Source organism: Dasypus novemcinctus, chromosome 10, assembly GCF_030445035.2.
Source record: "Dasypus novemcinctus isolate mDasNov1 chromosome 10, mDasNov1.1.hap2, whole genome shotgun sequence".
Lineage (NCBI taxonomy): Eukaryota > Metazoa > Chordata > Mammalia > Cingulata > Dasypodidae > Dasypus > Dasypus novemcinctus.
Genome location: NC_080682.1, coordinates 120,428,557 through 120,480,305, shown reverse-complemented (window position 1 = coordinate 120,480,305; position 51,749 = coordinate 120,428,557). Strand labels below are relative to the sequence as shown.

At 43.2% G+C, this 51,749-nt stretch overlaps 1 protein-coding gene across 2 annotated transcripts; it reads right to left on the bottom strand.

The window, feature by feature from the left end:
- Window positions 1-3,916: 3,916 nt before the first annotated feature.
- CCDC81 (coiled-coil domain containing 81) lies at window positions 3,917-51,111 on the bottom strand. Of its 2 annotated transcripts, XM_004455251.2 has the most exons (15): window positions 50,705-51,109; window positions 44,276-44,337; window positions 42,255-42,411; window positions 31,744-32,000; window positions 29,748-29,827; window positions 27,460-27,578; window positions 25,245-25,374; window positions 18,926-19,019; window positions 18,352-18,498; window positions 16,986-17,090; window positions 14,759-14,931; window positions 13,944-14,022; window positions 13,494-13,714; window positions 6,381-6,506; window positions 3,917-4,448 (listed from the first exon to the last, which is right to left on the bottom strand). In XM_004455251.2, the coding sequence occupies exons 1-15, from the start codon at window positions 50,781-50,783 to the stop codon at window positions 4,307-4,309; spliced, it is 1,971 nt and encodes a 656-aa protein (XP_004455308.2). In that variant the 5' UTR covers window positions 50,784-51,109; the 3' UTR covers window positions 3,917-4,306. The 2 variants fall into 2 exon arrangements, with proteins under 2 accessions (XP_004455308.2, XP_004455310.2); XM_004455253.3 differs by lacking the exon at window positions 44,276-44,337 and having other exon boundaries at window positions 50,705-51,111.
- Window positions 51,112-51,749: the final 638 nt, after the last annotated feature.

Genomic DNA, 51,749 nt, shown 5'->3' with positions numbered 1-51,749 from the left:
TGAAGGGGAAGTTTTGGGTACTGTGTGTTACTAGGAGGAAAGCTCGAGGCTGAAACAGACTGAATAACACGTGAATCCTCTGGTGGATGATGACTGGTTGATAGTCCTTTCATGAACTCTAACAAATGTATGTCACTGTTACAAGGTGTTAAAATAATATACGGGGAAAATATACAATATAAACTATGGACGATAGCTAACAGTAATATTTTAATGGTATTTCATCAGCTGGGGTGGGGATGCCACACCAATGCAAAGTGTCACCAATAGGGGGTATATGGGAATTTTTTTTTTTTAAGATTTTTAATTTATTTCTCCCCCCCCAATCCAGTTGTCTGCTTTCTGTGTCCATTCTCTGTGTGTTCTTCTGTGGCCGCTTCTATCCTTATCAGCAGCACCGGGAATCTGTGTTTCTTTTTGTTGCGTCATCTTGTGTCAGTTCTCCGTGTGGGCGGAACCATTCCTGGGCAGGCTGCACTTTCTTTCGCACTGGGCGGCTCTCCTTATGGGGCTCACTCCTTGCACGTGGGGCTCCCCTACGCAGAGGACACCCCTGTGTGGCAGGGCACTCCTTGCGCACATCAGCACTGTGCATGGGCCAGCTCCACGCAGGTCAAGGAGGCCCGAGGTTTGAACCATGGACCTCCCAGGTGGTAGGCGGATGCCCTATCCATTGGGCCAAGTCCACTTCCCAGGAATGTATTTTTTACATGATTTTTATGTAAGCGTATAACTTCTCTAATTTTAAAAATATTACAATAACTTTTTTCAAACATTATGCGAAGTGAAAGAAACCAGACACAAAGAACTATGTATGGTATGATTCCATTTGTATAAAATATAAATAAATCTATAGAGACAATTAGATTATTGGTTATGTAGGGCTGGGGAAGGATAGAGGGATTGAGAGAGAACTGTAGGAGTATGGGGTTTTTCTTGTGAGAGTAATGAAAATATTCTAAAATTGATAGTGGTCATGAATGCACAATAATGTGATTATACAAAAAGCCATTGATTGTATACCCTGGATGGATTGAATGGTATGTGACTATATCTAAAAAAAAAATGCTTTTAAAAAAAGGAAACTTGGAAGTATATATGGCTCAAGTGGTTGAGCTCCTGCCTCCCACAAGGGAGGCCCTAGGTTTGGTTCTCGGTGTCTCCTGAAAAAAACAAACAACAGCAAAAATAATAATAATAACTGGGAGCCAGTGTGACTCAGTGGTTAAGCACCGTTTTCCCACATGTGATGTCTTGGGTTCAATCCCAGCCCCCGTACCTCAAAAAAAAAGGAAACTTTTCACTGGAGAAGTTGTAGGTTTACAGAAATCCCATGGAGGATGCAGAGTTCCCATAAACTCCCCTCCCACACAGAGTTCTCCCCACCGTTGGCACTTTACATTGGTGTGGGACCTTGGTACTATTAAGTAACAGGTTTTTGAAGGGCTGCCACTTGCGAGATTGCTCGGTCTCTGAATATAGTACCTCCTTTAATCATCGCAGTAACTGCAAGGTGAGTGTGAGTAACGCTGAAGGGTCTGAGGTTGTACCCTCCTTGTAAGCTGAGAGGTGAGCCCGCCACCGCTTTATGAGTACAGCAGAAGACACAAGGCTCCTGGCTCAGAGACCAAGGACCTTCTTGCGCACGCCAGCAGGCAGTGTGAACTCAGTCTCCCACGCCTCCAGTTCCCACGAAGGTGACGCCGGGAACGGCAGGCAGATGCAGGCTCACCTTGAGCCTGTGTCACAGGCCGCTGAAGAAGCCCGGCTGGGAAGCCCCAGGCTTTCTATAATGGGCTGGAAACAAGCCTGCCCTTGTGCCACAGAAACATTATCTTCATTATACGAGGCAGTAAACAGTCCGCCCCTTATTCCTGAGAGCCACTACTGCTGTCTCCCAAGGGCGTTTGCTGTTTCACCCCCTTAAAAAATCAAAAGGTGCCAGCGCCTCTGCTGGCAAGAAATGCAGACATGCAAGAGACCCGTGGAGAAGCACCTCCTAACAATGGGCAATATTTTTGCAGTTATTACACATTCGCAAATTGAACACTTGGAAAAACAACCCACTTGCTCAAAGTCATAAAGCTTATTAAATTGAAGAACTGGGATTCAAACTCAGGTGGTTCTGACTCCAGAGCTCATCACATTATGGAGAGCAGAGCAGCATTCTTCCACATAAGAGCATAATTAATTAATCAGTATACAGAAGGTATTATTATTTACCAACTCCTGAATTCACCATGTTTGCTCCTTGAATATTTAGGAATGTCTGATGACAGGCACATTATTGTCAATCCTTTATCCATGCCTCATAGTCTTGAATTATCATTCTGTCCTTTTCATATGTAGAAAATGAAATACAGAAAGCAAGAGAATCAGAATCAGCAAGAGAATCTGAAAAAGCACATAAAATGCACAGCCTTGGAGGGCTTGTTCAGGAACCTGGTTTGTGTTTTGGTTGGATTGCCAGATTGCCAAAGTTTGCAGGCCTAGAGCTGTTGGCATGGCAGGAAAGGGGTTGCAGGGTGTGCCCAAGTTCAGGTGCATATGCTGTAGCAGTTTGGTCTCAGCCTTTGGAAGCGTGGACAAGGTGGGACAATTTCTATTTCCTTGGTTCCTCACCTCTTGAGACCAGGCCACTTTTCACTGTTGTGGTGTGAGGCACTTGAATTTGGGCGTGCTGTGCGGGGTTTTTTCTTGTAAAGCCAAAGTATTGGACTTTGACAGTTTGGTAATCCAATTAAAGGAGTGGACCAGGTTTCTGAACATTTCTAAGTCATTGTTATGTATGCATTTCTATAGGGCTTCCTTACTAGGAACCATCTTTTTAAAAAATTGTATTTGAACTTAAAGATTATAGTGCATTACTAAATATGGAGAAAGATTTTACACAACTGAAATGTATGGTTGTATTCCCAGTGTTGATTACTGATTTAATTTAAAAATGTTTATGCCTTAGGTGCTCTTGTTAGAGAGAGAACAAAATTGCCAAAATTAAATATCTAAAAAAGGACCAAAAAGAAAAAAAAAAGCCTAGGCTTCATTCTATTGTGTTAATTTTTTACCCTTTTGGTAGGATGGGCAGCCAAAGGAAAGATAAAAGCATGAAGATGAAGAAGTTTTTAGTTGAGAACATATATACCTTACCTAAAAATAAGGCCTTTAACAGGACCTCAGCAGTACCTACAGCTTAAGAATGGATGCAAACCAAAATCCTCAAGATTGAGAAATAAACATAAGGTGGAATGCAGCTTGGACTTTAGTAGACTTATGGTTATTCCAGCAATGGAAGAACTTGTATCACTGATGTAAAGGCAGTGGCCACCAGAGGCTCTGAGGGGAGGGAGAGGGAAGAACAGGTGTAATGTGGGGTACTTTGGGGATGTCGGAATTGTCCTGCATGACATTGCAATGGTGGATACAGGCCATCATGCATGTTGTCAAAACCTATAAAACAGTGGGGCGCAAAGATGTTAATGGGAGAAAGCGGGGGAGGGGCAGAGTTTGGGGTATATGGGAATTCCCCATTTTTATGTAACTTTTATGGCATCTAAAGCTTCTTTAAAAATAAAAAATTAACTCAAGAAAGAATGGATGCAAGGGAAGAAATGAGAGAAGGCAGCGCCACCGGCCAAGCCAGCCAGGCTCCTCTTCCAATGCCCATTCACTCCCCAGTACCCACATAATCGGATGTAGAAATGGCTGGACAGTGAAATGGCTGACTGGGAGGACACCAAGGGGAAGAGATCCCCTGGCACCCCAAGAAGGCCCCAGGGGCGCCATCACCAGAAAGCCCGGGCAGCCTTGTTCCGATCCCCCGAGGCAATGGCTGAGCCTAGCTCTGTGATGTCCGCCCAGAAGAGTCTAGGGAGGGGTGGCAAAGTTTACCATCACGAATTGTCATGCACAGTCAGGCTCTTGGAAAATATTTATTATGACAGTAATCATTGTAGATGAAAAAAGGGGAGGATTCTCACACACAGTCATAGAGGGAGCGGTAGGGCTGGGCCAGCAGCACCCTCGCCTGGGACCCCAGGAGCCAGACAAAACCGGGCAGTCCCCAGCGCCTGTGGCAGCGCAGGGCTGGCCCCCAGCTCCATGCAGACGTCTCCACTGCCCCCGGAGACGAGTGCGGGGATGCAGGCCGCCAGCAGATGGCAGGAGGGGAAAGCAAGCTACTGCAAGCACCGAAACGCACAATAATTTTTTTTCCTTCCTCTGGGGAACAAATATGCTGTGTCTCAATCATCTCAAACATCAAAAAATAAGAACTTTCCCTCACAGGCCCAGGTCCACACTTGGAGAGCTACACCAGCAGCCGGGAGCCGTACATGAACTTGTTCAGCGGCCACAGGTTGCTCTCGCCCACGTTGGAGGTGCGCCTCTGGCACTGCTTGCAGCGCCGATACTTCTCGCACTGGTCCAGGAGGAACAGCTTGTCGGAAGCCCTGAGGAGGGGAGAGAAGAGCAGTCACCAGCGGGCGCCCGACCCTGACGCCATGCAGGGCGAGGGCTGCAAAGCAGACCTGGCGCCCGGCCTCCAGGAGCTCACAGCCCACCTGGGGTTCCTCCTGCAGCAGCGCATCCCGCCATTCCCTGCTTCCAAGCCTCCACCGTCTCTCTTCTCTGCGCCTTCACAACAGCCTGATCCCAGCCTCCTCCCCGCCCAAACCCACAAAGCACGCAGTGTGCCCAAGGTCTCCGCAGCCTCTGCTGCTTTGCCGTCAGGCGCACGACCTTGGCTCCCAGGACACCGTGGCGGAGGGTGAGATCAGACATTAAGCTGCTGGTTCACAGTTAACGCTCCAGCAGAGAGTTGACGTAGACTTGAAATGGAAAGGGGGAGCAGGCCAGAGGCCTCTGCAGAGGTAAGGGCAGGGGAGGGATGGAGCTGCAGAAAAGGAAGAGGACAAAGCAGCCCGCGGCAGAAGAGGGGACAGCAGTGGCCGCTTTTCCAACTGGACGGTTTTGCCAGATTTTGCAAGATAGATGTACTCCCCGGCCCCATCCACATCTCCATGTGGGTAGAATTCTGTAAATCGAGGGTAGCCTTAAAAGGGAAATAAAAAACAAACAAACTTGAGGGTGGGTAGGGGAAGACTGACTTGCCTTGGTAGTGAGAGAATCATATGCTAACTGCACACATCTAAGTCTTATTCTTTTTTTTCCCCCCTTTTAACACCAAACAATTCCTTCTTCCAACCTGCTACGTGGCTGAGGCCCTGCCCACCAGTTTGGTCTGACCCTCCACGTCCCTGGAACCCCTTTGTTAACTTGTCACTCATGACCATTTCCTGCACCGCCTCTATCCCTTATTATCACGCTGGCCGAGCATTCTTCCTCAATCCATGCAAAGTCTCCTTGGCTTTAATCTTACTGCCTTTTACCTGTTTTCCCAAAACATTAAGAAAATGACTTGGAACTCCAAACCCCCCTTCCTTTCCTCTTCTCTAGGCCAAACAACTTCACTTCTCCTGTGGAACCTATTTCCCACATCTCTCGTCCTTTCATTGTCACAAAATTGAGTTCCACACTTTAGAAAGACAAGTGAGAAATGCCTTAAAAGAAAATCTCAAAGGAAAAAGTTACAGACCAAGTTGCATTATAACAAATTTTATCCATGATAAAAATTATTTAGCAATTTTAAATATTTCAGCATATTCAGTTTTTAATAGTACTTGATTGTATCGACTTGACATTTGTCATCAAATTTTTAACGTTCTGTGAAATTGTACCTTACATTTGTATAGTATTTTAGTTATGTCTCTAAATGTAACACTTCCTCATCTCTTTATTTGATCCCTGAAATCCTTATGTTAGCTAGGTCAGGCAAATACTTACTCTCCCCATCTTACAAATAAGAAGAGTGAAACAAAAAGATTAGCTGCCTATCTAAAGTTAGTGTTAATTATCAGAGCCAGTATTAGAACCCAGATTCCCTCACTAGTTTGTAAATACATGGCTTGGGAGAGGGGACAGAGATTAATAAGTTTCAGGAAGATGTTCTTAGTTGCTTCCATAAAGGGCATCTCACTTCTACAATTTTCAGTCTTGCCCACAGCCCCTTGATTCAGCTCTTAAATGACCATTCTCTAAAGCTTGAAAGTGTCAAAATTCAAAACATTCTCCCTACTTCCAACTATCTATTTCCAAAGAGAATGCCTGCCTCCTCCCCCACTAACTCCCTCCACTCCACTCAAAAAGAAAATAAAGTTACCCTAAGCAGAGGCAAAGACTACAGCAGGGCTGGGAAATACATATCTTATAACTCAGCCCTCTCCAATCCCATATCCACAACAAACACTCCTGTTCAGTCTCAGCACTATTTCCCACTGAGCCCGTCCTCGGTTAGTTTCTCTGCTAATCAACTGGAGTGTTACCTTGCGAAAGCCCTCTCCTCCAGGTCGCGCTGCCTCTTCATGGCCGCGCTCCTCTCCCAGTCCTCCTGTAAGCATTGGTTGATTCTGTTCATTCGCTCCAGGTCAGCAGTTCTGTCCACCTTGTGCCTAGGAAGAAAAGAGCCATCTGATGCCATTCACAACCCTTGGAGGAGCATGCACCGATCTTGGCAGCCCCATTCTGTTAATCTGGTTTTCCCATTTAAGTTTAGCACTATTGAAACCTTTCTACGATTAACCACTTCAGCCTTTAAAGCCATTAATTTCCTTTGAGGCTAGTGTAACTCATTGGAAGAGTCATTCAAAATGTATTTCCAGGGAAACGGACTTTGGCCCAGTGGTTAGGGCGTCCGTCTACCATATGGGAGGTCCGCGGTTCAAACCCCGGGCCTCCTTGACCCGTGTGGAGCTGGCCATGCGCAGTGCTGATGCACGCAAGGAGTGCAGTGCCACGCAAGGGTGTCCCCCGCGTGGGGGAGCCCCACGCGCAAGGAGTGCGCCCGTGAGGAAAAGCCGCCCAGCGTGAAATGAAAGAGCAGCCTGCCCAGGAATGGCGCCGCCCACACTTCCCGTGCCGCTGACGACAACAGAAGCGGACAAAGAAACAAGACGCAGCAAATAGACACCAAGAACAGAGAACCAGGGGAGGGGGGGAAATTAAATAAATAAATGAATCTTTAAAAAAAAAAAAATGTTATTTCCAGTGCTATACGCATCATATCCTTCCTTGCACCCCAGCTTCTCAGCTGTCAGTACTCAGTCTACAGGTCACCGTAGAGTAGATACTGTATAAGACAAAGCAGATGGGTGTTCAAATCAACAACTAGGAAGAGGAAAGAAACAAGTGATTAAGCAAGAGAAAATGAAAAAAAATTTAACATTGTGAAATAACAAAATATATCTTTGTCGGAGGCCATGTCGTCAAAGTAACTGCAGTCTAGTATCTCTCTCAAGTATGTCCCATCCTAATTGTTTCTGCCCCTGCTCTCCAGGCACACAGGCACTGCTGTTGTGAGTCACCTTCAGCCTGGTTCAAATTAGGTATCTGTATCCATTTCTTGCCACACTGAAACTCTTCCTCATTCAAGCCTAGAAGAGACCTTATGAAATGTGACCACTGCTCCAGCCTGCTGTGCAGGGCGCTGGGGGCTCAGGCCGCAGCAGGCACTGGGTGTCAGGACCCTCACAAGAATCAGTCACGACCTCTGTCCCCCCTTCCTAAAACAACGTGGCCACCTTTTCATCTGAAGAGCATCGATTCAGCAGCTACTGTGTAGTTACTATAGATTAAATGAATAATATACGGAAAGTGCCAAAGCCTATCACATCATGGGAGCTCAATGACTGAATGATGGCTATTTGTTAGTTTTTAAAGGATGGGTAAAATCATTTTAATGAACAGAAAGTAAGAAAATGGGGGAGACTACTGGCATTCTCACACACTGCTCGTGGAAGCAAATTCCTAGAAAGTAAACTGTTAGTATCCTGTAAAATCTAAAATGTGCTATTTCCTTGATCCAGCAACCCTGCTTTTAGGAATTTATCGTGTAGAAACAAAAGAACCAGTATAAAGATAGATGTTCAGGAAAGCTAACTGCAGAATTGTAATAGCAAAACAGATGGAAACAAAATAAATGTTCATCAGTAGTGGAAAAGTTAAATTATATAACTATATAATAGATATTATGCTGCTACTAGAGAAGGAATTTGATATGTATGTATTGACTTAGTTATAAATTAATGACAGATCACTAGGTTTTTAAAAAGTTGAAATACAGAATAATATATAAAATCTCAGATCTCATTTTCACTCAAAAATAGAAGGAAAAATATATATGTACATATTGTTTGAAAATGTTTGTAAAGAATATGAAAAATGTAGAAGGCTGCATATTAACTTTAACGTTGGCTATATTGTGGAGGAAATTATTAGCCTTTTTAAAAAAAATCTTTTCACCAATTAACATTTCTTTTTTTTTTAAGATTTATTTATTTATTTCTCTCCCCTTCCTTGCCCCCCAGTTGTCTGCTCTCTGTGTCCATTCGCTGTGTGTTCTTCTGTGACTGCTTCCATCCTTATCAGCAGCACCCAGGATCTGTGTCTCCTTTTGTTGCGTCATCTTGCCGTGTCAGCTCTCCGTGTGGGCGGCGCCATTCCTGGGCAGGCTGCACTTTCTTTCGCGCTGGGCAGCTCTCCTTTCGGGGCGCACTCCTTGCGCGTGCGGCTCCCCTACACGGGGGACACCCCTGTGTGGCACAGCACTCCTTGTGCACATCAGCACTGCACATGGGCCAGCTGCACACGGGTCAAGGAGGCCCGGGGTTTGAACCGCGGACCTCCCATGTGGTAGATGGACGCCCTATCCATTGGGCCAAGTCCGCTTCCCTAACTTATTTCAATAAGCATGGATTGTTATAACTTTTTAAAACAGAAGCAGAAAAGTTTAAAGAAAGAGTAAAACAAGTATCAACAACTTAGCAGGCCTGTGTGGATCACATTGACTAAATTGTCTTCTCTGAAAGAAAGTGGCCTCTATTTGCCCTGGAGGACCTAAACCCTATCTTGAGATGACCAGAGAAGATAGAAGAAGTAAAAGAATCTAAGATAAACTACAAAGAATATAGAAACAGAAGACAAGCATCTGAGCCCTGTAGCAAAGGGGCTCTACAGCTGGACCCCTCCCAGCAGAGAGAACAGTTCATATCTGTTCAGAACTTTACAGTTTCCAAAAAATGCTCTCATATACGTAATCTTACCTAATTCTCTTAGTAAGTACACGTAGGGGAGGTGTGAGTATCTTTGTTTCTCAGCAAGAAATGCCAAGGGTCGTGGATATGGCTGGGGCAGCATGCACAGAAAGGGACAGCCACTATGGGACAAGGGGTGGCTGTTCCACTGCTGTATGACACAAGTTAAAAAGGAGCCAAATGTCTCTCCAAGGGAATAAAAAGAAAAATAAATCAGTGGGAAATACATGGTTTCCACTCAGGCATGTTTATGCTTTCACAAATGTATCTGATAAAGGATTCGTATTCGGAATATATAAAGAATTCTCAAAGCTCAACAATTAAAAAACAACCCAATTAAAGAAGAAAAATGAGTCAAAGATTTGAACCCACACTTGATCAAAGAAAATCTTTAGAAGCCAAATAAGCACATGAAATGGGGTTCAACGTCATTAGTCATTAGAGAATGCAAGTTAAAGCACAAGAAAGCACAACACCCCTATTAAAACAATTAGAATTAAAAGACTGACCATACCAAGTGTTGGCAAAGATATGGAAGAACTAGAACTCTCCTTCACTGCTAGTGGGAATGTAAAATGGCACAATCACTTTAGCAAACAGTTTGACAGTTCCTTTCAGAGGAACTACCATATGATCCAGCCATTCCACTCCTAGGTAGTAACCAAGACAAAAGGAACTACATGCCTCTACAAAGACTTGTACATGAATGTTTAGACTAGCTTTAAGTGTAACAGTCAAAAACTGGAAATAACCCAAATGTCTATCAACAGGTGAACAGATACAGTGTTATATCTATATAATGGAATACACCAGCAATAAAAAAGATAGGACTGTTGTTTTATGTAATAACATGGAATAATGACTCTCAAAATAATTATGCTAAATGAAAGAAAGCAGACAAAAAAGTATATGTATGATTCCACTTATATAAACTTTAGAAACTGCAAATTAACCTATAGTGACAGAAGGCAGATGGATGGTTGTTTGAGGATGGGGACTTGGGGAGGGGCAGAAGGGAGATGACAAAGGGGCAGGAGGAAAGGTCTGGGCATGACGGATACATTCATTATCTTGATGATGGTTTCACAGTTTTACACATATGTTAAAATATATCAAATTGCACACTTTAAATGGAGTGTATTGTATAGCAATTATACCTAAATAAAGTTTTTTTAAAAAGAATAAAGAAATCAGTGGGAAAGACATGTCTTGCCTCAGACATGTTTATGCTTTCAGAAATCCTTATTTGGCTGTATCCCCCTCTCCTTCCACCATCAAAATGCATACAGAACCTTTTAGGATTGTTATAGTATAATCTTTTCCTCTTAGTATATATACCTGTGATTTCAAAACAGTGGCATCTCTTGAAAGTAAAATAGCGTGCTTAAGGGAAAAATGAGAGGAAGTTTTCATGGACTCTTAGAATCATGGAACAGGAAGTAAATTCAAAGTCATGGGCATAATCTCATCCCAAGGCCATTTCCAGTTAACTACGTAACTGGAGGTGGAGCTTTCCCTCTTCACTTGATTGCTTCTTACCTGGCACTTGACTCACAATTAGCCATACCACCACATCACCTTTCCCACAAGATTGAGACTCTACTGTAGCCTGTTCTGCAACTATTTTTTTCCCTCTTGAAAAACATTGCGCAGCCCCTGCGCTAGATAAAAGGTTAAAAATCACTTGGAGTCATGTTCTGAGATCAGTAGAGTGGGTAAATAATTATCTGAGGTAAATTCTGACCTCGGGAGGACCCCAAATATCTCACCTGATTAAGCTGAATAATAACCTATAAACCAGGAAAAGAATAGCCTCTTCCTCCCTTTCCTATTCTTATAATGACAATGGCTACCTTTGACTAAGCACTTACACTGAGCCAGGCACTATGTTAAGCTATTTACAAGAATTATTTCATTTAGCCCTCAGCCTCCTTGGAAGTAGATAATAATAGTTTCCCTAATAACAGATAAGAAAACCAATGTGCTCAGAGGTATATAACCTGCCCAATACCACACAACTAGTACAATGGCAGAACCATGGGTAATATTCCAATATTCAGACTGTTCAATAAGAGGCACGGCATGAACACCAACCAATAAGAGTGGGTGCCGGGAAGGGTCCTGCCTGGAGGCAGAATCATGCATAGGTGGGAGGGGGTTCCCAGAGAGGGGCCAGGTAGCTTGGGCAGCACGGGCACTCTTGTGGGTCTTGGGGCAACAGTTATTTACCAAGCAGTTTGGAAATATTTTAATATTTGAGCAAACCATATAGACACACAAGTTTATACTGCCCTGGGCAGATGCAAGACTTTATCCCACTTATGACTCGACTCCAAAGGTCATGCTTTTAACCACTCACACCTCTTTCCTTAGTGCATATCTACCAACGTTCAAATCCCACAGGATCACCACAGCCTCTATTTTCAACTTACTGCACTACTCCTGCCTGGGCCTGCTTGTTAAAGAACATAACAGCAAGTGCTAAAGCAAGAGTCAAATCCATGCACCATCCCACTAACCATTTATAAGATTTTTATTAAGAATAACTTTTTTTTTCTTTTTATAAGTACAGCTGCCTTCTAAAAGAGTATATTCCTTTAACAAAAGGATGGTACAACACAGTGTACCCTAATGTAAACTAAGGGCTATATTCAATAGTAGAATTATAATAATATTGTTTCATCAATTGTAACAAAGGGACCACACTAATGCGAAGTGTTAATAGGGAAGACTGGGAGGGGTGGGAGGGAGGGGCTGGTTTGCCAAAGCGCTGCCAATGCAAACTACCAGAAATGTGTTGGCTTTTATAAAGGTTATTTATTTTGGGTAAAAACTTACAGTTCCAAGGCCAGGAAATTCCAACTCAAGGCACCGTAAGAGGTGCTTTCTCACCCAAGTCAGCTGCCATGTGTTGAAGCAAGATGGCGGGCAATCTCTGCCTGGTCTCTTCCTTCCCCTCTAGGCTGTACCACCTACTGGAGCTCAGTTGAGGGTACCTAGGCATAAGGCTTGTCTCTTTCCAGTCCTCTATGTCAGTCTTGGCTGTTCCACTCTCTTCTCAAGCTCAGCTCTACACTATCATGCATATAGCAGGGCTGGTCTCCTCTTGAGCTTCTCCATGGGCCCAGCCTCTTGGGGGCTTTGACCTTAAGCAATCCTCTCTCTCACATTGCAGAATCAAATATGCCAGCTCCCCTTTTCCTCTGTTTGTATATCGGAGCACCCATTTATATTAGACTCAGCAAGCAGGCAGAGACTCAACCTGAGTTACACCTTACTGATATAGTCTAATCAAAAGTCCTAAAGCAATCTTATCAAGTAATCTAATCAAATGCCCCTCCACTGAATTCAATGCAATCAAAAGGTATCACACCCAGAGTAATAGATTAGTTAACAAACATAATCTTTCTCTTTTTGATATTCATAAAATAATCTTAAACGGCTACATAGGAGTAATATGGGAACTCTATTTTCTGCAAGATTTTTCTGTAAATCTGTAACCTCTCCAATAAAATAATGTATTTTTAAAAGAGTGAATTCCTTTAAACTGAAGTCCTTTTGAAACTCCTGAGTACCTTGATGATTTTGGTTAATCGGGACCTGAGAATTGCTGAATATCTATTAGGAAGAAACTGGACTTGTCTGTACAGTCTGGGGTAGTGGTGGGGAGTAGATGAAATGGGAGATGGGAAAGCAAGAGAGGAGCTAAGGAGATATTACAAGGCTGAGACCCAGTTGGGGCCTTTAAAAGTTCCCATCGGTAGGATGGCCAATTGGGCATTTTAAGACATGTGACATATGATGTTCTAATTTAAAGGTGTTTGCATTGATATGATATAAAGTCCTTCTCTGTCCACCCTTCCACCTTAATCAAACCCCTCACCATGAAACATCAATAAAGCGTACACATGCACAGATTCTTTGAAGGCGAGAGTTTTGTGGAAGCTAAGAAAGTCTGAGTTTCATGTCTGCGACTACTTGAGCATGACTGTATATGTCTCAGATTGAATTTCTATTGGATAGGATTGGTATGGACAATTCTTTTAAGAAGTTATGTTGTAATGGGAAGGAAAAAAACAGGTAACTGGAGGAAGAAAAGGGAGCAAGAGAATTCGGTTGTATGCTTTAAAAATAACTTTTCTTCATCAGGTGAATTGTGACGATAGAATGAGATGAAGCGTGCAATGAGCTTAGCACAATGATTTGCACATTAAAATTCCTTGATGTGTTAGTTATTATTCTTCTCTAGTCATGTGTGAGAGAGTGAGGGGGAAGGGAAGAGGGAAGAGGGGCGGGGAGGCAGAGGGGGAAGAGAGAGAAAGATGTGGGGTAGGGGGATCTCCTTACTCTTTGTGTGTCCTCTGCAGCATCTGCAAATCCCGCTTCTGGTCCACAAGCTGGTGCAGGATGGCTCTCCTCTTGCAGCCAGCAGCCTCCTGCAGCTGGTGCTTCAGGTAAGTTTGTTCTCGTTTACGCTTTTCCATCATCAGCTCACCCTCGTTTTTACCAAAGATAGGCTCTGAGGAATCTGGCTCAAAGATGGGCAGCTGGAGGGGTTTATTCTTTATCTGAAAAGGGGACACACATAATGCAGGTTACTGTCATACCAGGGAACACATTTTCTTCACAACACTGTAGTAGTGTAAAACACCAATAACTTACAGCAAGGAACAAGTAGCTCAGAAAGCAACAAATGGATAACACATAAATGTATTCAATACATTGCAGCATTTATGCATATTTTAGAATGCTACTGAAGCACTGTAGAACTTTAAGAATAACAATAATTTTCCCTACCTGTGCATCCAAAGCTCTCTTGTAACACTGTGTTTCTTCCATCTTATCTTTCAAATATTTAGCTCTTTGTGCAGCTAGTCTGGCAGTTGAGAACAGGAGAAGAGTGGGGACAGAGTTTTACAAAGAGTCATTGGTAAAGCTGACTAACATCAGTAAAACATATTTAATGAATATTCATAAGAATGAGAGCCCGGTAAGTAAAAATTGATGCTTGCTTCTGGGAGCTTTAATCTTAAGAAAGAGTAAAATCCGTAGGCTAGTGGACAGTGTGTTGAGCGTGGAACAGATAGGCTAGGTGTAAACAGGTGACTGACCATATTGTTCAAATGAGCTACAATGAGACAGGTAAGCCCCAACCTCCATGCTTAAAAAACCTGGAGAGGAAAGCAAGATGTAACTATTCATTTTATAAAATAATTCATCCTAAGATTCTTTTTTAATAAAAGTGATCTCTCCTGTTACATATAAGTTATGACTATTACACACAGCCTTCCGGGAACCCGTGTGATCTATAAAGTGAGTATGATAGGACATATAAATTTTATAGAAATACAGTTCTTCGACTCTCTGCCCGCATTACCGTAGCCTCCTTAACAGCTCTCCTGGCCCAGAGGTGTGGGCCGCCATGGGCATGCGTGGCTCTGAGGTCTTTCTAATGGCACGTTAGGCTACGGTACTGGCTGCCAGCTGGGTTAGTCTGCTCAGTTGGCTAGAGTTGGTTAGAAACTACCAATGCCGATTCAGTCCCACTCGGGAATTAACTTCACAGAAAATGCCAAACCCATTTTTCAGATGTGTCTCTGAACTTGACTCACTCCTCTGTGAGTTGCACTTGCTCTAAGCGGTCCATCAGCTCTCTGTTTTGTCTTTGCTTGATTTCCTTTTCCCTTCTGTTATCCATTTGTTTCAGGAGACATTGGGAATATTCCTCTTGCTTTAGTGCATTGATCTCAGGACTGAGTGGCCGTTTATCAAATAGGAAGGATTTCTAGATGGAAGAAAAGCAATTCATTTATGCTAGATACCAGAAAGTAACAAAGAATGAAGTTAACTCAAAAGACTACAGTCAACCAGAATATATTTCTTTATTTCTAGTATTTACCCGCCCTCCTTCAACACAAGTGGCCAGCTACGGTTGAGGTGACCCACAGAATAAGGGTGCTGGAGGATGAAGCTGAGGCGAACCGCACAAAGCTCCACTTCTGAGAAAGACAGAGCTTGACCTCGGCCCCAAGCTGGCACTTAGGACACTGAGATGGAAGCAAGGAGAAGTTCTGAGTGAGTGCCAAAGCATGAGCAAGTCGGAGCGGAGGTGGGGAGGGGCCGAAGGCCTGCGCGTTCCAGGCACAGTGAGGCACCGCGGGCCAGGCCAGAGAGCCTCACCCTGCGGCCGCCTTCGGGGGCAGCGGACGAGGAACAAACACAAGGTAGTGACACCTGCACGAGGGCGCCCTCTTCACAGCAAGTGACTCGGTGGGAGTGGGCTACACTGGCTGATTTAGCGGAGAAGGCTTTTCAGTGGAGACTGAATCGCCTCCACTGCAGACACCAGGGCGTCCCCCACAGACGTGGAGCAGGGGCAGGGGCACGGGATGGGACGGGCTAGGTTGTTCAAGGAACAGAAAGAAGTTCTGGGCGGCTGAGGACGGAGAAGTACAGCAGCTCGGGGACAGAGGCCGGTGCCGGATCAGGTAGGGCCTGAGGGTCAAGGTAACGTGTTAGAGGTTCTTGTAATTCAGGGTGGCCATCGGAGGTGTCAAACAGAAGAGTGATACCTTCCGGCTAACAATTTTAAAAGATCACTTTGATTGCCGGGTGGAGAATAAGTGGTTGGAGGGCAGATATAAGTTATTAGGAAGGTGTTACAGAAGTTCAGCTTTATTTTGTGCTTGGACTAGGGCGATGAACTTGAAGATGAGATGTGAACAGCCAGTGATTTTATTTTGGAGGTAAAGGCAACTGGATGTGGCGAGGCTGGATGTGGGGGAGAAGGAAAGAAGAGTCCAGGATAACTCCTAGGTCTGGGGTTTGTGCACCTGGCCGATGGGCGCTGCCCCTCACTAAAAGGGGAAGGGTGGGAGAAGAGGTTGAGGAGGGGGCTCCACACTTGTGGGGGGTTTGGATACAACAAAGAGGAGACACAGAGGGGTCAGTAATGCAATCTGGAACTCAGAGAGACCATGCCTAAGTCTCAGAGGACCACGCCCCTACCCCCACCGCCCTCCCTTGCCCTCCCTTGCCCTCGCCCCTGCCCACGGCTGCTGCCAGCCGTGCTTGTCCCCCGTCGGTCCCTTCGTCGCCCTCCTACATTGCAGAGGCCTGCCCAGGTCGCTGATCCGGCCTGAGCGACTCTGCTCTTTGCCCGCTGCGCCCTGTCCACAGCGGCATCACAGCCCTTCTCCTACCACGCCCGAGCCTGCGTGCCTGCCGTGCACGCCAGCCTGAGACCCCTCAGGAGAGGGGAGCTGACGTTGGTTTTCGCATGCCTAGCCATCTGCAGAGGGGCTGGGCCTGACCATGAACGAAAAAGCTGCTCCACTGGCTTTACATCCAGAGTGTCAGGCCACCTGGATAGTGGCTTGCGAGGAGAAAGGTGCAGGCAGAAGTGAAGGAAGGCAGAGAAGGACTGAAAACAAAGCCAGCGTGGGCAGAGGGCCCAGCGGCACCTGCAGAGGGCTTCTTGAGCTTGACGGAGCAGACGCATCCCACGGGGGTCCTCCCAAGGACAGCGGCAGCGCGGCCGCCCCCCTTCGTAAGGGCTGCTCCTGCAGAGACGTGGTGTCCTGCCACCCCCCGGCCCAGGGCCTGGCTGAGAACTGTGAAAGAGCGGGAGCTGCAGGGACTCCGAGGAACTGTGTCGGAGCGGGGTGGTGTGGAGCAGAGCCTGGGCTGAGAGCCCCGGCCCCGAAGGAAGCTTCAGCCGCCACGATCCGCTGTCCCGTTCCGCAGCCTGGAGAACGGCTCACGCTGCAGTCCAGGCAGTGGGTCCAGACACCCCCAGACGGGCAGCATCAGCAATGCAAGGCTTAGAAATGCTCTTACATAAAACTCAGGTTTCTCATTCTTGTGGTTTCTCATAGCTTCAGCAACTCCAAGATTATAGGCAGCGTTTTTCTGATTCTGTTCTCTAGTAGCCAGGATTTTCATCTATGACAGAAAAAAAAAAATCACATCTGGAAATACGACCCTTCAAAAATGAATTCTATCACATTAAAATAATCTGATCAAGGTAGAGAAGCCGGTCTGTTGGAAACAATGGTATTTTTTAATGTCCTCATAGATTTTAAAAGGGGGTTGGGGAAGAATTTTTACTTCCTGTTCTTGGACTTCAGATACCACCACTACAGAGATCATAAAAAAGGATGGGAGATGTGGACAGGGCAGTAGAGCAGTCCTCAGAGAAGGGCAATTCTCGGAGACCAAGGAAATCGGGATAGAGCACACGTGAAGCCACCATCCTATCTTTGCTTGCTTGAGATAGGCTGTGAATCTGCAGGGAAAAAAGCCTCGGTCAAGGTCAGGTTTCATCAGGAATCAAAAATGAAACAATGTAAGGGGAGCAGATGAGGCTCAAGAGGTTGAGCATCCGTCTCCCACATGGGAGGTCCCGGGTTTGGTTCCTGGTGCCTCCTGAAAGAAACAAAAGCAAACAAGGGAAAAAAAAAAACCAACTCCAGGAAGCTGATGTGGCTCAGTGGTTGAGCACCAGCTTCCCACATATGAGGTCCCAGGTTCAGTGCCCCACCCCTGGAACCTAAAAAGAAAAAAGGCAATATTAACCTAGCTATTTAAATATTCTAGTTCGGTCCTTGTGGGGGAAATAGTTAGTATGGGAGCAAACATCTAGCTGTGTGGAGAATCATCCCAGTGATATTTAGCGTTAGTGAGAACGTGTATACAATCTAAGTTTTACACATCAGTAAATTCAGCCATGTGATGGAACTTTTTTTTTTTTTTTTTTAAAGATTTATTTATTTATTTAATTTCCCCCCCTCCCCTGGTTGTCTGTTCTTGGTGTCTATTTGCTGCGTCTTGTTTCTTTGTCCGCTTCTGTTGTCGTCAGCGGCACGGGAAGTGTGGGCGGCGCCATTCCTCGGCAGGCTGCTCTTTCTTTTCGCGCTGGGCGGCTCTCCTCACGGGCGCACTCCTTGCGCGTGGGGCTCCCCCACGCGGGGGACACCCTTGCGTGGCACGGCACTCCTTGCGCGCATCAGCGCTGCTGCATGGCCAGCTCCACACGGGTCAAGGAGGCCCGGGGTTTGAACCGCGGACCTCCCATATGGTAGACGGACGCCCTAACCACTGGGCCAAAGTCCGTTTCCCTGATGGAACTTTTTTAATGGCGTTTTATCATCATCGTGTTTTACTGTCCCATATTAAACACTCTTTAATCAAAATGCTGGGATACCTGGTTTCTGAAGACAGCCTCCTGTTCTTTCAACATTTGGTACTGCTGGATGAGCCGCTCATCTTCTATCTCTCTTCTCCTTCTCTCCTCGCCATAGTACAACGGGGAATTGCGTTGTGCTCGTTGCAAACATACATAGCACATTTCCTACAAACCCAAGTTCCAAGACAAATTCATTTTTACCTTTCACGTTTTTCACTTTCACATTCCCTTCACAAGCTCTCCATAGGCTGGGTGTATCAAGAAGTATAGTTTATAAAAGAATGTAATTTAGTGACATTTAGCAAAATGAGATTTTGCAGAGTGGGTCTTACAAATATTCAAAAGGGCGTACTGAGCTCTCACTTGATCAGAAGTGTTCATGGCAACTGATAATTAGAAATTTCCCAACCCTATTTCTGTTAACTAAGAGATCTTGACTAATAAACAGATTTATCACTGCTCAGCTTTGGATCTTGAATGCTTGAACCATACCCATATATTATCATTACAAAGGGTTTCCTAGAACTGTCTTTGAGAAACAAAAGTAAGAGGGAGATTCCAATTGGATTTTGCTTGTTTAAGGATGCTGTACCTGTCCTGCCTTATTATGATCCTGGCAAGCAGGGGCTGGAGAAATTTTAGACTTCATTTCATCATCATTTTTCAGGCAACCTGAAGGTGATGTGCTATAAAAACAATGCAGACATTAGTTAATGCTTAATACAGTCGCATCTCTAGAGTGATTACAGTTTTAGAGACAAGTACAAATATGAAAGAGAAATATCTTTTCTTCAGAACATCTGTATGCATAGGGCTTAACAATCTATGCTTTGTGTCAGATAAACCTGGATTTGAATCCCAGCTTTGTTGCTTGCACACTGACTGACACTAGACAAGCTATCTAATCTTGCAAGGTCTCAGTGACCAACCCTGTGAAATGGAGATAGAATTGATTTAGTCGTTCCACAGAAATGTATGGAGTGCTTACATGTGTATGATGCTGGGCTCAGGAGATGCAGTGAAGACCAAACATGAAAAAAATGCCTACCTTGATGGAATTTACATTCCGATGGAAGAGAGAGTCAAGAAACAAGATAAACAAGTGGCCTGTGTATGGTGATAAATACCACACAGCGCCTGGGAAGTGGGGTGTTCAATCTTAAGTGGAGTGGCCAGGGAAGTCCTCATCAGGAAAGTGATACTGGAGTAAGTCCTTGAAGTGAGGGAGCATCACGTGGTTATCTCATGGAAAAGGCATTGCAGGAAGAGCGAGCAAGTGCCAAAGCCTTGAAGCGAGAGTGTGCCCATGTGCTCAACGAGTCTGCAGGGAAATGAGCCAGGGCAGAACAGGAGAGAGAGCAGAGAGCACGCAGAATCTTGCAGCCCTGGCAATGGCTTGGGCATTTACCCTAGGTGAGATGGAAGCCAATGGAAAGCGTTGAGCAGAGGAAGACGTCACCTAAATTACAGTCTAGCAGGATCACGTAGGCTGCGTTGTTGGGATAAACTGATTGGGGACAATGACCAGAGCAGGGAGATAAGGAGACTAGTTCAGGAATCCAGGAGAAAGGAGAAACTGCCTAGGGTGGTGGCAGTACAGGTGGTAAGTGGCTGGAGTCTGCACATATTAACATTGAAGGTGAGTTTGACGGAATTTCCTGCCTGGGTGCAGGTGCCTTTGCTTCTTCTCTAGGCCCTGGCATGGGGTATGTTTCCAGCCACAAGGCCCTAATCAAGGGCTGGAAGCACCGGCCCATCCGCTCAGCTTCCCATGGGCCCCTGGTCAGACAGCAAGCCCAAGCAGGTGTGGATACATTTCCAGAAGCACACAGGAGCCCACGACAAGAGCTGCGAGATATTAATGTGACGCAGGATCTGTAGCTATCCAACCTGGACATGAAAACCACACAGCAGGAAGAGGTGCTCACGGGAAAAACTTCTACACACGATAAAGTCTCAAAACAAAACTACCAAGCACTTAAGGTGCTCCAGAGCCAAGAGAGTACCTCTGACAGCAGACCGGACAAAAGAGAGAATTCACACCCCTAAAAATAAAGATAATGAAACAGTCAGAAAAAAGAATTTGCACTTGCAAAATTCTCAGTGATAAAGGAAGAACTAGCATACTTGAAATAAGAGTAGACAAATAACAAAAATAGAACTAAATGAAAAAGTATATATATACTAATAAAATATAATATATATAGTTTTTAAAACAATAAAGAGAATAAATAGTAGACTTGCCCAACTGAAACTACTATGAATGAATTTGAAAGCAGAAGTGAGGCTATCACCTAGGAAACAGCACAGGGATATAGGGAAGAAGATATAAAAAAGATTTTGAGACATAGAGAAAAATTTAGAAGATCAAATATACATGTCATAGAAGTATTGAATTACAGAATAAAGGCAATGGCAAAGAACAATATTTTAAGAGATAAAGGATGACACAGTGACTACTCCTAAGAACAGTGAAAATGTAGAATGTCAGTAATGAAGCAAGAATCTTAAAAACTACAGGTAAGGGAAGCAGATGTGGCTCAAGTGTTTGGACTCCCATCTACTATATGGAGGGTCCCAGGTTTGGTTGCCAGGGCTGCCTGGTGAAAGCAAGCTGGCCTGTGCAGCGAGCTGACCCGTGTAGAGAGCTGGCTCAACAAAATGATACAACCAAAAAAAAGACACAGAGGAGAGACAATGAGACGCAACAAACTGGGGAGCTGAGGAGGCTCAAACGACTGAGTACCTCTCTCCCATGTCGGAAGGTATCGGTTCCCGGTGCCTCCCAAAGAAACGAGGAAGATGAACAGACACAGCAAGTGCAAACAACAACGAGGTGGGGAGAAATAAATAAAATAAAGCTTTAAAAAAACTTTTTTAAATGCTGAGGGAACACATGAACCAAGAATCAGCATTCACGAGTGACAGCATAAGAAGAATCTTTTTAAGCAATACCGTGACTAAGAATATTTGTAAGACAGAGAACGTTGCCAAAGACCCACTACACAATATACTTTAGTCAGACGAGAAATGAACCCAGAGTGAAGGGCAGGGATGAGGAAGCAATGATGAGCAAAGGAATTGGCAAAATGTGTTGATAAATCCAAATGGGTATTGATCATAAAATAATTTACTAACAGTTTTTGTATATATTTACGAGCAAACTGGAAAAAATTCTAGGCAAAAAAACAGACGTTTGGGAAGGGTGGTTTTTAGAGGGAAATCAAAGCATGATAAAGAAACATGGTCAATCTAACCGAAAATAGAAAAAGGGGAATAATAAAATTAAACACATATTAAATACAAAATAAGCTGGAAAAAATAGGGTCAAAATATCAGGTTTGCAGGAGGCACCAGGAACTGCACCAAGGACCTCTCGTGCGGGAGGCAGGCACTCAACTGCTTGAGCCACATCTGCTCCCCTGTAATTTCTTGTTCCTTGCCCCTGTTTTCCATTCCATTATATTTCTTTAAACATTTTATTTTATTTTTTTAAAGATTTATTTATTTAATTCCCACCCCCCCTACCCCCCCCCCCACGGTTGTCTGTTCTCTGTGTCCATTTGCTGCGTCTTGTTTCTTTGTCCGCTTCTGTTGTCGTCAGCGGCACGGGAAGTGTGGGCAGCGCCATTCCTGGGCAGGCTGCACTTTCTTTCATGCTGGGCGGCTCTCCTTAGGGGTGCACTCCTTGCATGTGGGGCTCCCCCTACGTGGAGGACACCCCTGCGTGGCAGGGCACTCCTTGCACTCATCAGCACTGTGCATGGGCCAGCTCCACACGGGTCAAGGAGGCCCGGGGTTTGAACCGTGGACCTCCCATGTGGTAGACAGATGCCCTAACCACTGGGCCAAGTCCGTTTCCCTCTTTAAACATTTTAAACATCATTGTTGTTTCTGATGGCTCTCATTATATGGCTGTTTCCGTATGGTCCTTATAATTTTGTACTGTGACCTAATATTTAGCCCAGCAAATCATGAAAAGCCAGAGAAGCCTGGATTGAGAATGGGTTCCTTTAGAGCAGGGGATGGTGAACTTATTCTGTAAAGGCCAGAGAGTGAATATTTTATGCTTTGAGAACACAATGGTTCCTATTGCAACTAGCAGCCATACCTAAAATGCAAATGAATGGGAGGAACTATTTTCCAGTAAAACTTTATTTACAAACCTGGTGGTGGACTAGATTTGGCTAACAGGCAAGAAACATTTCCTTTTGCCCCTTCCGGTCACTTTGGATGCCACCAGTCTAAGACCATTTAACATTCTAGTTTAGAGTTTTTTGAACCATGCAGCAGATGTTCTTTGAATCTTCAAATCATGTGAAGGCAAGCTTGTGATTATGAGTTCTCAGGAGACACTTTTTCCCAATCTGAAGCCAAAAGCAAGACAGCCAAGTTTCCTTGTAGTCTACCTTTGCCAACAGGTGAAATTTCTTTTTTCCTGCATACCCTTCCAGTAAGACTATAACTCTTTATAAATCCCAATAAATGCTGCTCAATTCCAATATTCCTACCTGAACTGATCCAAAGCCTTGTCTTGGCCCAGATGAGACCTTCAAGTCAAAGTCCTAAATCCCTGGTATTGGCAAATGCTAGTTTACCATTCAGGTTATAGGTTTTGCTTTCTTTTGAGCCTCTGGAGATTTCCCTCATTTTCTTTAGAATATAGACATACATTAAAATAAACATTTGTTGTATTTTTTTTTGGCATTTCTAAATGTTTTGCAGTAAGACCATTTTTCTGACTATTTGGCCACTGTATTGTTGGAAATAGAATCCTTTATTTTTCTAAATAACTTTTTCTCTTAAGCCTCAAAATGTATGTGTTGGGAGTGGGGGAGGGGATGTGGATTGATCCTAACAGTGAGATTTAAATAACCTATCAGATGGAACTGGCATGAGGAGGCGATAAGAAATGTGTCACATTTCTGGATGTTGTGCTCCAAGAGCATTCATTTTGTAAAACAAATATTTTCCTCTCTAAAATGGAATGAAAATTTCATAGACTCACCAACCACTACTTATACTTTCACCACCAGCCAAACCTACACTTCCTCCAGTGGTCCCAATTTTGAATAGGGGTACCACCATCTCCCAGTTTCTCAAGCCAAATTTGGGGGTCATCTTTGACTTCTCCCTCCTCTTAAATTCCAACTAAATCATGACCAAGGCCTGTTGATTCTACCTCCCAAATATCAGCCAAATCCAAAGTTCTTTCTCCATCTGACCTTAGTTTCATACCCTTATCACCCTTCCTCAATGCCAGTTATATTCAATTTTTAAGCAATGAAAATCCAGCCCCACCTCAGTTTAAATAAATCTTAACAAAACCAAACAGCACTACACCCTGCCCCTCTATATCATTCTTTACTTTTCTACCAGAATATTTTTTTCAAAATAAAAATGTAGTCTAGTTACTGATATCCTCCTACATGGTGTTTTGAAACTTAGGCTGGTGAAGTGGACAGCATAAATTTTAAAACTCTGTACATCAAATGACTCAACAAAATTAAAAAGCAGGGAGCTCATGTGACTCAGATGATTGAGTGCCTGCTTCTCACATGGGAGGTCCCAGGCTCATTTCCCGGTGCCTCCTTAAAAAACAAAAACAGACAACAAGCAAAATAAACAAAAAACCAACTCAGGGGAGGCAATGTGGCTCAGTGATTGGGCACCACCTTCCCACATACTAGGTCCCAGTTTCAATCCCTGGCCCCCCAGTACCTCAAAAATAATTTTTTTAAATTAGAAAGCAAAAAAAAAAAAAAAAAGAACTGGAAAAATATTTAAAACATATACACTAGAAAACTATTCATAGCTATTGTCTGTAAGGTTTTCTTGCTGACAACTAAGAAAAAAATAAATCTCCCAGTTGAAAAGGGTCATAGAGTACATGCAGGAAAATTACAAAAGGAGAACAATAAATAGCAAGGAAGCATTTTAAAATAAATGCAAATTAAAACAATGATGAAATACTTCATTTTGCCTATTATGATAGAAATATCTTTCAAAGTACAATGCCCAGTATTGGCAAGGCTGTAGAAAAACCAGAAATCTCTAGATCATGGCTAATAGGAAGGTAATTTGGTACCATCCTGAGGTTAAGCTGGTCGATTGGATCCTAGCCCCGAGAAAGACATGTTCGAGTCCTGACTCCCTGCTATGGGCGTGAATTCATTCTTACGTGGGCCCTTTGAAGACGCTATTTGAATGAGACCAAATTGAATCCATGCAACTAGAGTCCTTGTGAGGAGGGGAAATCTAGACATGCACACAGATGCTGAACAGAAGTCGAATCCAGAGGAGAGAGAGACGGGACAGAGGTGGAGCTGCATCTACAAGCCCACGAACCCCAGGATGGCTGACGAGCCAGCCCCAGAACGCTACAGGCTCTGGGACCAAGTGTGGCCTGGCGACCCCTTGACGTTGGGCTTCCAGCCTCCACACCAGTGAGGCGATACGTTCCCATTGTTTACGCCAGCAGTCTGCTATTTGTCACAGCAGCCCTGGCAAACTGAGACAACAAGCAACTGGCAGAGCATGTCAAAGGCATGGAAAGTGAATTCAACTCATCTCTGAAATTTCACTGCAATAAGCAAGCACTCAGAAAGCAACAAGGGAAGTCTTCCGAATCTTCAGAGAAAGATGAATGCTCCCTCTACCGGGCTGTTTTGTTTTCACCTCTGTCCTAGCATTCATCCCACTGAATCATAATTTCTCACTCTAAGAGCATCTGGCTCTCCCATGTGACTGTCGGCCCTGGCCTTTCTAGTATCCCCATCACTAGGACACAGAGTGTACTCCAGAATACTGGGGAAGTGAATGAAAGAACAGTTATTTAAACTCAGTGCAGTAAGAAATGACTCAAAAATAAATTAGGAAAGTGCAACAGAAAACAAAGGCGTAGGCATTACCTGTCAGGGATCAGATTCTTCCCACCACTCCCACTCCGCTCAGTCTTGTCCAGCAAATTGATGCCTGGAACTTTGGCGGGAGAGCTAGGCTGTCCGTCTTGAAGTCTCTTGGGTGACGAGATCTCTGTAGCTTAAAGAATTAATGGAAACAGGCTTCATTTCAACCTTAACTAGGAGGTTTCTACTTAACACAGATAAACTGCTTAATTTTACCAGGAAGAGATGCACTCTTATCTCTAAATGAGTGTTCCTTGCCCTAATGTGGTTAAAAATATGTTTTTGCTGTATACTTATTATGGGACAATCCCTGTGCTATGCACTTTTTAAGTCTTTGCCCTTAAATATCTTCCAAATACATAACGGGAGGGGAAAATAAGATATGAAAAATAATAGCTCTCCCACGTGCAGAGGTCTTACATGCTGCAGTGCTAAGTGCTTTACATAGATTGAATAAGTAGCAACTCAGGACAAGGGTGCAAAATGTCTAAATCCTAAATGGATGGTGCAACCTTTAGGAGTCTGACATGTTCTTAAGAGAAGAGAGAAGCCACTTCAGAATGCAGTGGTGAGAGAAGATTTCCTAGAGGAGGCAAGATTTGAAAAGGATGCAAACTCTAATCCATGCTGTATGGCAATGCTCCAGAATATACTCATCAGATGCGATGAATGTACCACACTAATGAACGAAGTGGTCGATGTGGGAGGAGTGGGCAGTGTGGGAGTGGCGTATATGGGAACCTCTTATATTTTTTAATGTATCATTTTGTGTGATCTACATTTTTTTTTAAATATAATAAAAAATGAAGAAGAAGAAAAAAAGGAGGCTAAAAGGTGAGTAAGATTGGGATAGACTGAAAGAAAAAGAAGGTTATTCCAGATAGGAGACAAGGCTGAAAGAAAGCATGGAGTCAGGGAGGAGCAAGGCATGTTTGAAGAACATAAACAATTTTGCCCAGAGAAAAAGTTTGTGTAGAGAACAGTGGAAGATGAAGCTAGAAAAACAAAAAACATGTGAATGCAAGCCTAAAAGCTGATATATAATCCTGTAGGGTGCATATGTTTTGTTTGGCCCCATCAGGTTTTTTTCTTGTTTCAGCATCAATCACTTGCTAATGTCTAACAATCAATAGATGTTACATAAAATTTAGGATCTGCTTCTCTTGAAAATCTTTTGCTATCACTTGGGCCACATTCCTACAAAGCAACAATCTGATCAAGTAGCAGTCCACAAAATGTAGTCTGGCAGCCCCTGGAGGTCCCTAAGATGCTTTCAAAAGGTTTTCAAAGCCCTAGGATTTTCTTCATATACTTCAATCAAAACAATATATCACAACAGATAAAAAGCAGATGCAGATATGAGAATCCAGCTATTTTCAATTAAGCCAGACATCAAAGAGATTTGCAAAAATGTAAAACTGCCACTGTTGGTTTTTTCGTTGGAAGTATTATTTATGTTAACATGTAATGGATTTTTTATTGTTAGCCCAAATAAATTAATATTTATAAATTTTCTTGGGTTTCATTTCAGTACAGTCAATTTTAATATTTATTTTTTACTAGAGAAGCATGCATAATGTGCAGAATTCCTGTACACACCCCTCCACCAACACTTTACATTGTTGTGGAACATTTGTTACAGCTTATGAAAGAACGTCTTACCACTAACTATGGTCCATAGCGTATATTTGGCATATTTTTTCCATATCCCCCTATTATTAACACTGTGTGTTAGTCTTGTACGTTTGTTACAGTTCATGAGAGAACACTTTCATCTTTGTACTGTTAACCACAGTCCATCTTCTATTACAGTAAATTTTAATAGCTATAACTGCCATGAACAAACGCCCTTTGGGGCACTCCATATTTTTAAGAGCATAAAGGGGTCCACAGACCCAAAGTTTGAAAACCAAGGTGCTGGAGCCATGGCGGCTCCTCATTAAAGGATTGCTCTCTCTGCTTCATCACGGTCTCAGGTGCTCCTTATTGTCTTATAGCCAACCTCCTTCCCCCACACATGTGAGCTGCCTGGACCCCGCGGGCACCTGCGTTCTGACCCGGTAAGGAGTGGAGGTCACAGTCTAAGAGCCCGAGGGCCCTAGTCTGAAGCTGAGTGGCTGGGGTGAGATGCCGGGCTCCAGCAACTGGGCTGCAGAGCACAGGGCTGGGATCGCAAGAGTGAAGGACGACAGGCTGTACCCAGAAGCCATCCGCCTACCTCTGGTGCCTGCCTTGTCCGGCTGGTCTTTTAACTTGCTCTTCTTCTCCCTAGCCTCTTCATGTTCTTCTCCAATGGTCTCCAGAGGTGGTTTGCTCTCCGTCTCCTTGATCTCAATCCTAGGAAGAAGCCAAGATGTGCGTCCACTGTGCCGGACCTGAACAGGCGGCTGTGTGAACTTTCAAATCCAGGAGGCAACAGCCGCTAACCCAGTGATTTTGAAATGAGCCCCACTACCTTCAAAGCAGGGAGTGCTTTGATGGGCATATCATGGACTCACTCTCTTTGAGGCTAAGTTTGGGAGCTATCTAAGACTTTCCTCCTCAACAGTGGGCTTAAGAGCAGCTCCTATTTAGAGAATTTGCTCTGAAAGCCTAAATTTAGGTTTTTTCTTTTGGTTTCAGTTGGATTTTTCTGTCTTTCCTAATTCTATAAGCATATGCCATTGGGTGACACTGTGAAAAGTGGTTGGGTAGCTTGAGGGTAAGAATTCACAGAATATGTCCAGAAGTAACCATTCCTTCCCTCCCTCTTCTCCATCCACCCTTACTCTCCCCAAGGCAAAAGAGAGAGACTAGTAAAGATAGAATGGGTAGGGAAGGGGGGTGAGTGTGTTCAGTGGATAGCTGATGTGTGTAGTTATAGGCTTCCTTTGGTCTTAGGTATGGAGTGCTGGGTTGGCATTGCAGGGCAGGAGTGGAGAGTTACTTCAAGTAAATTCACAGACCAAACTTCACATACATAAAGCACCTACAATTGTTCTGAGTGCCCACTTCTAAAGCTCTCTAATTTCTAGGCATTTCCATCCCTGTACCTTGACTTACTCAAATATTTTTCTCCTGGAGTGCTGAAACCAAAATATGTCAGAGAGGAGAAGTCACATTTGCCCTCTAAAATATAATAAATTATTTTTAATACACTGATTTTTTAAATAAGTAAGGCAACATGGTACAATGGAAAGAACATTGGAACAGCTGAGAGACATAGTTTTATTTCTGGCTTGGCCATTCATTAGTTGTGTGAACATTTCATCTGTAATTGAAAGCTTATTTAGCACACTGATTATGCTGAAGTATGTGTCACACATTTCTTCCAGTAGGAGGTTGTTACAAACCAACAAAAACAAGATGTCACAGACTGAAAAGAAAATGAGAAAATAATACTCTGGGAAACTAGTTGTTATTCCCCAAATTTCCTCCACCAGGAATGCACAGCAGTTAATTGGCACGGCAATTAGGATTGAGAATGTGAGTAAGAACACACAATGAGTGAATGTTGACCAAGTTGGAAATAAAAACCATGTCTCCTGGGGCATGGATGCAGCTCGAGTGGCTGAGCACCTGCTTCCATGTACGAGGTCCCAGGTTTGATCCCTGATACCTCCTAACAACAAAACAAGCAAATAAAAAAAAATTATTGGGGAGCAGATGTAGTTCAGTGGTTGAGCTCCTGCTTCCCATGCACGAGGTCCTGGGTTCAATCCCCGGTACTTCTTAGAAAAAACCCGACTCCTATTCCAGTGTTCCTATGCTGCACCACGTTACTGCACTCATTAAATAACAATAATGAATTAAAATTAAAATTAACTTTAAATCTCTATAAAATGGAGAGAATCATAATGCATATTTCACAGCATTGTAGTGAAGATTAAATACAATAATACTGAGAAAGTACTTAACAGTACCTGGCATCTAGTAAGTGTTCCACAGATAATAGCTATTATTATTATTGCATTATTAGTGTTGCTGTTATTATCAATATTATTATCATTGTTGGCAGCAGCCACCAGTTACTCCCACTGTACTCTGCTTACACTGTGCACAATTCCACCACTCCGTGAGAGAAGGGTTTAGGGCAAAGCCTGTTATTCCCTTATCCTACTTCATCTTTCTAACCTCTTCAGATGAAGAGTCAAGGTTTGAACAGGAGGTAGGCTGGACTGTAAAAGCAGGAAGCTGCTAGAGCAGAGAGTGGCGGAGGGCAGGAAAACGCCCAGCTGGTGAAAGCAGGTTCACGACTGCTGCAGGGACGCAGGCTGGTGGGACATAGTGTCAGACTTTCCGGGGAGCCAAGTGCAGTTTAAAAAGGAATATTCAGAATACCTGCTGATTTTTAATCCAGCTACAGAAAGTGCGTGCCATAAATTCTTTTCTCCTTGGTCCATTTAAAGAGTGAAAAACAGTGCATGGAAAGGAGCCTGAGCTACAAAAGGCTGAGAAGCACTGCCCAGATAAGCCGACAGGGCAGCGAGGAGCCCCCGCACCTGAGGAACGGGGCGAAGCACTCACCTTGGAAATGCCAGGACGCTGTGGGGCCGCTTCCAGAGGTCCTCTCGGCTGGACAGCACCGAGTCCACGGTTCCAGGCCTCTGCAGGACAGGGACGGGGGGACACGGGCGGGAAGTGGCACGGCAATTCCAGTCCCGCCGCCTTCTCTCAAGTCACTGCCTCACCTTGGACAGCTACTTTTAGAGATCTTTAGGAGAGGGCCAGACAAGTGGAAATGATCCGGACAGTGAGCACGCTGACTAATTCCACTCTTGACTCAAACAACTGGGCAGTTAAGAGAAGGAATCTGGAGTCCAGTGGATTCGTGTTCAAACCCCTACACTGCCGCCGTCTGCGTGACCTCAGGCCCCGGCTGGGGGGGATAATAATTGGATCTAATTCATAGGATTTTTAGGAGGCACTGTCTGTAAGTGGCTAGCACATGGTGAGCACTTCACAAATGGAAGTGATTAGAAGGATGTTATATTACAATCACATTATATTAGTACGCAATAATATAATGTAAATTATTATTTTGGTATTTCTTATATGGCTTTACAAATGGCTTTGAAAGGGATTCATAAAAAGAAGTTTTAGAATGTTTTAAATTATATTCTCACCATTTTACAGCAGTTTCCCAAAATGTGTTTTATAGATGCCAACGAGGTATTAAAGAGTATTGCATTAACATAAGGGTCCACAGTTAAGTGTGTGCTGGCAGTGAAACAGGCTGCTTTCCAGCCCCACTTCTCAGGTCCTTCCAACACGTGAAGTGCTCTGTACCTGTGCCCGCGAGGGTGATATATGCAATGTTCCCAATTTTCTTTGACCTCCAAATCCTCTTTTCACAAAAGATCTCTCAGGACAGGTTCTTTTGGAAAACGCTATTTAAAAGTTATGTTCTAGAATGCAGGAGGCCACATGAAATGCTGGCTTCTCTTTCAAACACATATTGGAAAAACCATTGTTCAGCACAGTCCCTGGGGGTGAGAGATGAGCAGCCACTTTGGCCTTGGTTAGTGGTTTTGCAAATCTTCCTCTGTCTGCATGAAAAAGACAGGGTTATACCTTTGCGTGTTTCCACTTTCCCCACGGGGCAGGCATCCCCTTGGCAGTCCTCTGGGATGCCAGCGTGCGTAGAAAGCCAGAGCCTCAGGACGCACATGCCAGCTCCTAAGCCCCCACGCCAGCGCGCTGCCTGGAGAAGCCAGGTGTTGGCGATGTGGAAGCAAGACCACGTGACATTACGTGGTGCGTGAGTTCACGCATGTCGATTTTGTCCGTCCCTGGAGGTGTGCCTAAGGCACTGGATACCTTAGTGTTCAGGCCATCTTTATTGCCTCCTTTAACTGGACCATGTCCAGCTCATCCCGGAGGTCGCCCACATCCAGACCAGCTCATGAGTGGGCAGCAAGGATGGCTGTCAATTAGGCAGGGTCTCCCGCTCACTACACAGCACGTTAAAAACCAGCGGTGCATCGCGATGTCTAGAATTCGATTTTCTGGTAGATTTTCATTAAAATATAACAGTATAGAAATAGGAAAAAATGTGTGGTTAGGAAGTCTGGGCTCAAATCCCAGTCCTACCACTTAATGCTCTGGCCTTGGGCTTCCCACAAAACCTCTCTGAGCCCCCATTTCGTTTATTTGTAAAATCAGGATAATAATAATACTGATTTGATAATGTTTTCATAATCAAATGAAATAATATCTATGGAAAAACTCTGTAAACTAAAAGGTAATATAAAATGTTCAGAATCATCACTTCTACTACTGTTTATATATTCTTCAGTTGGCATTGACTCAAAACTTAGTTTAAATTTCCTTTGCCCTCCTACTGGCCTTTGTCAAGAGCTAACCTTAACCATCTATAAACAAACGCTCCCATGCACTTGAGGAGATTGTCGTTTTAAAAACATGTATGTAAACCTGAGCTTTTCTCAGTGTTGTCATCCCTAGAGGTGATGCAGAGCTATGGTTTGGGGGAGGGGTTAGGAGAAGGAAAGTATTAATTTACATTTGCCAGGGCTTTCACCAGAGTCCCACTTCCATCCATGGCAGAAAGAAAGTCCTTATAAAATCTCATCTTCACTTTGCTGTCTCTGATCACAAGGACCCCGATGCCTTTGAATGTAAACTCCACGTTCTGTTTGATGGAAATGGATCGTGATAAAAAAAGCAAGGTCTCCTTCACACATCCTTCCACTGTATCCCTGTTAAACGGACCCTCCAGGGATATCATTACAAAATTCAGCGGAACAATTGGGATATCACCTGGAGGAGAAAAAAGACATTGGGGTGGGGGAAAGAAAGTAGAGATTTACTGTAAGGACAGATCAAAAACACAAATAATCATCTGATTCTTACGTAACACTCAAAAATAGGAATGTCCACGGGTCCTCCACTATACCCAGTATTACCTTATCCATTACTGCAGATAAATAACAGAACTACTTATTAAGAGATATTAGTTAGTATAATTTTCCCTAAAAATGTAATGTTTTAACTCAAAATAAGAACAATTAACTTTCTAAGCAACACTCTATGCAAGCTTCCTGATTTTCTCTTGGAGACATGGTAATAACTAACTGTTCCTCTTCTTAAGGGGATGGGGTGGTTTGAAACTATGTACCCCAGAAAAGCATGTTCTTAAAGTTAATCCGTTCCTGTGGTGTGGACCCACGTAAGAAGGAGCTTGTCGTGAGGCTACTTTAGTTAACGTGTGAGCCACCTCATTCAGGGCGGGTCTTGATCCTCTTACCTTTATAAGAGAATGAAGTTCAGACAAAGAAAGAGAAAGCCACAGAAGCAAAAGCTGAAAGCAATCAAACTAGATATCACATGCAAAAGAATGAAACCATTACAGATGCAGAAGGGAGAGACCAGCAGACACCTCCATGTGCCTGGCCAGGTGACAGAGGACCAAGGAGCACCTGCCGTCAGTTTTTGGGAAGAAAGCAGCACCTTGATGATGACTTGATATGGACATTTTTCTCACCCTCAAAACTGTAAACTGAGGAATTCCCATTGTTAAAAGCTAACCCATTTTATGGTATCGGCTTTCAGCAGCCTGGCAAAGTAAAACAGGGGGTCTTCCAAAAATTTCAGCCCCCTTATCTTTCAGGACAAGCTGCAGCAAAATGTGCCTAGCTCCTCCAGTTATAACACCATTTTTAAACAATTATAAAAATCTAAAAGTGTTAAATGTTTTGAAAAGATAGTCTTCTTTGCTAGAAGTTAATTTTAAATGAAATTGGGTCTTATAAAAGGGTGTAAGAATGGGTGACTTGCAGAATACTTTTCCTCTCTGAGTCCATGGGTGACATTGCAAAGGAATATGATTATATGTTGCTTGAAGTAAGTTATTTAATAAGAACAGACGTAGGAGCCACGCAAGGTCCACAACTCAGAAAAGGGACAAATAGCAAAGAAGTTCAAAATGATAAATCCAAAAACAGTAAACACAGTCCATCGTTAGAGGAATAGGGCAGAGAAGAGAGAAGAACATTCTCAACATTCCTTCCACAAGCATAGATTGATAGTCTTTCAAATGTCCAATATCCCAGGTGATGAAGTTTAGAGCAATTTAAAAAGATGATCTGTCCCACAGCAACCTGCTATCTTCTGCATAATTTAACTGTGATTCTATACCACCTCCCTCCACTTCATTTTAAAATAAATTTTTAAAAGAGAAGGTTATACTCTCAGTCACTATGCTCTCCCTTCCCTTCACCCATCACCTCTCAGCAATCTGTCACCCACTCATCTCAGTAAGAACCAGCATCTCATGATGGACAAGCAGGGGACACCTTGCACATCTTAATTCTCATGACTTTTCTGTTGACCACCACTCTTGGTCCTCCTTCTTAGTCTCCTTTTCTGGCCTCCCTCCTCCTTTCACTCCTTAGAAGATGCTGCTTTTTCATAGGATTCTGTCTTTATCTCTTCTTACTTTATATCACCTCTTTGCATAATCTAATCCATTGTACTGGTTTTAGTAGCAATATGCTGATAACTCTCAAATCTTGCTATCTAGTCATTCCCTTCTCCTGAGCTCTGGAATCACCACTACTGGTGATGGAAGGAATCTCAAACTCAATATCTCCAAAAATAAACTCATTATTTTACCTCCCACTGTATATATTTATATTTTTTATTCCATATATTGTATTTTTGTTTTTTATCCCCCCCTTCATTCTCTGTGGCAGCTCATGGCATGAGCATCTATCTATTATCCAATGAAGAAATCTGTATATATATATATCTTCTTTTTGCTGAACCCATCAATTCTACATATGAAATGTCTCATGAATGTCTCTCCAGATTGCCACTGCCTTCATTCAGACTTCTGCCATTTTTTACCAAACTGTTACAATAGAAAGAGCTATCTTCCTAAACTAAAAACTTAACCAGTTCAGCTAATTTCCTACTCAAAAACTTTCAGTGCCTACAGGGTGAATTCTAAAGTCCTTACTACACATTTAAGGAGCCACACAATTTGGCTTTTACCTACTACTTTTTTACTTCCCTCACCCCCATAATCAATATCCCTGATTACAAGAACTAACTACCCATTTTCCCCTTAATAGATTTTACTATTTCCCTTATCCTTAACTTTGTTCATGCTGCTCCTGAAATATCTTCCCACAGCTTCTCTGTCTAGCAAAGTCCTATTATCCTGTTATCCATAATGACATCGTCACATGTCATCTTCCTAAACCTCCCTAAACAGAAATAGGCATGCCTTCTTCTGGGCTCCCTTAGCATTTGATCCTGTTCCTGAGCAATGCTTCTTTTACAGCACTTGATCATGTGGTATCATTTGGTTATATACTTACCTCCCATGCAAGATTCTGAGCTCTTCAAAAGCAGGGACCACTTATTAGTCTTTAAAAACCATAAGCTGGGTACAAGACATTTACCCCACTGCTTGTCAACATTGTACTAGAAATGCTAGACAGAGCAATTGGGTAAGAAAAAGAAATAAAAGCCATGTAATTTGGAAAGGAAGAAGTAAAATTTTCCCTATTCACAAATGGCATAATCCTATATATAGAAAATCCCCCAAAATCTACAACAAAGCTACCAGAGCTAATAAACTAATTCAGCAATGTGGTGGGGTTTGAGACCAACATACAAAAATCAGTGGTGTTTCTATACACTAGTAATGGACAATCTGAAAGGAAATAAAGAGGAGGATAACAACTCCATGTACAGTAATAACTGTAAGAATGAAATACATAGAAATAAATTTAACCATAGATGTAAAGGACTTGTTTATACATGGAAAACTATAAAACATAGCTGAAAGAAATTAAGGAAGACCAAAATAAACAGATGAAATGCTGCATTCATGCATTGGAATTCTTAATATTGTAAATTGACAATACTACCCAAAATTATTTACAGATTCAACACAATCTAATAAAAGTTATGATAGCCTTCTTCACAGAAATAGAAAAGCCAATAATCATATACATAAAATAAAGCAAGGGGCTCCAAAAAGCCAAAACCACCTGAAAAAGTAGAACAAAGTTGGAGGAATCACATTTTACAATTTCAAAATATATTACAAGGGAGTAATATATTTTGGTGGTTGAACAGCTGCTTCCCACATACGAGGTCCTGGGTTCAATCCCCAGTGCTTCCTAAAACAAAACAGCAAATAAATGCAAAAACCAACTTGAGGGAGCCAATGTAAATCAGTGGCTAAGCACTGGCTGGGAAGAAAAAATATATGAGGGAAAAAAATATGTATTTTTTAAATATATAAAACAAAGCTACATAATCAAAACAGTGTGATACTGGAACAAAGGCAGACATATAAATAAAAAAGACAGACATATAAATGAAAGGAATAGAATGGAAAGTCCAGAAATAAACCCTACAACTATAGCCAATTAATTTTTTTACAAGAGTGCCAAGTCCACTCAACGGAGAAAGACTAGCCTCACACTATAGAAAAAACATAAACAAAATGTACCAATGACCTAAATGTAAGCACTAAAACTAAAAAACTCTTAGAAGAAAACAAAGGGAAATATTTTCAGGACCCTGTAATAGGCAGTGGATTCTTAGACTTTACACTGAAAGTGCAGGCAACAACTACAACAAAAAATTAACTGTACTAGGCCAGTGCCCATCCTCCACTGGAGGCACAAGCCGCCTCGGGAGCTGTTCTGCAGCTGGAATTGAAAGCTCCACTTCCCAAAAACGGGTGAGGAAGAGACCATTGGGCACCAACTTCAGCTAGTGATGAGTAAAATTCAGCAGGCTTAAGTATGATCCTGAGAACAGCTAAGGTTTGAGCCTGTCCAGGTCAGAAAGAGGCCGGGAGCTGCCATCGTAACTCTACGCCTGGCACAAGGGAAAGCGGGGCGGTCTGAGGATCCCAGTGCTGGTGGCGACCGGCTTCTTCCCATCCAGATCAGACTGCAGCTCTAGCCTAGGCCCCAGTGCCACCTCCAGCAGGGAGGAAACTGAGGGAACCTGCGCCAACCTCTCCGGGAAATTACCAGCCAAGCCGCAGAGGCCAGTGATTGTCCTACTGTGGCGGCACTAGCCACCCCAGGAGCTGTTCTGTGATGGGAATTGAAAGCTCCATTTCCCAGAAACAGGGGAGGAGGAGATGGCTGGCTGCCGATTTCAGCTACTGATTGACAGACTCAGGTGGCTAAGGAATAACCCTGGAACAGCTAGGTTGTGAATTTGTCCAAGTCAGAAAGAGGGTGCTGGCTGCCATTTGACTCCACCCCCAGCCTGAGAGGAAGCCAGCCTGACCAAATATCACAATGATGGCGGGACTAGTTTCTTTCACCCGATCAGCCTGCAGCCCTAGCCTAGGCTTCAGTCCTGCCTCCGGCGGGGAGGAGGCTGGCTAGCTCAGCATCAGTCTATCCAGGTAACTGAGGGTACCTTTGGCTGGTACAAACTGAATAATCAGAAGTCTACCGAGGCAACTGCGGTCATCTTGGACCCACACTGCATAGATTGCTGCCCACACCTGCAGCTCCATCCCTGCCCCAGGCAGGGGAGAAAGGGGCAAGAAGCTTCATCAGTCTCTCTAGGCAACTACAGTCTAGCCCTGTACGACTTGGATTATTCCACACAGCTGTGACTCTGTCCCTACCTCTGGGAAAGGAGAAAGTTGGGAGAAGCTTCATCGGTCCCTGGGGCAATGAGGGCAGCTTGAGGCTCCACAGCTTATAGCACCAATTACATCCTTGGCTCCTACTGCACAACCAGCAAGGGAGAAAGGGCAGGAAGCCCTGAACTAAAGAGAAAAGCTGCACCCAGAATAAAGACTCTAGTAATCCAGATGCCAAGACACCAACCAAAAATTACAATCCACACCAAGAAACAGGAAGCTACGACCCAGTTAAAGGAACAAGATAAGCCTCCAGATGACATAAAGGAGTTGCGACAACTAATCATAAATGCTCAAACAAATGTTCTTAATAAATTTAATGAGATGGCTAAAGAGATTAAGGATATTAAGAAGACACTGGATGAGCACAAAGAAGAATTTGAAAACATACATAGAAAAATAGCAGATCTTATGGGGATGAAAGGAGCAATAAACGAAATTGAAAAAACATTGGAATCATATAATAGCAGATTCGAGGAGGCAGAAGAAAGGATTGCTGAGCTTGAAAAAATGGCCTCTGAAAGTGAACATACGAAAGAACAGATGAAGAAAAGAATGGAAAAAAATTGAACAAGGCCTCAGGGAACTAAACGACAGTCAGAGAGGTGCAAACATATGTGTCATGGGTGTCCCAGAAGGAGAAGGGAAAAGGGGCAGAAGGGATATTTAAAGAAATAATATTAGAAAATTTCCAACCCTAAGAAGGACATAGATATCCATGTCCAAGAAGCACAACAAACTCCCATCTGAAAAATCTGAATAAACCAACTCCAAGACACATACTCATCAGAATGCCAAATGCCAAAGACAAAGAGAAAATTCTGAGAACAGCAAGAGAAAAGCAATACATCACATATAAGGGATACCCAATAAGATTAAGTGTTGATTTCTCACCAGAAACCATGGAGGCAAGAAGACAGTGGGCTGATATATTTAAGATACTATGAGACAAAAACTTCCAGCCAAGAATTTTATATCCAGCAAGACTGTCTTTCAAAAATGAGGACAAGAGAGCCCAGATTTTCAGGAAATACTGAAGGGTGTGCTAGAGTCTGAAAAGAAAAGACAGGAGAGAGAGGCCTGGAAGAGAGTCTAGAAATGAAGATTACACAATAAAAGTAACTAAAAGTATCAAAAGAGTGGTGAAAATAAATATGACAGATAAAACTCAAATAGTCAGGAATAAACTTAATCAATTATGTAAAGCACTTGTATTCAGAAAACTGCAACCCAATGTTAGAAGAAAAAAGTCCTAAATAACTGGAAGAACTTTCCATGCTCATGGATTGGAAGGCTAAATATCATTAAGATGTCAATTCTACTCAAATTGATATACAGATTCAATGCAACCCTAACAAAAATTCCACCAGCATTAAAAAAAAATTGAAAACACAGTTATCAAATTTATTTGGAAGGATAAAGGATCCTGAACAGCCAGAAACATCATAAAAGGAAAAGTGAACCCTTATGTCTGGACTTTAAATCATACTACCAAGCTGTAGTGGTAAAAACAGCATGGTACTGGCATAAAGACAGACACATAGACCAATGGAACAAAACTGATGGTTCAGAAACAGATCCTCACGTGTATGGTCAAGTGATTTTTGACTAGCCTGTCAAATCCACACAGCTCAGGCAAAACAGTCCATTCAATAAAATGGTGCTGAAAGAACTGGATATCTATAGCAAAAAGAAGGAAAGAGGACCTCTATCTCACACCTTATCCAAAAACTAACTCATGGATCAAAAACCTAAAAATAAAAGGAAGAACCATAAAACTTCTAGAAGAAATTGTAAGAAAATATCTTCAAGACGTGGTGGTAGCTGGTGGATTCTTAACAGAGATAAGAGAAGGACTGAGATGACTACTGATGTTTAATGTATGTAGAAGTTTTAATTGGCTTTACTGTAAAAGTGTGGAAATGTATAGAATGGTTGGTAGCAAATAGTGAGTAATAGCTAGTTTATAAAAGAGGATGTGGCTGAAAATGGTAGTCTAGGGATGTAAATGCCAAATTGACAGAATGCTAGGGAATAATCTAGGAACTGAATAGCACAGTAAACCAAGAGGTGGATGAGAATTGTGGTTGATGGTACAGATGCAAGAGTGTCCTTTGTGAGCTACAGCAAATGTATATCACTACTGCAGGATGTTGGGAACACATGGGAAAAATACAACTAGAATGACCTATGGACTTTGGTTAGCAGTAATAATATAATATTCTTGCATCTCTGCCAAAGATGTTCTGTGTTGATAATGGGGCAGTGTGGAAAATGTGAGTCAAATGTATACAATGGACATGGTAGCAATCAGATGATATTATCTTACCTGTAACAAATGTTCTACCACAGTGTGGTGTGTTGATAGAGGGATGTTGCTTGGGAATTCTGCACATGTGCATGATTGTTTTATAAGTTTACAACTTCTGTCATAAAAAATATATTTAAAAAATAATAAGAGAGTGGGTTGGGGGAAATACACACCAAATGTAAGATAAAGACTATAATTAATAGTAAGATTTTGACAATATTCTTTTGTAATTTGTGACAAATGTCTCATGACAATGCAAGGTGTTGGTGGAGGGTTGATGTATGGGACCCCTGTATGATGTTATGCATGTTTGCTTTGTAAGTTCACAACTTTTACTATACACTTAATTGTTTATTTATGTTCATATATAAATGACATAAAGATAATAATAACAGGGAGGGTTGGGGGAAAATACTTTCTTAGTAGTAATACTTTGACAATGCTCTTTTAATCATTAGTTAAAAAGTTTTAACAACAATGTAAGGTGTTGGTGGTAGAGTGAATTACAGAGAGTCCTGTATGATGTTATATATGTTTGTTTTGTAAGTTCACAACTATTACTATATGCTTATTGTTTATGTTAAAAAAAACAAAAATGAAAAAAACCAAACTCTTGGCAATGGAGTATACCTATAAGGCAAAAAATAAAATAAATTAAATAAATAAATAGAAGGCAGTGCTTATGACAATAGGAATTGAGATGGGGCATAATAAGTGGAAGCAATAAAAACAATGACATAGGAAAAATAAATAAATATCTGTACTTCATCAAAATTAAAAACTTTTGTGTGTTAAAGGTCATTATCAAGAAAGTGAAAAGACCATCTACAAAATGGAAGACAATATTTAGAAACAATATATTGATGAAGGTTTAATCCAGTAACAAGGTAAATAACCCAGTTAAAAAGTGGGCAAAGGACTTGAATAGACTTTTCTCCAAAGAAGATATACAAATGGCAAATAAGCACATGAATAGATGCTCCATATCGTTAGCCGTTAGGGAAACGCAAATCAAAACCACCCACCATTGAGCCTCTGTCTCCCAGGACAGGTCTGACCTCAAAGGTGGGGTTCCACTTCACACCCACTGGAATACAATTATCAGAAAATGGAAAATAACAAGTGTTGGCAAGGATATGGAGAAATAGGAACTTTTGTACATTTTTGGTGGGAATGTAAAATGGTGCATCTGTTATGGAAGACAGTTGGGTGGTTCTTCATAAAGTTAAGTGTAGAATTACCTATGACCTGGCAATCCCACTTCTGGTTATACACACAAAAGAATTAAAAGCAGGCACTCAAACAGATACCTGTACATCAGCGTTCATACCAGCATTATTCATAATTGCCAAAGAATGGAAGCAACCCAAACGTCCATCAGTGGATGAATGGATAAACAAAATGTAGTATGTCCATACAATGGAATATTATTCAGCTGTATAAAGGAATGAAGTTCTGATACATGATATAAAATGGATGAACCTAGAAGATAACATGTTGAATGAAATAAGCCAGTAACAAAAAGTCAAATATATGATTTCACTTATATGAAATAACAAGAACATGCAAATTCAGAGACAGAAAGGTGGGGAGGTGGCAAAATTGGGGGTTAATACTTAATGGGTACAGAGTTTCTGTTTGGGGTGATGGAAAAGTTTTGGTAGTGGATGGTGGTGACGGCAGCACAATATTGTGCCTGTGATTAAAGCCAATGAATTGTATACTTGAAAGTAGTTAAAATGGAAATTTTCAGGTTGTTTCTTTATATGCGACCACAATAAAAATTTTTTTAAAAATAAAGTACAGCAATGAATGGTCAGTTAAAAAAAAAAAAAAAAAACACAAGTTAGCAGAGTACCTGGCACACAGGAGACTAACTGTTAATGCTTGATTAGCTGTCTAGTTAACTAACAATGAAGAAGCATAACCCAGAAGGCTAAGCTAGAGACAGAATTGTACTTGTGAAATAATTCAGTCATATATGTTTATTTCTGAAATGGCCTCACCGTGTGAAAAAGAAAGTCAATCTAAATTACTTTTGGAAGCTACAGTACAAGATCTAAGTTGGAAAATAAACTCTATTTCTAAGGGGGGAAATTTGGCTTTATTTTTACTTCCTTCAATAGGTTTTCAATGAATTATCCTTCTTCTGACAAAACTAGGTGAGAAGGTCTGAAAAGCTCTCTGAAACCCACCAGCCTGAACAGATGGAGAATGAATTCTAAGTGTAGCGTGCTGGTGTTCGTTTTCCAGCACATCCCTTTTCTGGTGGAAAGTGACTCTGAAAACTAAATTCCAGGACAATGGTCTTAAAGGACAGTTACAGCCCTTCCCCTGCAGGCCCTGGGGGCAGCTGACTCTTCCCGCAGGAAGGAGTCTGAGGCGGGAGGGAAGGATAAGGAGGTGAAAACGGCAGGAATCCGGAAGCAAGCCCCCCAGGCCTGGGGTAACCGAGGCAGGCGCCGGGAGCCCCGCTCACGCTGGCGCTGGCAGGCAGGCGTCCCGCCGCAGGGGTCAGGCCTGTCTGTCCAAGCACCCGGACAGGGCGGGACCCACAGCTGGCCCCCAGGAAACATCTGCGGGAGGAGGGAGGGGGAAGAATGTTCTAGGATGTGAGAAGGCTCTACGAGGTATTCATCAAGTCTTTAAGGAGTGCGACACTTCAAACTCTGGAACGTTAATATTTAATTACGTGTGTGAGAGCAACGCATGGAGGAACGTTTGCGCCCCTGATGCTGACTGACTGCAATTCTCCCAGCCAGGGCCCTGATGCTTAGATTCCTCGATCTGCAGCGTGGATGAAGCCTGCGCAGCTCCGAGCCGTGCCCTTCAGGGACCTCGCCTTCCTGTCGCGTCAGGCCTTCTGGCCCGGGCCTCGGCTTCTGAGGTGTGACCGCCTGCGGGGAGGCGCTGGCATTTCCCGCCTCGGCCCCTCCCTCTCTTACAGGCGCCCTGTGAGGAGTTTAGAACCTCACGTCACAAATGAAGCCCCAAAGCACCAAACGTTGCCCTTTCCTTCATCCCCAGGCCGTCGCCTTCCGGGAAGCCCTTCAGTCTCCACCTGACTCACCAGGAGTGTGGACTTTGTTTTGTTTGAGTCCGTGTGTCTGCACCAACTTCTTCGCCATGATAAACATGGGCCTCTGCATGAGGATAAACTTGTTGTTTCCCACGTCAAGCTTTTGCCTCATGAAAGTGAAAGTTCCAAGTCCTGGGATCTGAACTCCCTGAAAGGAAGAAGAGCGAAATATAATAATAAAAAAAGCAACGAACACTATTCACTGAAGGGGCAGAGAAAAATGATCCTGTATACAGTTACCCCAGCACGTGAAGAGAGAAGTTAGGGCCTTAAAAACTCAGTGATTTCCGCCATGTCTCACCGTGTGATAGTTTATGATGCTCAGTTTACGAATAGGCTTGGTATAAAATGCAACCCATCAGACTCTATCAACCCACAGTGCCTACTGACAGCAGATCCCTTGTCTCTCACATCATTAAAAACCCTGGGCGCCTAAGAAAACCTCCTTCCATCAATGTCTAGGATGACTCATGCTCGAAAGGTGCGCCATGCTAAATGTTAATTGTTTACCATTAGAGGGAAGGAATTGAAGGGAACATGGGGAACTTCATTTTCTCCTTTCTTCTTTTGGGTTTGTTTCTGGCAAAAGCAGGCAAGCCAACCACCCAGGCATAAGCTGCCCATGGCGGTCTCGGCCGCCGGGCGGAAGCAATGCCTTTGGCCCTCTGGGTTTCCAGCTGCCCAGTGACATCCTGTATCGAGGGCTGCAGGCGCCAGGAGAGGATGCAAGGGAGAAAAAATAAACATAATAAGTAGAAAAAGCCGCTGTGTACAGCGGGGGAAGCACAGAGATTAAAAGGTGAAGAGTATTCTTTGTTTTTTGCTTATTTTTGTTCTTGAAATAATGAAAATGCACTAATAATGATTGAAGTGATGAATGCACAACTATGTGATTACATCAAATATCACTGATGGTATACTTTGGATGGATTTATGCTTTATTAATATGGATCAATAACCTTAATTTGTTAAAACAATAAATTAAAATTAAATAATTCAAAAATAAAATAATTACAATTTTCAAAAAAGACAAAAAGAAAAAATAAAATGAAAGGTGAAAAAACAAAAAACAACAGAACAAAAAATAAACAAACAACACAAAAAAGAAAAAGAAAAAATGTTTAAAAAAACAAAAAAGTAAAAAATAAAAAGGCAAAAAAGATAAAAGGAAAAACAAAAAAAGAAAAAAGTGTAAAATTTTTTAAAAAGTAATGTAAGGGAGTAAAAGTAGGCAGCTAGAGAAGACGGTGGCTGGAGAGTGCACAGCCACGTAATTAGAGTCGGCCCATTGTCAGCGCCAGCCAAGTGTGACAATGCAGAACGGAAAACCCATGTTGTTAGATCTACTGATTTGTCGATAGAAGACAGGGGAAAAAACACCAAAATTCTACATAAACTCCCCCAGTTTTAAGTGGCAACAACTAATTGAAATTCTCAGACCAGGTAATTGTGGAGGATGAATTCAGCGCGAGGTCTGTCATAGTAGAACCTCTGAACAGGTATAAAAGTCCCACAAGCTCCCAGCTCTCTCCAAGCACCTCCCAAATCTCTGTCCAGTTGCATGGTACTCAAATCCAAGACTTGACAAGAGGAAATAGTCCAGCCCTGGGCTCAGCTTCTCGTTTCTGGCAGGTAGAGTTTAGTCCCCAACTGTCTTCTTATATTCCAATTAAAATCTATTCCAAGACAAGAAGCATTACATCCTTCCACAGTTATGCCAGGAACTATAAGATTGCAGATAAACTCCTGTAGTTCCTCCACACATACTTAGACTGATCGTTACCACTTTCCATATCACTGGAAGAGCAGAGCTTACAAATTCATTACCGAAGGATAGAATCCATGTTTGTCAAATCTCCTGTCCTCAGGTCCTAGCGGTGCTCATCTAAAACCACCTGGCTGAAAGTTAAACTCAGGGGCTCTAGTCTACTCCGCAACTCCAAGAAAAACTAGAGGAATATGGAGGAAAGAGCCTTTGGGCTTGTACATTAAAATTAAAGTCTAAATCCTACCTTGTGCAAGGTTAGCTGCCGTTCCACAAATTCTGAGACATTCCCCCAGATAGTAGAGACTTCTGAAATTCAAAGGAAAACAAAACCGATGTGGTATTTGATGCTTATGATGAAAATGTAAATGTGAAACGTAGAATCAAGTGACAATAATTCCTACCATAAACTAAATACCGATATTTAGTATGAACAGAAAATAGTCATTCCCAAAAGTTATTTTTCCTGGTAATAGAAGCTTACCCCTCTCTAAATTCCAAAAATATGATTTAAAACAGTAAAATAGGGGAGTGGATATAGCTCAGTGGTAGAGCACCTGCTTCCCATGTACAGGGTCCTGGGTTCAATTTCTGGTACCTCCTAAAACAAACAAACCCCCCAAAAAACAAACAGTAAAATAATAAGATTTTTGAAGGAAACCTTTCTAAAAATATCCTTTCCTCTTTACTGTATATAAAGAAAGCCAGGTATAATCTAGCCATTTCTGAACATCCCATTCAACAAGCATTGATTAAGTGTCTACTCTGTCCAATGGAAGACTCTGTAATTCACTCTAAGTCATGGGTATACAGTTTATCATAATCAGCTGTTTCACCTAGGCTGCCCTATTCTGCTGCATTTCCCACTGCCTCCCCAATTCCACAGCCAGAAGAATTCTGCTGTCTGCTAAGAACTAAAAGTCTTTCAACCAGTCCCAATTGTATAATTAATTAAAATTTTCATGGTGAGTGAAAGTGTCATGCATTCACTGCCAAGGTAGAATCCCAATGTCTAAATTTACAGGGAGAACTTTCAAAATTTTAAAGTAAAAATTGTTAAGTTTATGTGAGTCTTTCACCTAGACTCATTACATGCAACTCAGATTTCAGACAATCTGGACCTCAGAGGAAATGATTTAATTAGTGTCAGGAGAAATTTCATCCTAGTGAAAAGACTTAATTGAGCCTAATTGGAAATCTGAGGATTGTCTTTCTTCTTTTGCATGATACATTCAAGTCCACCACGTTGTTTTGCTCTACACAGTTTAATAGGCAAAGTTACATCAGAGCAGAGTTAGTTATTCTAAACTGAAATTTGCTATTTCTCAGTGAAGAGAATGAAGACAGGCACATCCTTCCCCTGGGAAATTTAAAGCCTTATATTTCAATTAGAAACACATTTGGAAATCTTCCAGACTGTAATTTCTAACTAGAAGTTTTATGACATTGTGAGGTGTCAGATAGGGTATCACTAACTTCTCAAAACTAAACAAAACAAAAAAAATTGACCAACCCTACAAAGCAAAGAATATGCTGCTTTTATATTTTAAGGAAGGCTTGGGTTGGTTTTTTATATTATCACTGTTATTAAACACACACACAAAACAAGGATCACTATTAAAAACAAACTATCCCTGGACATACCTTCTACATTCAGTTCAACCTCCATTTGATTTAAAATGCTAAACACTGAAAATCGAACTTGCAAACACAGCGCCATAATTAACAGGAACACATTATCTTCTATGTGATGGTTATACGAAAGAATTAAGTGCACATTTCATAAACTGTGGAACGCATGCTTGAAATAGAGAATGTGGTAGATTGAATTATATACGCCACCAAAGGCACGTTCTCAATCTAAGCCCGCATTGCTGTGTGCCCGTCATGTGGGAGTCAGGGTGGGTCTTCACCTCTATTACTAAAGTGAAGAAACCAGAATCCAGGAATCAGAGAAAGCCACAGGGAGGAGCCAGGAGCCAGAAGTCAGTGGGAACAGACGCGCAAAGAAAGGAGAGGACGTGGCCATGTGACATGGCAGATCACAAGCCAAGGAGCCCCAAGGATGGCCAGCAGGCAGCACCACAGCGCTGCAGACTTGGGAAAGCAAGCCTTCCGATAGCCTGATGCTGGACTCCTAGCCTCAGAGCCCTGGGCAGCACGTTCCCGCTGTTAGGCCAATCCATTTTGCGGTATTTTTTGTCACAGCAGCCTGGCAAACTAAGACAGATGTTAAGGTCAAAAATAAAAGATAATTATCGGAAAAATACATTGAATGTAAGCTCTGAACTATAGTTAGCAGCAATATTTTGATGATGTCCTTTCATCATTTGTAACAAACGTTCTACAGCAATGCAAGGTGCTGATGGGGTCATGTATGGGAATCCTGTATGTTAGGCATGATTGTTTTGTAAACTCACAACTTGTCTCATTCAAAAGAAAAAAAAAAAAAAACTATATCCAGTAGAAAACTCATTTTCCATGGGCCCAACATAGCCAGGGATAAAATCAGCATTTCCTTATCCCTTTGCAAAAAAGAAATGTTGAAAATCAACATAGAAATTTATAAACTATGTTTTAAAAAACCACATAGATATTCGTATTATCTACCTAAATTATTCTTTTACAAGATAGCACTTTTTAATATTGTACTTTTACCTCCATACTGACTGCATAATGGCAGTTAAACTTGTAAAGTGCAAATTTATGCCTGTACATGTTTACCAACCAAGGCTTTAAAAGTGTGGGAGTAAGGAATTAAGGCTTAAAATGTACAGAGTTTCTATTTGGAAAGATGGAAATGTTTTGGTAATGGATGGTGGAGATGGTAGTACAACATTGTGAATGTAATTAACAGCATTGAATTATATATTTGAATCTGGTTAAAAGGGGAAATGTTAGGTTGTATGTATGTTACTAGAATAAAATTTTTTAAAAATCCATAGAACTGTTAACCACAATCCATTTTCCACCACATGGTTCACTGTGTCATACAGTTCCACGTCTTGTACATTCTATCCAGTGTATACCCAGTGGCTCTCACTTGAATCACAGAATTGTGCAGTCATCGCCTTAGTAAGTTTTTTGTTTTCCTTAGTCCAAAAGAAAAAACGCCATACCCCCTTATTATTGGCATAGTACCTTCTTGACATTGATGTGAGGATATTACAATATTCCCGTTAACTATAGTCCATAAGTTACATTAGTTGTATTTTCCCATGCATCACCATATTCTTAATACCTTGTGATAGTGACATATATTTGTTCTACTACATAGAAGAACAATTACTGTATTTGTACTATTAACCACAATCTTCATCCACCGCTGGTTTCACTATGTTTTTCAGTCCCTAGATTATTCTCTAGCTTTCTTTCCATTGACATTTATGTCCCTAAACTACCCTTTTTTCAGCCCTAATCCCATTTATAAACCAGCCAGGTTAGTTATACTCACTATAATGTGTGTTACCATCAACTCTATACATTTCCACATTTTTACAGTCAAGCTAATTAAAAATTCTACATACATCAGTACCCCTTCTCCAGCCTTCATCCTAACTCCTGGTAATTTATAGTCTAGGTTTTAACTCCATGTGTTGATTCTTCCTATTTCGTTCATATTAGTGAGACCATACCATACTTGTCCTTCCAAGTCTGGCTTTTTTCACTTAGTGTAATGACCTCAAGGTTCATCATGTTATCGTGTGTGGCGATTTCACTTCTTCCTACAGCAGCGTAGTGTTCCAGTGGATGTCTACACCACAGTTTGCCTATCCATCATTGGTTAATGGACACTTGAGTTGTTCCCATCTTTTGGCAATCGTGAATCATGCCACCATGAACATCAATGTTCATTAACAGTACAAATATGGGAGTGTTCTCTCATGAACTATTACAAATGTACAATACTAATACACAGTGTTAATAACAGGGGGTGTATGGAAAGAATATACCAAATGTGCGCTGTGGACCATAGTTAGTGGGAATAGTCTGCTGATATTCTTTCATAATCTGTAACAAATGTTCCACAACAATGGAAGGTATTGGTGGAGGGGTGATATGTGGGAATTCTGCACATTATGCATGATTACTTTATAAGCTCACAATTTCCCTAATAAAAAATATATATTAAAATAAAGAAATTAAAATAAAATCCACAGAACTGCCCAACACAGTGAACCCTAAGTTAAACCATGGACTATAGTTAATAGTACAATTCTCAAAAAGGGATTTCATCAATTGTAATAAATAAATAATGAAAAATAAGCTCCCTGACTTCATGAAACTTATCGTCTAAAATTAAAATACTGATACACAAGCAGAGCAGAACAGTAAAGGGTGAACTGGATACACAGACAGAATAGCCAAGCATAGAGGAGTAGAAAGAGCAGTGTGCTGGCGACCTTCCAGCCTCCAGGGAATTCCAGCTTCAACCAGTTCACGTCCATAAAATGATTGTGAACTTTCTAAACGCTATAATTGTAGTTTTTTTTTAAAGAAAGAAAATAATAATAAATACTGTCATTATGTAACATTAAGCTTTGGCGAAACCTAAGGAAGCAACAGGACTTAACATCATTGAAAAGTTCATTTGTGTTTTGCTAAGGTTTGGAGTTTATCCTCATCCCTTTTACGAGCTATTTGTGAAAGTTGATTTTTTAAGAACTAGTTTGGCTTATGCTTCTGTCACTCAACCAGTAGAGCGCTTGCTGAAGTCACCAACATTCCCCGAGTCAATGACTGCAGTGGGCGAGTTTCCTTCCCTTCTCTCCTGACGCGCAGCCGTCCTGACGCGGGTGCACACGCCCTCCTCCTTCAGCCTCTCCTTTCAGCTTGGCACACCCTGCTGCCTTGGGTTTTCCTCCCTGCTCGCCGCTGTTTCTCGTCGGTGTCCTTCGCAGGCGCCGCCTCCTCAGCCTAACCACACAGGCAGGAGCTGCCCAGGGCACCTCACTGGGCCGCCCTCCCTTCCACCCTGCCCTCTCTGCTCGGCGCTCACACCCATGCCCAGGGCGTGAAGGACACCCTCCGTGCAGATGAGTCCCCAGTGTTTGCCTCCAAGCCCAGACCCCCCCTTGAGGTCCCTGGGGCTCTGTAGCCATCTGCCTACTGGATATCTCTCACAGGCCCTTGGGCTTGTCCGAATCCAGGCTCTTCCCTCACTTGAATCTCCTGCCTCTTCCGGGGTTTCTGCCTCAATGAATGGCATCCCACCATGCAGTCAGCACGTAAGCCACGACCTCAGGAGCCATCCTGAAGACCCCCTCCTCCCTCGCCCCCATGTCCAGTCCACGCCGCAGTCTGTAGATTGTACTTCCAACTAGCCTTTCAGTCCGTCCGCTTCTCTTCACTACCACCGCCAGTTTAGACCAAGCCACCATTGCTGTCACCGAGGTGACGACTTACAGACACTCCTGATCTCCAATCCATTCCCCACAAGGCAACCAGAGGGGTCTTTCCAAAACACAACCTTGACCCCGTTATGCCTCTACCCCTCACTGGAAACTCTTAATGGCGTCTCACTGCTGTTCACAAAGGCCAACATCCTTAATCCGGTTTCCAAGGCCCACGGGACCTGAGCCCTCCCTTTCTCCCCAGCCCCACTCGGAACTTCCCTTTAACTGAGAGCAGCCGTGCCGGCCTTCCTTCAAGTCCCCAGTCACGTCATGCTCCCCCGCCACAGAGGTCTGCCTCTGCCAAGACCTCTGCCGCCTTCCCTCAGCTCCTCACCGCCCAGTGCATTTTACCGAGTTGATTCCAACTCATTCTTCACATCCCAGATCAACGCATCCTTCTTCTGCAACCCCTGCTGCGCAGCCCACACTCTGTCTGCATTGAAAGTTCCCACTGTGCCATGAGCTGCTTCCTCAGCAGCAGTTACTACAATTGCCATTTTACATCCCTTTCTATGAACGTTTGATTAAATGTGTAACTGGCCCCCTAGATTTTATGTTCCAAGGGTTTTACTCACCATTGGTTCTCTGGTGCCTCGCACATAATAGCTTCTCAATATTATGTGAATGATAAGATTATTTTTAAATTTATAAGTATCACAATTATTCTATAATCCATAAAACTGCCATCTTAATGCTATGAGTGATAGAGGATAGGAAAATAAGAGGCATCCAGTCCTACTGATTTGGCTTCCTAAGAGCCTTTGGTCGAAGTCTAGCTAACTTCCCCAAGTCACAGCAGTCGACTGATAGCTCCATATCTGCAGCTCCTGGCTTTCCAAGGGCTCCTATCGCTTGCAGACAGATGTCAGCCTCACTGTGATGTGACTCTTTTAGGAAACTGCTATAGCCGAGTATTTGTCCAGCTAGGAGCCAAGCCTAGCAAGTTTTCTACGGCGAGCTGCCAGATCCTCTTCCAAACCTTCACCCCATATCTTTTTATGTTCATTTTACTTTCCTAACACAACCCCGAGAGGTCAAGGGCTCTGATCGGCGCCCGTGGGTACAGGGTGGTGGGGCCTTTCAGCTAACATTTTTTGAGCCCTTCCTCGGTGCTCGTCCCCTGAGGCAAGAATGCATATGCACTGTCTCCTTTAATCAAAAGACAGGGTCGCTCTAAGCGCCGGCCTCCCAGGGCCCGTGTGATTACCAGGTGGTTGTCAAGGCAACACGGCGCTCCGGGCCAGCCCAGGTTCAGGCCTCCCCGCACCCCTCGCGCTTACCCTCCTGGGTCAGCGAGGGCAGGGTGGGCAGCACCTGCCTGCCCAGCTCCCGCAGGGCCGGGGCGATGGTGTGCAGCATCTCCAGGCCCCGGGGGCTCCAACAGCCGTCAGCTCGCGGCCCCGGCCTCCGCTCGTCGCGGCCGGGGGTCTTCTCTATCGTCCCACCCCTCCCCCTGCTCCCTCTTCCCGGAGTTTTGGGCGTGTGTTAAAAACAAAAAAAAAATATCGAAATCTTGGTTTTCCCCCTGATTTTTTTTTTTTCCTTAAATAAACGTTAAAGTTCTTTCTCTCCCTCCGCAGGACCCCCGAGAGCTCCCTGCGCCTGCGTCGGAGGGGCCGGCCCGGGCCGCCGGGACCCGCAGAGCCGGGCCCGCTGGAGCAAGGGCGGGCGCCGGGCGCGAGCGCGCAGAGGACCCGGCGAGACTGCGCGGCGGGGCGGGGCGTTGCCAGGACGCGACAAAGCCTCCGCGGTTGCTAGGGCGCCCCGGGTGGCCCCGCCCCCGGGTGGGCGGGCTCGGGCTGCGCGCGGGAGGCGGGAGCTGGGGCCGAGGAGGGGAGGGGATTCAAAAAACATTACTGCAGTACTGATTTAATCAGTATAAAACTGAAAGAGCTTTCGATCTGTAATAAAAATTCAAATTTGGGGAACGACCAGCTTTAAAACAGCCTCCAGGAGGGAAGGATGGGAAGGGAGGGGCGCGGTGAGCAGGCGCAGGACGGTGGGGAAGCGGGATGGCTTTCTTACAGGTTTTCCCCTTCTCCTCTCCCCCCGGGCGGCCGAGGGTCTGGGTGGTGCAGGCGAGCGCTTCTGTAACCACCTTGGACGAAACCCGCAGTGTTTTTGCCCGTTGTGACGGCCTGTTGGAGCTGCCGTTTGTTTGGGGTGTTCCTGGGCACCCCTCCTGGGAAATGGAAGACTGGAGGACCGGGGAGAAGGGGGCGGGCTTTTTTATAATTACTGATTTTTCTTCTCCTTTCCTATACACAACGGGCGACTCAGCGTTCAAGAATTGTACTCATGCTCTCACGGCTGCTGCTAATGGAT

Bases quoted from the DNA above. Each gene is read 5' to 3' on its own strand.
- CCDC81 (XM_004455251.2), bottom strand. From the start codon at position 50,783: ATGCTGCACACCATCGCCCCGGCCCTGCGGGAGCTGGGCAGGCAGGTG. The intron at 44,338-50,704 runs GTAAGCGCGAGG...TTTGAATTTCAG, and splicing joins GCCCTCGCTGACCCAGGAGG to AAGTCTCTACTATCTGGGGG. The intron at 14,932-16,985 runs GTAAGAGCATTT...TCTTCCATCTAG, and splicing joins ATGAGAAACCTGAGTTTTAT to AAATCCTTCCTATTTGATAA.